This window comes from Spermophilus citellus, assembly GCF_964194105.1.
Source record: "Spermophilus citellus genome assembly, chromosome: X".
Taxonomy (NCBI): Eukaryota; Metazoa; Chordata; class Mammalia; order Rodentia; family Sciuridae; genus Spermophilus; species Spermophilus citellus.
The window spans coordinates 77,777,175-77,849,263 of NC_138190.1; the positions used below are offsets into that span (position 1 = coordinate 77,777,175).

The 72,089-nt window shown below is 35.3% G+C and overlaps 1 protein-coding gene and 2 pseudogenes across 5 annotated transcripts; 1 reads left to right on the forward strand and 2 right to left on the reverse strand.

Annotated features, from left to right (window-relative positions):
- Positions 1 to 12,050: 12,050 nt before the first annotated feature.
- Positions 12,051 to 12,920, reverse strand: LOC308639682 (small ribosomal subunit protein uS5-like; annotated as a pseudogene). Its single transcript has one exon. The product of its transcript is annotated as a small ribosomal subunit protein uS5-like (transcript).
- Positions 12,921 to 20,701: 7,781 nt separating this feature from the next.
- Positions 20,702 to 21,098, forward strand: LOC308639813 (phosphatidylinositol-glycan biosynthesis class F protein-like; annotated as a pseudogene). Its single transcript has one exon. The product of its transcript is annotated as a phosphatidylinositol-glycan biosynthesis class F protein-like (transcript).
- An 8,875-nt stretch (positions 21,099 to 29,973) lies between these two features.
- CYSLTR1 (cysteinyl leukotriene receptor 1) lies at positions 29,974 to 55,304 on the reverse strand. Of its 3 annotated transcripts, none has more exons than XM_081278134.1 (4): positions 55,054 to 55,304; positions 40,890 to 40,959; positions 35,701 to 35,784; positions 29,974 to 31,099 (listed from the first exon to the last, which is right to left on the reverse strand). In XM_081278134.1, the coding sequence occupies exon 4, from the start codon at positions 31,070 to 31,072 to the stop codon at positions 30,020 to 30,022; it is 1,053 nt and encodes a 350-aa protein (XP_081134260.1). In that variant the 5' UTR covers positions 31,073 to 31,099; positions 35,701 to 35,784; positions 40,890 to 40,959; positions 55,054 to 55,304; the 3' UTR covers positions 29,974 to 30,019. The 3 variants fall into 3 exon arrangements, with proteins under 3 accessions (XP_081134260.1, XP_081134261.1, XP_081134259.1); XM_081278135.1 differs by lacking the exon at positions 55,054 to 55,304 and adding an exon at positions 47,779 to 47,815; XM_081278133.1 differs by lacking the exon at positions 40,890 to 40,959.
- Between the last annotated feature and the right edge of the window lie 16,785 nt (positions 55,305 to 72,089).

The following is a 72,089-nucleotide window of genomic DNA, read 5'->3' on the forward strand; positions in this document are numbered from 1 at the left end:
CAAAAAATATTTAATGCCAGGCCCAGTGACCTGTAATCCCAGCTGCTTGGGAGGATCACAAATTCAAAGCCAGCCTCAGAAACTTAGTGAGGCCCTAAGCAAATTATCAAGACCCTGTCTCGAATATAAAAACATAAAAAGTTCTGGGGATGTGTCTCAGTGGTTAAGCTTCCCTGGGTTCAATTCCTGGTTACAAAACAAACAAAACTAAGCTGTTTCTGCTCCCCATCATAACTGCTTATTTTGGGGTTGGGGATATAGCTCATTTGGTAGAGTGCTTGCTTTGCATGCACAAGGCCCTGGGTTCAATCCCTAGCACCAAAACAAACAAACAAAATATATCTGCTTATTTTGATTTGATTTTCTTCCTTGGATTCCCTATTGTTAAAGAGAATGCCTCCGTATTTCTTATTTGTTTTTCTTAGCCCCAACCCCCCTTCCTCCCACTTTGGTACCTCCATCTCCTATATTTGCTTTTGAAGAACTTTAATATAACACTAAGTAGCTCTTGATGAAAATGTGCACAATTCCTGCTTGGCATTCACGACCCTTCCAATGTTTCTTCTTTGTACTTTCCTACCTTAACTTTCATTACTTCTCAAGATTATCACCTTCATATCATTAAGCTTTTGGATGGCAGGTAAACCACTTTGAAGGCAAGGGCATTATTGGAAAGCAGAGTTGTGTGGGTGACAGAGAGACCTGGGTTCAAATTCATTCTCTGCTATTTATTGCCTTTGGCAATATTAATAGTCTCACTTTTGTGTATCTAGAAAATAATGATCATATCACATGTTTTCTATGAAAAATTAATAAAATGGCACACAATAAGAGCTTAACAATAGCTGCTTCTTTTATATCTATAAAATGTTTTATTTACTACCTCTACTTTTAACATACTTTGAGCACTTCTAAACATCTAGGAAGACTAGATATTTCAAATAAGAACTTAAATTTGTCCACTATGTACATAGTAGTGTTGAATAAACCGCACACATGTAACAATGGTTATTTCTGAAAGTGTCTTCTAAGTCAGATCATTCAGGCCTAGAATCCTTCATTTCTTCCAATTCTGTCTCCTATATTACGTATGATGTAGGCACATATGTCACTCAGATGTGATGTTACAATTTCACTTACAAAAGTCCTTTTCAGAAGACTGCCTTTCTGTGAATTTTTACACAAAGTGTACAAAACGTTAGTTTACAAATTCTGCCTTTGTCATACATTGGCAACCTCTTTAATATCTAGAGACTAGATGTTATAAAATTAGGACTACTTTGTCCATTATATACACAATACATACAGTATAGCAAAGTTAAATGAAATGCACGCTACAGGGAAATGGGTAAGCTGAAATTGTCTTGTACACCCTAACAAAACAACTTTTGCATCTTCTTTTCTCCCAACTCCTTCAACCCAATGACCAAGTATGGATGGTATTCTGTTCAGAGGTAGTTTAACAATTCCAAACACAGTATTTCTCATCAGTTTTTAAAAGCTATTTATAAAAAGATTAAAAGTTTTATTCTATTACCTGTACTTTTAAATATATAAAGTACTTCTAAAAATATAGAAGGACTAAATGGATATTCCACATAAGAAACTGTCCACTATGTACACAGCATTGGAAAATAAAATTGCACACATAGCAATGGTTATAATCTGAGGTATCTTCTAATATGACCATTTTGTCCTTGAACATTTTTTTTCTCACTTCCTTCTCTCTACTTTCAGTCCAGAGGACAAGTGTGCATATGTAATGCTTAGAGATGGTTGAACAGATTCATATCCAAAAGTTATTTGCAGAGGACAAGCTTTCCTATGAATTTCAACACAATGTACAAAATGTGCTAATTTTACTAACTACTTGGTCATACAATATCAATCTCTTTAACATCTAGAGACTAGGTGTTAAAAAATTTTGACTCATTTTTCCATTATATACACAGCAAAACAAAATGCACAAAACACAGAAAACTGATGTCTGAAAATGTTCAAGTATGAACACACTAACATATTACCTTTTGCAATTGCTTCCCTCCTACCTCCTCCACATCACTGAATAAGTACAGATGGTCCTATAATACTCACAGAGGTAGTTTAGCAGTTCCATTCCCTGAGGACAATATTTCCTATGAATTTTAGCAAAAAGATATTTACAAATCGACATTTTACTACCTCTACATTTAACATACATCAGGCATTTCTATACATCTAGAAAGATCAGATGTTTCAAGTAAGGGCTCAATTTGTCTACTATGTATATGACAGTCTTCAATGAACTGCACACACATAACAATAGTTATATTTTGAAAATGTCTTCAAAATATGAGCATTCTGGCCCTTCACCAACCTAGTGGGCTATAATGCTCAAATTTTCAGAAGACAATCCCTTCTAGGATTTTTAATACAAAACACACAAAATTTGTTCATTACTTCTACTTTTGTCACACACTGGTAACTTCTTTAACATCTAGAAAGAGTAGATGTAGATTAGAATTCATTTGTCCTTTGTATACACTAAGTGCACAGCAAATTTAAACAAAACCCATAGATGTAAGAAACAATGTTTACTCTTGCCTCATTGTAAGCACACTGGCATGGTGCTCTGGAGAACCAGCATATAATGTGTCCTACTTAACAGGGGGTTTTGTTATTGTACCCTCAGAACATTTCCTAAGATTTTTAACAAAAAGAAATACACAAAAAGTGTTATAGTTTCCCACTTGTACTTTTAACATATATCAGGAACTTTAAAACATCTAGAAAGTCTAGACATTTCCAAAAAAAGTACTTAGCATTGTCAAATATCTATACAGAAATGAGGAATAAAATGCATACACAAAACAATGGTTATTGGGCTGGGGATGTGGCTCAAGCTATAGCGTGCTCGCTGGCATGCATGCGGCCCGGGTTTGATCCTCAGCACCACATACAAAGAAGTTGTGTCCGCCGAAAACTAAAAAATAAATATTAAAATTCTCTCTCTCTCTCTCTCTCTCTCTCTCTCTCTCTCTCTCTCTCTCTCTCTCTTTAAAAAAAAACAATGGTTATAATACAAAAATTGTCTTTTACATATAACCAGTCTGGAACACGACCTCCTTCTTCCTCTTACAGTCAAAGTCTTCTCCATGTCCCACTGAACAAACAAGTGTCGCTCCTAGAGGTGTTCTAACAACTCCATTTCAAAGTCTTTTCCAGAAGAAATTTCTGATTCTTTAAAATAAATGGGCGTTTACATTATTTTCTAATCCTATCATACATCAGCAACCTCTTAACAATTAGAATATCCAGATGTAGCAAATGTTTTAAAAGCTTGTGGGAAAGTTGAGAGCAGCTTTTCATTATTATATATACAGGCATTCTAAATGTACTCAGCATCCTCAGCAGCAGCTTTGGCGGGGACAGACAGGACTGGGCCAGGAGAACTGGCAGACCATGGGGTCCAGTGTCCAACAGGTCACCACTGCCATCAGATCATCCAGGCAGATGGAGAGCCTCACTGGTGCTTCACAGCCTGGGCCAGCCAGCAGTTGGTCACAGCAGGAGCTCAGGGTATCTGCAGGGCAGAAGCAAGGCCTGTCCCTGGGTCCCCCAGTTCACCAACCGATTTGGGGCCAGAGGGTCCCCAGAGGACCTGGAGAGAAAGCTGCAATCTATTTCTCACCTGGCTTTTTGCTGGAACTCCATTAGCTGTTTCTTTTGGAAATTATGGTTAACAATCATTTTGGCAAATTAGCATTTTATTTATGAGGTGCATCACTCAGTGACTGTGTTGACCAGAACAAAAAATTATTTGAATAGCTTTTGAGTTTTGCTGTTATACATCTTATAACTTAGGAATCCAGGATAAAGGTATAATACTATTACAAGGAAACATTCTGAATACTAAAATTATTTTATTTCTTTTCAGACTATCTGCAGTAAGAATCCATTTTGAATTTGATTACTTGAATTATCCATGTAAACAGTATTTTACAACAGCCCTGCAGAATCTGATCTTTATTAACATCAAAGTGGTTTCAATCAATACCTGAATATATAGAGTTTGTCTAGAAAAGAAGGAAGAAGAAAGAAGGAAGAACTGTTCTTACCTCTGTCATGTTTCTGAAAACCACATGCTAGATGTGTATAAGCCCTCCATATAAATGTCCCAGGAAGTTACAATACTCAAGTGGTGAAATGAGATCCATTCACATTATGAAGAGTAATATGTTTTATTTAAAATCTACTGATTTAAATCTTAGTTCTATTTAAAAAGTATTCAGAGCAACATGTAGACTGATGTTTGACCAAATAACTGGGCACTACAGCCAAGTTGACAAATAATTAACTATCACAGTCCTCCCATTGTCAATTTGACATTGATATATGCCTCCTTAAAACATAATCTCCAAATAAAGACATTACAAAAGTCATACTTCCACCTAACCTGATACACCTATCTCACATGCAACTTAAAATAGTGTAATCCTTCTTGGGTGATGCTTACGTTTCTTTTTTTATGTTTATTTATTTTTAGTTGTACATGGACACAATATCTTTTATGTATTTATTTTTATGTGGTGCTGAGGATTGAATCCAGTGCTTCACACTTGGGAGGCAAGTGCTCTACCACTGAGCTATGGTCCCAGCCTTGTTTACTTTTCTTAATATGGTTAAAACTTCAAAAATACAATGGGTAGTTAACAATACTTAAATACTATAATGTAAAGTTAATACATCTTTTGTTAGTTGGTGAGAAATAAGAAAAATAATTAAACAATGATATTTTATATGCATACAGAAACATAGTCATAATAAAATAGGGAAGAAATAATCATAATAATTTCAATCCTCCTTTCTTTTTTTTTTTTTTTTTGTTAATCAGGCTTTAACCTAGATTTTTTTTTTATTGGTTGTTCACACCATTACAAAGCTCTTGACATATCATATTTCATACATTAGAATCAAGTGGGTTATGAACTCCCATTTTTACCCCAAATACAGATTGCAGAATCACATCGGTTACACATCATATTTTTACATACTGCCATATTAGTGACTGTTGTTGGTCACATGATCATAGCTTTCTTCCACTATGCATTCCATATTCCTTTTGCTCTTAGCAAGCACCTCAGCTGGTCATGATAACTAGCCTGGTTTGAAGATCCAAACTTTCATAATTTAAATATCTAGGCTATTAATTTTGTTGTCTGAATTAGATTTTTATAGTTCTCCATTGACTTTAATCACACAGATCATGGTAGCACTGAAGCCCTGAGGGAGCTCCTAGATTCCAGACATACTCTTCCTTACCTCTATTGTGGTGTAGTAGTCCAATATTCCCTCAGTAGTCAGGATTAATCATCCGAGTCTATTGATTCAGAGGCATGAGTATCCCAAAATATCTAGGATGGCAGTCTTAACTTTAACCTCAATGGGATCATTATTGTTTCTCTTGTTGTAGCTTTCTTTCCTTTGGAACTAAGATATCTAAATCAGCAGAGAAGAAGATCAGAGAGTCAAGAAGCAAAATTTTTGCTAGTGGGTCACTAGAGGAATTTGTGTGTGGTACCACTCCCATTTCCATTCCTTGGTTCCTGGACCCATGAATCTCCGGTAGGGGAGAAAAAAACATTATCTACTGATTGCTGGTTTAGAGCATATGCAGCTTCCTGGAGAACCTTCCCTTAGCATTCTAAGGTATTGGTACCTAGCTGATACTGTAACTGAGTTTACAACAGGCAATTCCACTGTTCTATCAAGCCAGCTAATTCAGGATTGTGGGGAACATGTATGAATATTAAACTCCATGAATACAAGCACATTGCTATACTTCATTTATTGTGAAGTGACTTTCTTAATCAAGAGTAATGCTGTGTGAAATACAGTAATGGTGGATATGGCATTCTGTACATACATGGATGGTAGTTTTGACAGAAAAATTGAAAAATTATGTGCATAGAATACAAATACAAATACACACACACACATACATACACACACACAAAAGAAGTGTCTATTCCAGTGGGAACCAAATGCTTCTCCTTTCATTATGGAATTGGCCCAATGTAATTAACCTTGCACTACACTGTTTACTCTTTGTAGTGGAGACATATAGAAACTCAGCACTGGTCTCTAAACCTGGCAAATTGTGCATTTGGCAGTGGCTACAGGGCAGTTGGCTTTGATGAGTAAAAGTCTGTGTTTCTGAGTATATACATAAACTATCCATGACCCCATAGCCTCATTATTTATGAATCTGGTGGTTAATAATGGGGATAGCAAGGGAAGGAGACTGACTGATGTCCATAGAATTGGCCATCCTATTGAGCTGATTATTAAAATCCTCCGATGAGATCACATTTATGTGGGAAGCGAGGTCTTCAAATTTTCACCCAGGGGCCATTCTGAGAGATTTATTGCATACCTCTTCCCCAGACCTCTTTATCATTAATTTTCCAATCATTTTCCTTCCAACTGTGTGATCATTCAAGCAAACCATTGGCTGCAGCCCATATATTGGAATATAATATCATGTTTGGTTATTTCTCCTTCTAAGATAAATTAACAAGTAGGCACTTTATATTTTTTCTTCAGATATGTCCCAGGAATGGGCTATAGTACTGCAGTCTTCCACTATGGATGGCACTTTCATATTATGTAGAACCATTTGAAAAGAGGTAGGCCTGAATTTTCTCTTCTTAAGTCAACTAGTTGTAGGGATATCTCCATAAAGTGATAGGTGTGGGCTGAAGGAGAAAAAGTAATGTAAATGGATTGGGGACCATGGGCATTTGGGTTACTTTCTCATGTAACTTACTTGTACATTTAGGGCTTCGTTGAGCCTGATCCCATGGACACCATTTCCATTTGATGATGTGCAACATTAGGGCTTCTTGGGTCAGATAACATTAAGTTCATGGTGGACAGCTCTAGTCATATGGTAATCTTGTGGCCCATGGTTAAGAATCAGTTCCTACTAAAACCAAGTAGAAAGTCAAAAACTATTTCTCTGAAAAAGCATAGTAATCTGTAGAGGATGACAGGGCAAATTTTGCTTCAAGATTCTAAGTCCTTGAGCTATGATAGCAGAGCAGTTTCCATGGCAGCATGGGCCTGTTGTAGAGTCTTTTCTTGTTCTGGGCTGCGCTCAAAATTAGCAGGTTTTGAGAACACTTGGTTAATAGGCTGGAGTAGCACGCCCAAATGAGGAAATGTTGCCTTCACAATCCAAAGAGGCCCACTAAGCCTCATTATTTTGTCATAGGAAGGTCCAGATGCAAAATTTTATCTCTCACCTTAGAAGGGATAGCTCAATATATCCACATCACTGGATTCCTAGAAAATTTTAGTGAGGTTGAAGGTCTCTGAATTTTAGTTGGATTCATTTTCACCTGTATGACATGAAAATATATTAACAGTAAGTCTGGAGTAGTTGCTACTTCTTGCTTACAGAGTCCAATAAGCATAATGTCATAGTAGTGATCCAGTGTGATATCTTGTGAAAGATAGAAGCAACAAGGGCCCTGCAGACTAAATCATAGCAGTAATGGAGGGTTGATATATCACTGAGTTTGGGAAGTAAAGGTATATTTCTGGACTTGTTAGCTGAAAATAAACTGCTTCCAGATGGTCTTTTTGAAAAGATCCAGAGATAAAAGCATTTGCCATATAAATAGCTACATACTGGATTCCAGGAGATGAGTTAATTTGCTCAAGCAATGAAACTACAGCTGGTACAGCAGCTGCAATTGGAGTCATCACTAAGTTAAGCTTACAATTTTCCACTGTACTTCAGTGTCCATCTGTTTTTTGCACAGGCTGAATAGGTGAAATGAATGGGGTTGTGGTAGAAGCCACCATCCATGCATCCATTTTTGTTATTAATATTTATATTTTAGTTGTAGTTGGACACAATACCTTTATTCATTTATTTATTTTTTATATGGTGCTGAGGATCTAGCCCAGGGCCTTGCACATGCTAGGCAAATGCTCTACCACTGAGCCACAACCCCAGTCCCATGCATCCTTCATATGAAAATTGTACTAATCTCTAAATCTCCAGAAATGTAGTATTGCTTATCATTTACTATTTTAAAAATATTTTATTGTGGTTGGATACAATATCTTTATTATTTTTTTATTTTATGTGGTTCTGAGGATTGAACCCAGAGCCTCGCACATGCTAGGTGAGCACTCTACCGCTGAGTCACAACCCCAGCCCCTACTATTTACTATTTTTCTAGGTAAAAGAAGTTCTAGTGGCTTCCATTTGTGTTTTTTCCATTATAGTTGTCCTCACACTACAGGTCAGAGAACTAATGGGAGCAAATTCTACCATATGTCTATTCCAATTATGCATCCCAGAATGGGAAAAATAGCCACAAGGATGAGTTCTGGGATCCACTGAACCCACTGTATGATGGACTTGAGCTAAAATTCTATTGTACATCTGATGTCAGTAAGCCCCCACTCTGACTGTTGAACCACAGTGAAATTTTGATTCTCCTAGAATTAATCTTAACTCAAAGCCAATGAACCAATCCTCCAAAAGTCTGATTTCCTTTTCCTCAATGCATAGTAACTAGGAAATGGTGTAATCAGGAGAAAGCAGTAGTACAATTCCCAAGTCTCTTCCTTGAACTGGATGGAGCAAAATGGACCCTTTTGCAATGTCCTGAACTGTCTGGGGGAAGATTGAGAGATTGAGGAGGCTGTATCATCTAACTTAGGGATCAGAAGAAGAAAAGTGGAATAGCTCATATATTAAGCCAAAAAAAAAAAAAAGCTGTGAACTTGGGGTAAGGAATTACAGGTTAAGGAGTACAAAAGTATGTCAAAAGTATCAATAAGAACCTGGATTGAGTTATTTTGTGTTATTGTTTAGATGTGGTATCCCTCATAAGCTCACATTTGAGACAATGCAAGAAGGTTTGGAGGAGACATAATGTGATAGAAAAAAACCCTATCAAACCCTTAAAAGGGAGGGAAAGGATGCAAGGTTGGTTCAACATATGGACATCAATAAACATAATTCATCACATCAGTAGTCTTAAAGAAAAGAACCATATGATCATTTCAATAGATGCTAAGAAAGTATTTGACAAAATGCAGCACCCCTTCAGGTTCAAAACACTAGAAAAATTAGGAATAGTAGGAACATACCTCAATATTGTAAAATCTATCTATGCTAAACCCAAGGTCAATGTCATTCTAAATCGAGGGGGGAAAAAAAGCATTCCCTCTAAGAACTGGAACAAGATAAAGGCACCAAAAACATGCAATGGAGAAAAGATAGCCTCTTCAACAAATGGTGCTGGGGAAAACTGGAAATCCTTATGCACCAAAATGAAACTAAACCCCTATCTCTCACTCGGCAAAAAAATCAATTCAAAGTTGATTAAAGACTTAGGCACTAGAACAGAGACCCTATGCCTAATAAAATAAAAAATAGGCCCAAATATCTACCATGTCAGCCTAGGACCTGACTTCTTTAACAAGACTCCTAAAGATCATGAAGGACAATCAAGAATCACAATCAAGAATCAATAAATGGGGCTGGGGCTATAGCTCAGTGGCAGAGCTCTTGCCTAGCATGTGTGAGGCACTGGGCTCGATCCTTGGCACCACATAAAAATAAATAAATAAAATAAAGGCATTAAAAAGAAAAAAAATAAATAAATGTGATGGATTAAAACTAAAAAGCTTCTTTTCAGTAAAAGAAACAAACATGTGAAGAGAGAGCCTACAGAATGAGAGAAAATCTTCACCACAGGCACGTCAGATAGAGCACTAATCTCCAGGATATATAAAGAACTCAAAAAACTTAACACCAAAAACAAAACAAAACAAAACAAAACAAAACAAAAAAAACCAACAAATAACCCAATCAATAAATGGGCTAAGGAATTGAACAAACACTTCCCAGAAGAAATACAATCAATCAACAAATATAAGAAAAAATGTTAAACATCTTTAGCAATTAGAGAAATGCCTATTAAAATTACTGTAAGATTTCATCTTACTCTAGTCAGAATAGCAATCATCAAGAATACAAGCAACAGGGCTGGGGATGTGGCTCAAGCGGTAGCATGCTCGCCTGGCATGCGTGCGGCCCGAGTTCGATCCTCAGCACCACATACAAAGAAAGATGTTGTGTCCACCAATAACTAAAAATTAAATATTAAAATTTTTTCTCTCTCTCTCTTTAAAAAAAAAAAAGAAAAAATACAAGCAACAATAAATGTTGGCAAGGATGTGGCAAATAAGGTACATTCATACATCACTGGTGGGACTGCAAATTGGTACAATCACTCTGGAAAGCAGTATGGAGATTCCTCAGAAAACTTGTAATAGAACCACCATTTGACCCAGCTATCTCATTCCTCAGTTTATACCCAAAGAACTTAAAAGCGGCATATTACAGTAACACAGCTACATCAATATTTATAGCAGCTCAATTTACAGTAGCCAAACTATGGAACCAACCTAGGTGCCCCTTACAGATGAATGAATAAAAAAAATGTGGTATTCATTGTAATATTACTCAGCCATAAAAAAAGAATGAATTTATGGCATTTGCCAGTAAATAGATGGAGCTGGAGAATATCATGCTAAGCTAAATAAGGCAATCCCAAAGAACCTAAGACCAAATGTATTCTCTGATATGCAGATAGTAATTCACAATAAGGGAGTACTAGGGAAGAATAGAGGTACTGTGGACTAGGCAGAGGGGAGTGAAGGAAGGGGAGGGTGTCTGGGGGTAGGAATGATAGTAGAATGAATGGACATTATTGCCTTCTGTGCATATATGACTACATGACTGGTGTGTTTCTACATCATGTACTTCTAGAAGAATGAGAAATTATACTCCATTTATCTATGATGTGTTCTTAGCATCTTTGTCAAAAGTCGGTTGGCTTCAGATATTTGGGTTTACTTCTAGTTTCTCTGTTCTACTTGTCAATATGTCTTTTTATGTCAATACCACACTGTTTTGATTATTACAGCTTTGTAGTATGTTTTGAATTCAAGTACTATAATTCCTCCATTTGATTCTTTTTGTTCAAGGTGGCTTTGGCTATTTTGGGGTTTGTGTGCTTCCACACAAATTTCAGGATGTTTTTCCAGTTTTGTGAAGAATACTATTGTTACTTTGATAGAGATTGCATTGAGTCTGTAGATTACTTTGGGCTGTATAGATATTTTAACAACATTTATTCTTTCAACTTATGAAGATGAGATGTCTTTGTAATTTTTAGTGTCCTCTTCAATGGTTTCATCAATAATTTGTTTAATTGTAGAGATCTTTCACCTCTTTTAAAAAAATTATTCCTCAGTATTTTATTTTTCATAAGTGAGTATAAATGAAATTGCTTTTTTGATTTCTATTTCAGAAAATTTGCTATTTGCATATAGCAATGTTACTAACGTTTCTGGTTTTGATATATTTATTTTGTATTCTGTAACTTTGCTGCATCCATTTATTAGTTCTAAGAGTTGTGGGTGAAGTCTCTGGGGTTTTCTATATGTAACATGATGTCATCTACAAATAGTGACAACTTGACTTCCTCTTTTCCAATTTGTATGCCTAGCCTGGTTGCTCTGGCTAGGCTTTCCTGTACAATATTGAAAAATGGATGGGGCTGGGGATGTGGCTCAAGCGGTAGCGCGCTCGTCTGGCATGCGTGCGGCCCGGGTTCGATCCTCAGCACCACATAACCAACAAAGATGTTGTGTCCGCCGAGAACTAAAAAAAAATAAATATTAAAAATTCTCTCTCTCTCTCCTCTCTCACTCTCTCTTTAAAAAAAAAAAAAAAAAAAAAAAAAAAAAAAGAAAAATGGTAAAAGTGTGTGTCTTTCTTGTCCAGACTTAGAAAGCTTTCAACTTTTCTCCATTCAGCATAACATTAGCTGCTGATTTATTAAATATGGCCTTTGTTATTTTGAGATACTTTCTTTCTTTTTTTCATGATCCAATCTTTGTTTTTAAAATAGGTTTAATGTGCTTTAATATTTTTTTTTTTATAAAAACCTTATGTTTTAGCTACAGCTGGATGGAGCCTGGGTCATCTGTACAGAGACTTTGGTGTGGGTTTTCACAAGATGATCAGTGAATTCCTGATAGGAAGACATGGTGAACAGTTTCTTTCCAGAGATCAGGGGTCAAATAGCTGTATGTGTTGGTGATGGCATCAAAGGTGGCCTTGGCAAAACTGCTCAGGGTGGCAGTGCAGCCATTGGCAGAAGTGAAGCAGTCATCCATACCAGCCAGCAGCAGCAGCAGCTCCTTGGGCACAGGGGCTGAGACAATGTCAGTACCTCTGGGGGCAAGGATGAATGGCACCAGCACAGAACCACAATGTTTTGTTGCCTTGCAAGGGACAGTGTGGGGCTTGCCAATATTGTTCCCCCAGTATATTCCCCACACAGGAACAATGGAGAACTTGAACAGGATGGTGGCCCCTCTGACAACAGTAGCTACCTCCTTGGAACACTTAACCCTCAGGCCAACATGACTATTGTAGTCCTTGATAACCACAAATGCCTTGAATTTGATCTACTGGCCAGCAGAATCTGCTTTTGTACAGGCATGATCTTCAAAAACCTCCTCCTTGAGTGATGCCCCCAGGGAAATAGTCAATGATCTCAGACTCATTGATGGGCAAAGAGAACAGACAGATATCCTCCAGGAGCTTGATTTTCATGTCCTCGACCAGGTGTCCCAGCTTCATGACCAGGATGCACTTCTTGTCTTCGGCTTTGCCTCCAGGAGCCCTGCTGCCATGGCCAGGCTCCAACTCCAACCACTGCCACAACTGCCGCCTCAGCAACCACTGTTGAAGCCTCTGTATAAGTAGCCAAGAGATGGCCCATTCTGGGATCTCCAGGACCTCTGTGACCTCCTGCTGCACCAGCATCGTCTGCCATTTGGTATTTTCCCAGAGAAGCAGCTTATGATTCAATCTTAGTAAAGTGTTTGCATATAGAATTTTTCCATTTCTTCTAGGTTATCAAATGTATTTCCATATTGTTATTCATAATAATCTTTGATGATCCTTTGTATTTCTGTGATGCCAGTTGTAATATCTCAATTTTCATCTTTGATTTTTTTGAGTCATTTTTTCCCCTAAGTTGGTCTAGCTAAGTGTTTCTCAATCAGTCACAGGTGTACTGGCTGGAATAGAGGTCTGATAGACTGGTGCTGTGTATCTTTCCCTTGTATTGGAGCTCTTTCAGAGGTTCCATCAGCTGGCAAGTCTTGGTATGGGGACTATTAGCTTCTACTTAATTAGGATTTGCTAGTCCAGCAGTATGTTCTAGGGCAAAGTCCTCAGCTTACTACCCTGTCCTGTCCCCAACAAATGGAGTCTTGCTTCACACTATACTACCTGAGGTTGGAGTAGTATAGATGAATGGATTTTCTTGGCCACTAAGGCTGAAACTAGCCTGGGTCACACCAGAGTCTCATAGCCACAGGGACCTTGGCAGTCTGAGCACGTGGTGGTTCTCCAGGCCCACTCCATGCCCGACAATGGTGCACACCCAAACTTGACCCTGTTCCATGGTTACACAGTCTTTGATGTCTGGTCAGTCCTATGGACTCAGTGAAAACTCTGGTCTGAGTATAGAGGCCTTATGTTTCTGCCTGGTGCTAATCCTTAGTATAATAAGCCCAGGTAGACCTTTAAGGCAAGTCCTATGGAAACCTCTGTGCCCTGTTCCTCAGTGGGAGAGTCTTGATTCCCCCTTTTGCACCTGAGGTTGGAAAAGTGATGGTGGAGGCAGTTAGCTGCTTGGTTGGTTAATACAATTCCAACAGCTCAGTTCATGGGTGCTTGTCTGGGGGTGGGTAATTGGGGTTTGCCTGGCATTGGATTTCACCTGTGGCAGGCCTGGTCTGGGTCTCAAGTCTAAGGCCTGAATTTAATCCCCTACCCCTTCCCCCATCAGGAGGTCTCTCTCTCTGGGCTGTGCTACTTGGAACTGGGGGAGGGGTGATGCTGGCAACTCTTTTCCTTCTGCCTTCTTCAGTGTATCTGACTTTTTATATTACTAAAAAAGCAGGTACTGTGGTCTCTTACTTGGATTCCTTGGCATTTGTGAAAATAGTTTGCATCCTGAATAACTGTTCAAATTGTTGTCTCTCTAGGGAAAGAATCACCAGAGGATGTTACTCTTCTGACACTTTGCTCTACCTCACAATTGTCTTTATTAATTCTTTTCTTATTGGCTTTAGAATTGTTATTTTTACTATAATTTTAATTAACAAATAAAATTGTATATGCTATATACAATTATATATGTACATGGTATAAAACATGTTTTTAGACACACACACACACACACATACACACACACATTGTGGAATGGTTAAGCCAAACTAACATATGCATCACCTCACATACTTACCACCTTTTTGTGATGGAACCATAAAAAGTTTAAGCTCTATTTTCTTTCTTTCTTTCTTTCTTTCTTTCTTTCTTTCTTTCTTTCTTTCTTTCTTTCTCTCTCTCTTTCTTTCTTTCTTTCTTTCTTCTTTCTTTTTTTCTTTCTTTCTTTCTTTCTTCTTTCATACACGACAACAGTGGAATGCATTACAATCCTTATTACACATATAGAGCACAATTTTTCATATCTCTGTATATAAAGTATGTTCACACCTATTTTTTTTAAAAAAAGGTTAGAAAAAAAAAAGAACTGTGGCTTTTCTTTAGGTGGTTAACAGAACATGACTCTAAAATGTCATGTTCAATGTTTGGTGTGCCTTTCTATGTCGATCTGGTGCAGGCCCAGATGTATGATAGAATCAGCTCTGCTGATTCACAGCCTAACTCTTGCTGTCTCCGAGCCAGCTTCTTGATGTTGGTTTCTGGTGTCTGGTCTACCAGGTCAAGGTCTAATGGCTGTGGAAGACCTCACCTTCCCTAGAGGGCTTGGCAGAGCCAGAATTCATCCAGTGTGGAGAATGTGGTCAAGAAACTATGGACAAACTGCTTAAACTTTCCAGGTCTCAGTTTCCTCATCCATCAAATGGGCACAACAAAGTGTATCTACCAAAGCAGTATCTAACTAGCCTAAGAGGCTAAGATTTGTTCTGGTCTTCCAATATAGTCTGTCACTAAGCTGCTTTTCTGTTAACCTGACATTTGACAATTGGTTTAATGAAAGCTTGTGGGAAAGAAAGGAAAAATTAGGAAATGAATAAATTTTTTAAAACCTAAAAAAATGTTTAAGCCCTATTGATAAACCATAAAACTATTAGCTCTAATTCTATTGCTGTTATTGTTAATTTGATCTACAGAGAGTTAGTCATTTAAGGCATTTTTCCTATGGGAGATCACTGGTAAAATGTACACAATTTTCCTATGTTCATGTATGAATACATGACCAATGAAACTCCACATCATGTACAACCACAAAAATAGAATCCTAATTAGAATAAGTTATACTCCATGTATGTAATAATATGTCAAAATACACTCTACTGTCACATATATCTGAAAAGAACAAAAAAAATCTGTGAACAAAGAAAGAATTGTTCTACCTGCAAGTGCTGGAAGAGAATGGCATGCCCAGGGAATGCATAGAGGCTCTGTGCCCCTTCCCCCATATCTTATCCCATACATATCTTCCATTTGGCTGTTCCTGAATTGTATCTTTTTATAATAAATCAGTAATCATAAATTTAAAAAACTGTTTTTTCTGTACAGTTGCAAAAAAAAGGTACACATGTTTTAATGAGGACAAAATGAGGTGTATATGTGTAAGAAAAAAATGAGGAATGAAATGTAGCCTAACCATACTGGAAGAATTTTCTATTTCTTTCTTCCCTCCATCCCTTCTCTCTCTCTCTCTCTCTCTCTCTCTCTCTCTCTCTCTCTCTCTCTCTCTCTCTGTTTTTCCTTTGTCCATTATTTTCTAGTTGTTGCATTAGAAAACAGTAAACTCAGCCTGAATGGAGTAGAACAAATCTGGTTTGATAAGGGTTTGCAGGAAGGAGCTAGGAAAATCTGGGTTCTAGGGAAAGGCCAACTCAGAGCACTTCTGTTAAATTATCTGAATAAAAACTGCACAATGTGGGTTTTCAGGAGCCTGACATAATTTCTATTGCAAGTATAGTAGAGCTCTACTCATTTCACAACTTTGCTCATGGTAGAAAGGACTGTTTTATTTTATGTTAGTTGATTTATTAATTATTTTAATTAATAAATAAAAATTATACATGCTTATGGTATTTATTTATTAATTTAGGCTGAGAATTGAACCCAGGGATGATTTGCCACTGAGCTACATCCCTAGCCTTTTTAATGTTTTATTTGAGAGAGGGTCTCTATAAGTTGCTGAGGTTAACCTTGAACTTGTGATCCTTCCTCAGCCTCTGGAATTACTGGGGTTACAGATGTGTGCCACTGTGCCTGGCTGCAGTATGATGTTTTGAAGTTACAGCTCACCTCTGTTACCTTCAAATGGCTAGTATTTTTAATTCTGGAAACTGCTCTGAAGTTAGTTATAAATGATTGATGAATAAAAATGAACTTATTAATTTACTTTTTGTACTTCTTACAGTTACGGCTAGTTTACAGTTTTGGTATAATGTGCTATCTCAACTACCATACAAATAGTTTTGTCCCAAAGAGAAAATGTACCATTCCTCATTTTATGCACAAAATAGATTAGAGATTTCTAACCAGTATTCTTCGGGTATGATCCTGAAAACTATCAAACACAAAGTGTTCACTATGCAAAAAGTGTTTGGAATATGGTGGGCATGCAAAAATAATTGTTACTAAAATGAATATTTGTTTATGGGTTTTTGTGTGTGTGTGTGTGGTGCTGGGGATCAAACCTAGGGCTGTGCATGTGAGGCAAGCGCTCTACCAACTGAGCTATATCCCCAGCCCCTGAGTATATGTTTGTAACAAAGGAGAAGAGTGAATAGAAGGGGAAAGGGAATAGTCACATTAGGTGAGCTTTCAAAATGTAGGCAAGGATGGGATCAGGGACAAAGAAAGAGCCAACACAAATTTTTGATCCTATTTTCTTCACTATAACAATTACTTTTCATGTTACAACAGTGCTCCTAATTTATAGTGTTACTGCCCTGCTGCCATGGCCTTTTTTCCTACTCCTAGGGCAAAGAGTAATCTAACATCCTAGTGACTAATAAGTTACCAGTAAAGCTATTTTTAGCCCTAGGAAGCTTGGAAAGAGGTTAGTGAAACTTGGATCTAGCAGAGCTGATATAATAGATGGCAGATACTTAAGTGTGCCTTCCTTAAAGACACAGAAATATAAGTAGCTTAACTAAGGCCTTAGTAACAAATAGGGAAGAAGCAAAGGGAAAGACACACAGAAAACTACTGTTAGAGGGAGAGAATATTACATTATCTGGCAAAATGAGAAAAGTTAAAAAGAACAAAGGAAGCTCAAGTTGGATACTAAAATTGTTCTAGTCATCAAACATATGGATTAAATTACTTTATCAAATAAGGAGGAAGAAATCTTTCTGGTAAAAATATCATTTTGTTTAAAAGTATGCAGTGCTTCAATAGCTAAACTGTGGAGCCAACCTAGATGCCCTTCAAGTGGATGAATGGATAAAAAAAAATGTGGCATATATACACCATGGAATTTTATTCAGCAATAAAAGGGAATAAAATCATGGCATTTGCAGGTAAATGGATGGCGCTGGAGAAGATAATGCTAAGTGAAGTTAGCCAATCCCAAAAAACAAATGCCAAATGTTTTCTCTGATATAAGGAGGCTGAATCATAGTGGGGTAGGGAGGGGGGAGCATGGGAGGAATAGATGAACTCTAGATAGGGCAGAGGGGTGGGAGGGAAAGGGAGGGGGCAGGGGATTAGCAAGGATGGTGGAATGTGATAGACATCATTTTCCAAAGTATGTGTATGAAGACACGAATTGAGTGTCAAAATACTTTATATACAAAGATATGAAAAATTGTGGTATATGTGTGTAATAAAAATTGTAATGCTTTCCGCTGTCATTTATTTTTTTAAACATCAATAAAAAAGAGTATGCAGTGCTTAACATGATTATTTCAAAGATAATAAGTTAAGATAAAGTATAGGAAATCTATTTAAAAGGGATTATTTAAAGTGAGCAAAATATTGTTGCTAGGAAATGCACCAAACACTAACAAAGGTAAACATTTTGACCTGACAATTTCATGTTTAAAATTGTTCTAACGTAATCCTCTGTTTTATGCACAAAGGAATATGTGTAACAGTGCTCATTATACCATTATTTACAATACCAAACGATAGGAAACACTCTAAGTGTCCAATTATAGGGAATCAATTACATAAATTATGGCACATCTATGAGAAGTGATATACAAGTATATTATTGACACAGCATGAGATTCAAATTATTTAGTGTAAAAAAATTAAGTTACAATGTCCCAGTATAACCAGGTACAGTGGTGCATGCCTGCAATCACAGAGATTTTGGGAGACCATGGCAGGAGGATAACAAGTTCAAGGCCAACCTTAGCAACTTAGTGAGACCCTGTCTGAAAAAAAAAAAAAAAAAGTGCTGATGATGTAACTCAGTGGTAGAATGCGCCTGGTTTCAAACCTCATTACCTAAAAAAAGTTCCACATGTATTAGTATGGGCTCATTTTGAAAAGATTATATATTTTATGTAGACATATGAATAGAAAAGCACTTGGAAATAAAGATAATAAAATGTCAATGTTAGTAATGATTATCTCTGGATAACAGGCTTAGGGATAATTTTCATTTAATCTGTCTTTAACTTCTGTGTTTCACAAGAACAAAAATATGTTATATGTATGGCAGTTTAGTTAGAATTTCTTTCCTCTTTTGTAGAAGAAGCCAGTAGAGTTTTTAATGGTTAAATATTGTCAATTAGTGTATAAAAATGCCCATGCATCCACATCACACTGTAGGTAGACAGAATATCTGTTAGATGAAATTTATAGATTAATTCCCTACTCTGTTCTATTGAAATATTTGTCTATTAATTGCCAATATCACAGTATCTTGATTACTGTAGCTTTTAGGTAAGTGTAGAACTTGGATAGTATCACTTATAATACTTTTTTTCCTTCAATATTATGATTGCTTTTCTGAGTCTTTTGCCCTCTCATATATACTTTAGAAACCATTTGTTGCTACCTAAAAAATACCATTTTGGAATAAAAATACCATTTTGGGATTTTGGCTGGAAATACAATGAGAAGAACTTATATCTTGCCTATATTCAGTTTTCTTATGCATGTATATGTAACATATGTCCATTTATTTAGTTCTTGATTTCTTTCATCAGTTTTAGAGTTTCTGCATATAAATTGTGTACATATTTTGTTATATTTATATGTATTTTTTAACTGCTAATATTAATGGTGTTGTGATTTTAATTTTAAATTCCAAATGTTTTTTGCTGAATTATAGAAAAGCAATTGACTTTGTACGTTAACTTTTTTATCTTACAACCTGTCTCTACATACTTGTTAATTCCAGAACTTTTTTTATGTTTTGGAATTAGATAATCCCAGACCTTGGATTAGACAGACAATGATAGACATGATTAGATAGACAATTATGCCATTATAAATTAAGAGAGTTCTTTGATTTGAATACCAACAGCTTTAATCTGTGAACTGCATTCTTAGCTAAAATTGAAACTAGTTTCATCCTTGTTTGTTGTATTATGTCCATCCAGGAAATGTAGTCACAAACAGTACCTCAAAAATTATCGGTTTAAGAGGGTCATGGCAGCCCGTCGCACCTGACAGTGGGAGGCAGTGCCTCCCCTTCCCTTCCATGGGCAGGAGAGTTAGATAGCCACCAAAGAAAACATCATGAAAGATACAGATATCAAGAGACTACTGTATACCCATCTTTTATGCATATTTTCAATTTTACTAAGCATCTTCATTCCATCAGTATTCTTGGAGAACTTTTCAATATTGGAAACACACTTGATGTGGTGGTGCATCTATTCTGTTTTTGTAACTGCTGTCAATGTAGTATTATATTTGGTAGTGAAACCAAATGTATTTCTAAAAGAAATTCATTATCACCTAAGGTAACCAGAATTTTTATTTATTTATTTATTTATTTTTAATTTTAATTTTTAAAATTTTTTTTATTATTGTTCAAAACATTACAAAGCTCTTGACATATCATATTTCATACATTTGATTCAAGTGGGTTATGAACTCCCATTTTTACCACGTATACAGATTGCAGAATCACATCGGTTACACATCCACGTTTATACATACTGCCATACTAGTGTCTGTTGTATTTTGCTGCCTTTCCTATCCCCTACTATCTCCCCCTCCCCTCCCATCTTCTCTCTCTACCCCATATACTGTAATTCATTTCTCTCTTTTTTCCCTTTGCCCTCACTTCCTCTTATATGCAATTTTGTGTAACAATGAGGGTCTCCTTCCATTTCCATGCAATTTCCCTTCTCTCTCCCTTTCCCTCCCACCTCCTCTCATCCCTGTTTAATGTTAATCTTTTTCTCATGCTCTTCCTCCCTGCTCTGTTCTTAGTTGCTCTCCTTATATCAAAGATGGCATTTGTTTTTTAGGGATTGGCTAGCTTCACTTAGCATAATCTGCTCTAGTGCCATCCATTTCCCTGCAAATTCCATGATTTTGTCATTTTTTAGTGCAGAGTAATATTTTGAAATGTTGCATCTACTTTCTTATGTCTTGCTTTTCCTTTCATGTGATTTTTGTTCTATATGGAGCACCGCTAATAGAGTTTGTGTTGGAAACATTTTTATTTGCAGTTCTTTTGTCTACTTTTACTATCATACCTTGTTTATGTTTGTTAGGATCAAACCTCAAAGCATGGCTATGAGTTTTCAGGAGAAATGGAGTTACATCTATTTGGGAGAATAGTCTCCAGATCACTACAATTTCTAGTTTTGTAGGAGCATGGCTTAGAGCATTTCCTATTCCACTGGATTGGGAAAGACCATGGCAGGTATGGCCCATCTCTTGTACGCTTGGAGAGACCTTTGGCTATGTGGCTGGCCTTATTATTTCACCACTCTGGATATGCTGGAATAGAAAGCAACTTACGTACAATAACAATTAATTAGAGCAAAGGAGAAGATATTTCCTTGTGCAGATTCCACAAAGTCTGTGCAGAAATGGGTGAGGTCAAAAGCAGTTTCATTTACAGCCCTATTTTTTAATGTAGTTTCAACATAATGTGATTGTAGCTTTTTAAACTATGAAACCCCTGAGATTGTACCTTCTAGTTAAATAAAGTATTTATAATTAAAAAAACTTATGGGTTCATCTTCCTTTCTAGAATAATTGTATTAACTAGGACTTCCAGTGCAATGTTAAATAAGGGTGTAGTGAGCATATATCTCACCTTCTTCCAAATCTTAGGGTATAGTATGTTGTCAGATTTGTTGTTGTTGTTTTCTAATCAAGATGAGGAAGTCCCCCTCTATTTTTAGTTTGCTGAAAGTTTAATTTTTAAGTCATTAATATGTATTTTATATTAATGTTAGATTTTTCCAGATACTTTCATTAATAATATTATGTGATTCTGATTTTTCTTCTTTAGACTGTTGATGCGATGGATTTCATTAATTGATGTTTTTATGAGATAGGGTCTCACAATGTGTTCCGGGCTGATCTTGAACTCTTGGGTTCAAGTGATCCTCCTGCTTCAGCCTCCAAATAGCTACTATAGGTACATGCCTCTGTGCCTGGTTCCTAATTGATTTTTGTATGTTGAACCAGCCTTGTATACACATAATAAATCTCACTTTGTTCTTGTGCATCATTTTTTAATACACTGTAGGATTGATTGATCAATATTTTATTGAGGAATTGCATCAAACATTCATGAGAGATATTAACCTGTATTTTTCCTTTCTTACAATGCCTTTGGTTTAGGCTTTGTGATCGTAATGGTTTTATGGAGTGAGTCAAGGATATTCTCTCTTCTATTTTCTAAAAGAGACTGTAAAGTATTAATATCATTTTTTTTCCTTCAGTGTTTGATAGAATTCCCTAGTGAACCAGTCTGGGCTAGGTTCTTTCTGTTTGGAAGATTATTATTTATTGATTCAATTTCATTAATAGATGCAGTTATATTTAGGTTATCTATTCTTGAGTTGTAGTAAGATTGTATCTTTCAAGGTCTTGGTCTATTTCATCTAGATTTTTAAGGTTTGAGGCATGAAATGTTTACAATAGTCCATTATTATCCCTTTAATGTCTGTGCGAACCAAATTAGTGGCTCCTCTTTCATTTTTGATGTTAGTAATTTGTGGTTTCTCTCTTTTAATCTGGTTAGAGGATTATCAACTTTATTTCTTTTAAGAACCAGCTTTTGGGGATGTTGTTTTTTCCTATTGATGTCCTGTTTTTCAGATTCAGTTACTTCTGCTCCAATTTTTCTCTCTTTTCTTTGGCTTACTTTGAATTTAAATTGCCCCTCTTTTTTAGCGTCCTAAAGTTGAAGTTTAGATTATTGATTTTAGATTGTTGTTCTTTTCTAATATATACTTTCAATACTGTAAATTTCTCTACAAGCACTGGTCTCATTGAATATTGAAAATTTGGTAATTTGTATTTTCATCTATTTAACAACATTTAAAAGTTTCTGTTGAGATTTCGTCTTTGATCCATGTGTTATTTAGAATTGTGTTGTTTAATTTCCAAGTGTGTAGGAGTTTTCAAAGTAATCTTTCTATTATTGGTTTCTAGTTTAATTTGTTTGTGGTCTGAGAACATACTTTGTATGATTTTTATTTTGAAAATTTGGTTAAGTGTGTTTTGTTGCCTGGAATGTGGTTTTTCTTAGTGAATTTTCATTTAGCTTGAGCAGAATGTGCATTCTGCTATTGTTGAATGAAGTATTCTATAGATGTCAATTAGATCCAGTTGATTGATGGTGCTGTTTGGTTCAAGTATGCCATTGCTGGTTTTGTAATTGCTGGATCTGTCAATTATACAGAGATGTTGGGAGTACTCAACTATAATAGTGGATTCATCTATTTCTCATTGCAGTTCTATTTTTGCCACATGCACTTTGATGCTAAGCTGTGAGGCACATACACACTAAGGATTTTTATGTCTTTGAGAAGAATTGACCCTTTTATTTTTATGTAGTGACCCTCTTTATCACTCAAAATTTCCCTTGCTCTGAAGCCTCCTTTTTAGAAATTCATATATGTATCTAGGTTTATTTTAAGTGTTATCAGAGTATATCTTCCTCCATCCACTTAATTTTAATCTATCTCAGTCTTTACATTTAAAGTGGGTTTCTTGTAGATAACATATAGTTGGTCTTTTTCTTAATCCACTCTCACAGTCTCTGTCTTTTCATTCATATATTTGGACTGTTCACATTTAAGGCAATTATTGATATAATTGGATTAATAGCTAACTATATTTATAATTCTTATCTATTCATTGCACTTGTTCTTTGTTTCTTTTTTGTGGTCTTGTACTCTTTTTTAATTCTTTGTTATTTTAAAAGAGGATTAATAAAACATTCACAGGAAACTCTAGAGGGGACTCAAACAAAGTATGGGAATTTGAGCTATGTGACCCTTTTCAATTTCCAGAATGCAAGATTTTTAATTAGTGAAACATCCACAAGTTATTTGTAGGCATAGTCAAGATAATTATAATAGGTCTCTATATTGAAAGTACCATAACCATATTTGTAATAGCTTGATTAACAAGACCTTGCGATTTTATTTATTCTGTGTTTCAGAGTTGTGGCCTCAAAATTTTAGTCCTAGAAACCTTTTTTTTTTTTCAACTTATTTTGTTCAGGGCTGGATTGGGGCTGAGAGGAGAGGGTATAGAGGGCAGGTCTCAGAAAAACTGACTCATGTTGTCCAAAATCACCAAAGAATTTGTACTAGAAATCCAGTTGAATAATTTATAATAAAAAAAAATGGAACAACCAAGAGGATTACTTCTTTTGGCTGTCAATATTGTTTTGAAAGGAAGCAAACCAAATGGATAACCTAAGGTTGATTGATAAATAAATAATGCTGTTGATCAGGGAAAGAATTCTAAAAATTAACCAGAATTTTTTGTCGTCCATCTGGGCATTCCCATATGTGTCCGTAGATAAAAACTGTCCCAATAACATCTCAAGCTGCTCCTTTAAAACTATCTCAAGGTGCTCCTTGAGTCCTGAGATTTTCTAATGATATGAACACTCATATAAGGATTCCTAATTATTTCAGCCTCGAGAAAGGCTCATTTTTTTCTGTTAATACACTATCTTCTAATTCCCTTGAATCAAGAAGTTTTAAGTTTATTTCAATATTCTGACAATATTGGAGTACAGATTTCACCTTCTAGAACAGGAAAAAGGATTAATTCAAAATACCAGTTATGTTCAGTACCAAATATTGCACAACAGAATCAGAATCAAGCCCCACAAGAATGCAGGATTTGCTTTGGAAAAGTCTTATAATTAGATTTAAATGCATTAAGTTTAGTAGTTAGATTTAAGTGAAAATTTTGAGGTACGTGAAGAATAGTCATGATGCTAATTTAGGAATAAAAATTCCTTCTGTGCATAAAAAAAAGAGCCAGATCTTATGCTGAGCTATTATAACCTTTATCCAATAAAAATGAAAACTACATAGACTACTTAAAGGGGATAAATTTTATTGGCTTTCTTTGTCAGTTGTTTGAAGTTGTTTTTAAAAAGGGAGATCAAAATTAGACATTAATTTGAATTATTATTTGCCAAAGTTGTAGAAAGATGAATTTGGTTTGTTATGGGGTGTAAAACATTATTTTTCAATCTTTAGTTCTCATATCTAGGTATTCAAGAAACAATTAATCTTTCAAGTTAAGAAGGTGAAAGTAAAAACAATAACACCAAACCAAGGTAATTGTGGTTATTCAGGAACAAATATGGTAATTTTTGTTTACCTATAGTGCAACAAAACTGGGCAATAACAAGCCCTTAGTTTACATTTCTCTTTGAATAATCAAGAATACAACATTCTGTGTCCAAAGGACGTTTTTCCATCAGGATAACTTACTTTCTAAGCTAGAATTATTGACATGCAAAACATTTCCTAGTTCAAGTGACTAGCTTTCAAGAGAAAGGTCCTTATGGATACAATATTAAATGTCACTTGAGCAAATGTTCCATGTAAATCTGTTTTATGAATTTCAGGTTACGCTTTTGTAATTTAAAATAGATATATATTATTGTGATTTAATAGGGTTATCATGGAAGGGATTTTATGACGTGATTATATATAGTGCAGAAAAAAGTGAAGTAATGAACAGATGAATGAGGGGTTAGAAAATGTCTTTTGATTCGTCTAGAGTAACAGAGATCTGGAATGGATCAAAGAAAATGTTTTGGATTTGGCCTTTCAGAAACACTTCACTATTTTTGTATCAGGCAAAGCCAGTCTAACCCAGGTTGTACACATAAAGTAGAATAGAATAAGTGAGCTTCTGTTCTTACTTCCAGTGCTATGGTGCCTACTAAAAAGGGCCCACAAATTTACATTGCTCTGAGATCTAATCTCACTTTTCAAGCCTCTGAATTTTTCACCATTGGAGTTAGTTAGGGCTGAGGCTGTGGCTGTGGTAGAGCGCTTGCCTAGCATGTGTGAGACACTGGGTTCGATCTTCAGCACCACATATAAATAAATGAATAAAATAAAGGTCCATACATATAAAAATATTTTTTTTAAAAAAGCACAAATGCAAAATCATGTTACTAGAATGAAAAACTGGGAGATTCTATAAGCCAGAAAACCAAAGTTTGTTATCAGTTAAACACATAAAATCACTTGTGTTTATTCTGGAGACTAAAATATAGAATGTTCTTTAAGATTAGAAATGATTTTTTTAAGATACAGAAGACATAATGGTTGAACAAAGTAAAAATTTAAGTGTATCATGAAAGAGAGTTTAGATAGCTGATGAGGTTTGAAAGGACTGTTGGCAACCAAAGGAATGTGTGTGAAGACTGTGGCATGTTAATGCCACAGGGTATTATATTGCCATTAGGAATTACAAACACGAAGGTCCTTCTAATGTTGATATGCTAAAATACTATATAATATTCTTTAGATGTTCTTCTAACTAAAACCATAGTCTTTAGGCCATAATTCATATGTTCACCTAACTTAAGAATTTAAGTATGCAGTTTAATTAAACCTGGTTTTTAAAATAAACAAATAAATCATTAAAAATAAACCCTTGCTGCTACTTCCCCCCCCCTTCTCTCCATCTCCTCTCCTCTCCTTTCTCTCTCCATATATTTATATGTGTGTTAAGAACACTTAACCCAAGATCTGCTGTCTTAAAACAGTTTTTAAGTGTTTATCAGATCTCTAAAACCTATTCATCCTGTATTTTCAAACTTTTGTTTTTTGGTACTGGGGATTTAACAGCGGTACTTAACCACTGAGTCACATCCTTAGCCCTTTTTATTTTATTTTATTTTATTTTTTTTTAGAGACAGTTTAGTCTCACTAAATTTTATTTACAGACAACTTAGTCTAAGTTGCTTCGGGCCTCACTAAATTACTGGTGCTGGTCTTGAACTTGTGATCCTCCTGCCTCAGCCTCTTGAGTTTTTGGAATTATAGTCATGTGCCACCACACCTGACCTGCATTCTGAAACTTTAAACCTGAAAACAATCCAGCAGAATAGTATAGCAAATTAAGAACATGTATTGTGGCATCAGACTGCCTGGGTTTGAACCTTGGTTCTGATGCTTCCTAACTATCTGATATTGGGCAAGTTACTAAACCTTTCTGTGGTCATGTAGGGAGAGAATGTTACAGGAACCTCAACAGACAACTAATCAGTTTCTAATTCATCAAAATAGGGATAATAATGCAGTTATAAGCATTAAATGAATTGGTACAGGTTAAGCATGTAAAACAGTGTATAACACAAAGTTTGAGCTCATTAAATATTAGATACTGTCATTTAAAGATATAATTTCCAACCTCAAGGAGTTGATGATTCCAGAAGGATCGCTCCAATTTTGGAGAAAATACTGAGATATGAAAAAAATTGGGAAAGTAAGTACTAACCAACAAATGCATGAGAAACAAAAGAAGAACAAATTCATTTTGGGTTTGCAGATGACTGAAGTTTCTTTGTTTTTTCTCTTCTTCTTCTCCTTCTCCTTCTTCTTCCTGGGAATTGAACGGGAGTGGGGGGGAGCTTAACAACTGGGTCACATCTCCAGGCCTTCTTACTTTTATTTTGAGACAAGGTCTCACTATAATGCTTAGGGCCTCACTAAATTGCGGAGGCTGGCTTTGAACTGTGATTCTCCTACCTCACCTCTCGAGCCACTGGGATTTCAGGTTTGTGCCACCATGCCCAGCTGATTGAAGGTTTTATGGTACGTTTCTATATGGGAAGAGTAGAACTGTGAGTGAAAATGAGAACACAGACAAAAGCTTGGAAGTAGGAATAATTAAATTACATGAAATAGAATATAACTGTGGCATATTGGACATCATTATCCTAAGTACATGTATGAAGATACGAATGGTGTGACTCTACTGTGTATACAATCAGAGATGTGAAAAATTATGTCTATGTGTGTAATATGAATTGTAAAGCATTTTGCTGTCATATATAACAAATTAAAATAAAATAAAATAAAGAATTTAACTGTGGCCTTAATTTGTTCTAATTCTTTTAAAATTGAGAATCCATGTAGTAAATAAAAATCAATATATTTAAGTAAGAAAACCATCTCTGGATACTTTAAAATGGCACTTCACTATATATTTTTAAAGTAAAACTTTAATATAACATCTCATTTGAGGTTTACAATTGCCCTATATGGAAAGCCAAACAAATATTTCCCGTTTTACAAATGAGAAAGTTCACGTCATATCCTAAATTTACCCAAGTATCATATAGTAGAAACCAGGTTAGCATCTAGGTTTTCTGGCTTCAAATGTAGTGCTATTCTCACACACTGTGCTGCTTGCCAAATAACAGAAGACTTAGTAAATGAGAAATAAGAACTGAATTTTATGACAATTATGCTTGATCTTTGTTTCAAGTAAGGGAAAAGCAGTATAAAGCAAAAGTGTAAGTACTTCCAAGTCTCACGTATATTAAACAAAAATCCATGGGTACCAATTATTACTATGCCTTAGAGCCCCCTTCTATTTATGTTTTGTGATTTTTTTCAAGGGACTGCCACATTAGAAGATATATATAAATAATGTACATGTGACAGATTTAGATAGAATGTCTCCTTTCATAGTTTCCCTTTTTTTCTTCACTATCATAATTTATTTCTTCTGAGGTAATGTGCCTTTTGAACCCACAAAGTCAAGGAACATACTGCACTTCAGCAAAAGCTTGCCCATGAATATTGTAGCTATAACCAAGTTGTTGTCATGGTTGTAAGAACAAAGCTTCCAGTTTAATATAAAAATCACTGTAAATAAATCTTTGATATTCCTGTCAACATGCCAATAAAAGTAAAAGTATGAAATAATAATAAAGTTTATAATTAACTTTCACCCATAAATACATATCATAGAACAAATTCACCTACATATATTTATATGTTGATACATAATATATGCATGTCTTGAAAGAATTTGTAACGAGGACATTCAAAATTTTCTTCAGAAATTCCTTGTAGTTAATTTTGATCCTAGTAATAATCATGTAGGAAAGTAGATCCCCTTTCTGTTTCTTCAGATAAATTTTTAATTACTTTCTGTTCATATACAGGAGTGCTAGTTGTCTGGCTTTTTTTTTTTTTTTGAGAGAGAGAGAGAGAGAGAATATTTTTTTTTAATTTTTTTTATTGATTATTTATCGCATTACATAGTTCATGATATATCATCTTTCATACATTAGACTCAAATTGTGCTTTGAACTCCCATTTTCACCCCAAATACAGATTGAAGAATCACATCTGTTACATATTCACATTTTTACATAATGCCATATTAGTGACTGTTGTATTCTGCTACCTTTCCTATCCCCTACTATCCCCCCTCCCCTCCCCTCCCCTCCCATCTTCCCTCTCTACCTCCCCTGCTGTTGTTCAATTCTCTCCCTTTTTTTTTCCCTCCCCCTTGCCCCTCATAACCTCTTATAATTTTATGTATCATTGAAGGTCTCCTACCATTTCCATATGCTTTCCCTTCTCTCTCCGTTTGAGAGAGAATATTTTTAATATTTATTTTTTTGTTTTGAGTGGACACAACATCTTTGTTTGTATGTGGTGCTGAGGATGGAACCTGGGCCGCACGCATGCCAGGCGAGTGCGCTACCGCTTGAGCCACATCCCTAGCCCTGTCTGGCTTCTTAAGGAAGGATTATATGTCATGTATGGAGAGACTGTTACAGGAACCTCAACAGGCAACTAAAAGGCCATCATTCTCTTTGTGGACCTGAGGCAGGGGGAGAAGAATATTGGAGACATTCTGATCTTTGATCAGATATATTTTCCTCAGTTTCCAAAATGTACATTGCACAGAGCTTTTCGGGTCATTTGGCTGAACACTAGCACGTTCTAGAACGTGTACATTCTCTTCTGGAAAAAGTGGCTCTACTTTGCTTCTCTACTCAGTACTACAAAGGAGGAGGCTAACAGTACGTTTTGTGCAACTCTTGGGTCATCTCCAGTTCTCATCTGATGGCATGCAAGCAAAGGAATATGTTAGGATGATTGAGAATTATTTGGTGATTTTATATCTTAAAAGTGTAGACCTTATCCTTTGTAAAGCTTTTATTTGTGGAGGAAAACCTGGATCTCAGATCCATGTTTTACACTCCAAAAAGCACAAATATTCTCTGCCTTTTGGTGAATGGTCAAACAACTGTTTATAATTTAGCCTTTAGCTGTGGGTTGAATTCTTAACACTTAAAATATCTGATAATGTGATGCATAAATGAGGTAGATTAGGAGGCACACATAGTTAAATATTTGCAAATTGTTAATGGAAATTTTTATTTTTATTGTAAATGATTTTAGAAAATGTTTGGGAAACTCTTTATTGGTTTACACTGGATATGGGTTTAAATTCTTCTTTACATATTTCTTCTCCTTTTTCTGGAAAGGAGGCCTTCTTCTTGGGTACATAAGTCATGCTGGACAAAGAATGTTTTCTAAATGTAGAGAGCCTTCTCCTAAAGTTCCCCCCTGAAAAGAAATATAGAAGAGGGTCAAAGCAACAATTTGATGCAGCTAGAGACAAGGTTACGACCACTGACTTCTGCATTCGAAGGACAGAATCACAGGGTTTAGTTTCATTGTGTAAAAAATGAAGGTGGATTGTGCGTTGAATATGATATGGCATGAAGCTGATTAAAAAGGCAGCTGTCACAACTATGATCATTCCTATAGCCTTTTTACGACTTGACAAATTTTTCTTCATAGAATTTTTTAGTAAGGTCAAAATGATCATCGTGTAGCAGACAATTATAATAACAAAAGGGATGATGAAGCCAATGAATAATGACACATAATGCAAAATCAAAACATGATTTTTGGCCTGATTGTCCTGAGGAGGCTCAAAACACTTTGTGTTGTTTTTTTCATCTTTGTAAGATTTGGCCATTAAAAATGGAGAACTAGTCAAAATAACAAAAATCCAAATGCCAACACACACAAACCTGGCTTTTTTCTGTGTAACCAAATTAATGTTTTGGACTGGGAAAACAATTGCAACACATCGGAAAAAGCTCATGGCTGTCATAAAGAAGATGCTACAATAGAGGTTAACATATAGGGCATAGGTGCTGAGGCGGCACAAAAAGTCTCCGAAGAGCCAAATGCCTCTGTGAACATAATAGACCACACGGAGAGGCAATGTGCACACACACAGGAGATCTGCTACAGCTAAGTTAATCATATATACTTGAAAGGCTGATTTCTCATGATATGTTTTTATGAGGACGTAGAGCACAAAGCCATTGCCAAAGAAACCCACAACAGAGATCATAGAGTATAAGGTGGAATACACTTGATTGCGGAAGTCATCAATAGTGTCATGGCACGTGTTATTACTGGAAGAAGATACTGTCAGATTTCCAGCTCCATCCATGTTTCTCTAGGAATGTTTGCTTGGTGCCTACAACATATTAAAAAAAAAACTTGTCAATTTTTTTTTTATTTTATTTATTTTTTTTAGTTCTCGGCGGACACAACATCTTTGTTTGTATGTGGTGCTGAGGATCGAACCCGGGCCGCACGCATGCCAGGCGAGCGCGCTACCGCTTGAGCCACATCCCCAGCCCGTCAATTTTTACTAAACATTAAATTATAGGAAGTATTACTGTTTTATTTCATAGTAGCACCATGTATACATTTTGACTGCAATAGGAAGCAAGTGTTATGAGGCAATGGAGAGAAATTTGGCTGTTTTCTGGCCCCAGGAGGAAGGTTTAGGTCTTACAAGCATTTAGAAGAACGTTTTTCTTCTTCTTTTGGTACCAGTGATTGAACCCAGGGGTGCTTAACCACTGAGCCACATCTCCAGCCCCCACCCCCCCGTTTTTTTTTTTTTTTTTTTGTGGGAGGGCCTCACTAAATTGCTTATGGCCTTGCTAAATTGCCAGGCTGGCTTTGAGCTTGCAATCCTCCTGCCTCAGCCTCCTGAGCCACTGCTATTACAGGCATAAACCACCATGCCTGACTGAAGAAACTTTTCCTTAATTTCCTATCCATGTTTGCCTGATTGACTTCCTCTTAACCCTGAGATCTAGGTAAAATATTTCTTCCCTATTTTAAGTCAATCATTCTAGTACTATTCCATAAAGTTTCCTTTCAAGTAATTTATTAAATTTTGTAATTAAAGAAAAAATTGAGATATTAATTTCATATATATGAATATCTATCAATTATCTATTTATTACAAGGACTCTTTGAATTATGTTAAATAATAAAATACCACAATGAATCTCATCATTGTGTACATCCATAAGAAGTTAATTTTAAAAATAACTATGGGTAAATGACAGAAAGATCAGGAGAGGAAAGGGAGCAGGGAGGGGTGGGGAAGGGGAGGTTCTTGGGATTGAATTAAAGCAAATTATATTCCATGCTTTTATAATTATATCAAAATGAATTATATTGTCATGCATAACTTAAAAGAACCAATAAAAAAGAAAAGAATTGCTCAAACAAAAAAGAATAAGCTTGAATGAAAATACTTGATTCCCTCAAGAAGAGAGCTTCCTAGGTAACATCTGGTGAGTGCTGCTAATAACTTGGGAAATAATCTGATTTGTTAGTAGTGAAATTCACTTCTGTGGGAGAGATTCTTAATCTAGGACATGGATGACTTTATTTAGAACCACAAAATACCATGGCTGGAGAAAACATAGATACCAACTAGTTATTTTGATAATGTGAAAAAAGTTCCAGAGAGGTGAAATACATTTATAAAATTTGTACCATAATTTAAGATTCTGAGTAAATATGTGATACAACTAGTGGGAATATATTGTTGGGTGAGGAAGTTGCTGTAGTTCTCCATCCTTTTTTTCTTCCTATACTTAAAGTCTTAATGTTTCACTGTATACAGTCAATTCTCTTACAGCAAGAAATTGTTACTTGGTCTAAGTTCATCAGGATAGTTAACAAGCTCTAACAATCTTGCAAAGATGTAGTAATTTCTTTAGTGTTACTACAAATTCTCTTATTTTTTTATGAAAGTGAAATTGACACATCACTATGTAATATGGCAGATAATATTTTTTTTTAAAGAGAGAGGGAGAGGGAGAGAGAGAGAGAGAGAGAGAGATAATTTTTAATATTTATTTTTTAGTTCTCGGCGGACACAACATCTTTGTTTGTATGTGGTGCTGAGGATCGAACCCGGGCCGCACGCATGCTAGGCGAGCGCGCTACCGCTGAGCCACATCCCCAGCCCGCAGATAATATTTGATCAAGGTCTGATTTATTGACCTTTCACACAGATATTGCTCCCTGGTAAAACAGGGTTTGGTGATTGCAAGGTAGGAGGACTGCTTGAGCACACAAGAGCTGCCAGCGATCAACAGAGCCAATCATTTTTCCACATCAAGGATACAGAAATAGATAGCTATGTAAGTGGTTGCAGGTGGAATAATCTTCCCAGGCTTAATATGGCTAACAACATATTTGCTGTTGAGGATGTGTTACCAATGCATCTAGCCATTCTATCTAGTTGTTCTATTATTATGTGTCACCAAGAACTATTGGTAGAAGATTAACAAATTGAAGAGGATTAGTTCAGATGCATAGAGAAAAATGAGACTACCATTCCCAATATCTGCATTATTTCTCAGTTTAATATCCAGTTACCTACCTCTTCTAACATTGGTTCTCCAAACTCAGGAACAGTTGTGAAAGGAAGGGAAACTGGCCAGAGTTAATCCAGTCTTTGATTAATCCTATTAAATATTTCCTCAAACTGGGCAATATTATGCTATGTGGCACTAGATGGTGCTGTTGAGATTTTTGATATAGCCTTCCCCCTTCGTTTTATTGAGTAAAATTGAGAAATAAGTACTGCATATATTTGATATACAGGTGCAATGTGGTGTACAACATGATGACCTGATATCCTATACATTGTGAAATGATTACCACAAAGTTAATTAACACATCCATCACCTCATATACTTAACGTGTATGTGTGTGTGTGTGTGTGTGTGTGTGTGTGTCTGTGTGTGTGTGTGTGTGTGTGTGTCTGTGTGTGTTGAGAAAATATAAGATCTACTCTCTTTAAAATTTTCTTGTATTTAGGGCTGGGGTTGTGGCTCAGTGGCAGAGTGCTTGCCTTGCTCGTGTGAGGCTCTGGGTTTGATCCTCAGCACCACATAAAAATAAGTAAATAAAATAAAGATATTGTGTCCATCTACAACTAAAAATATTTTTTAAAAATTTCATGTATTTCATACAGTCTTAGTAACCATGCTCAGCATGCTATACATTAGATCTCCAGAACTTGATTCATCTTATAACTGAGAGTTTGTATCCCTTGATCAAGATCTCTGAAGCCCCTAGAAATCAGCCTTCTATCCTCTGCAATAGACTTTGAAAGAGGCACACTTGAAAGACATTAGATAATTGTCAACATCCCTTCCTACCACCATCAATCTTCAAATTGTCTTGCTACAAAATCTTTCCTAAATAATTTTCTACACATTGGAGCTTCCAATTATGCCATTTTCTTCCTTTGAAATCTTTAATGCTAGTTACCTTGATTTAATCAGTATGTTCTGTATATATTTATTGACTTATCATATTGGACCCCATTATTATATGAATCATTACATGTTAATTTTAAAAAGTCAGTGATTCCCAAGTGCCTTTGGAATAAAATCCAGACTTCTTAGCCTGATATTTAAGGCTCCTTATCGCTTGGCTGCAATTCATATTTTTCAGTTTCTCTCCTCTCCAAATTATAACTCTTATACTTCAAATGAATAATTGTTTTACTATATTAGGGGTGTGTGCTACAAGTTTTCCCATTTGGCTGTCTTTTTTCATGGTATTTTTTTCTTTTGGAAATGTCCTTTTCTCCATCTATGCATGCGCAAAATCTATCCATCATTCACTTCAAATTAAACTTTCTTGATTATGCACTCCCTCAGCCTCCATCCATAGAAATTTCTATTCTTGTTGAACTTATAGGGATCTTTAAACATACTTGTATATCAAAGATTTGTGTAGATGTGTTATCTTCCTTCCCAGACTATCTGGCTGATAAGTAGATATCTTATACAGGGCTTAGTGCATATGTATCTTGTCCATAAGTATCATTAAGTGCTGAATGAATATGTCAATGATAGAGCAAGTTTATCATTTTAATGTATTATTTATCATTTGAAGTCTCTTAGAATTATCTTCTCATTCCAATGTAATTAAACACCTTTCCAGACTCAGAGCCTAAAGTTGTGTGTAAGTATAATTGCTTCATAAAGCATTAAAGAAGATAATTAATTATAAGACTAGCTGTGAGGGTTAAAAACACCCATATCCTTGACATTGACTAATTATGTGCTTATTTGTTACATATTACAAACACATTTGAAAATCTCAGACATTTTAATGAAAGATGCCCCCAAATGCTGATAAATAACAATTAAAATACACAATTGGATTATCTCTAGTTACACTAATAAGCTCATCATCCTTTATACACCAAAATAAGCTTTTCTATAAATTTCAGTATTATATTAAATTGTTAATTTATAAACATATCAACTCAATAATTTATATTAAGCCATAAAAAGATGATAAAACTTTCAAACAAGTGGTGAATTCTGTAGGAGTTGACATCATGTAGTCTAAGTCAATCGTTTCACAGATGATAGTTTTGCTTCTCCAAAGTAGCATTTAATCAACTTTTATAAAATTTATATGATATCCCAATTATTTGACCCTACTAGATGGATACAGTGAATTCATTTGGAAATCTAAAATGTGTAAGAATCCATCCTTGCCTTAAAACACTTCATAGTTAGGAAAGGGAGGAGTAATAGCTTAGAAGTGTAGAGAGGTCACCCTATGGTATAATAAGAGTCATCTTAGCACAAAGCAAATAAGTCATTTGTTGATAAATGAAGGCAAGCAAGAGACATAAATGGAATTGATATATTGTATAGATAATGAAGGAAGTTATTTTTATAAGATAATTGAAAGTTTAAAAAGCAAGGTTCGTTTTGAAAATGGAAACCATACCTCTTTCTGGAACTGCAGTACTCTTCACAAATATTCCTTCTTATGATGGTTAGTTCTTCTTTGGAATGTCAAAGTATGCCCAAGCTGAAATAATATGATTGAAAAGAAAGTTAATGACCATAGAAGTAGTCTAGAAGGTCATGGGAACTTAGCAGCGTTAAGTACAGATCCATACTGTGTGGTGGAACATCAAAGCTTTACTGACAGATTTAGGGCTTGTCATTGGATTCCATGACCTTCTTTTCCCTCCATTCATTTTTACAATCCCAGTGGAGGAACTTAGAATACAGTCTGTGGTCACAGATGTTTGCTGCCATGAGCATATGACTTCTCTTCATAAAGTTGAACACAGTATTAGATAATATTCCATTTTTTTTCTATGAAACCATGATGTTTCCCTTATTTTTCTCTTACAGACATTTCATCATAAGGTTCAAATGGGAAATGACTTGCAAATTCTTTTCAAAGGATCTAGTTTTTTAGGCATAGAAATTAGAAAATTGGAAATATCAAGTTTGTCTGTCTGGGACGGCTTAAGTGTAGTTTTCTTTGAAGGAAGGATGGCTTAAAGGTCCTTGGATTCTTCTCCCTATAATATCATGATAGTATTTATTGTTTTATCTATAATTTGGCATATATACATTCAGAGATAAGCTGTTTTGCAACCATATATAGTTAACTTCTTTTTTTTCCCTTTGGAACTTGGAATTTAACTCAGTGCTTTGTACTTGCTAGGAAAGTGATCTACCACTGACTTACACAACAACCTTTTTTGTTTTATTTTGATACAGGATCTCACTAAGTTGCTGAGGCTGCCCTGAAACTTGTGATCCCCCTGAGAATCTGAGATTGTGGTCATGGATCACCACATATGGCATATACACAATTTTTAATGAGTATATATCTGTTCAATTAAATTCTATCTGACAATATAACAAAGTGTAACAGATTTCCAAGTAATGAACAGAGAGTGGTTTTATTGAAAATGAAGCAGCCTGAACGGCTTTCTTTCAAAAATTTTTCTTTTTGTTCTATGAAAACTTTCATTCCTGCCTGTAAGGTCTTTAGAGGCTAGCCATTTTCCCTTTATGTGTGGTCCCAATGCCACCAAAATAAACATCTTCCTCCAGTTTATTCTTAGCAAGTAGAAACAGGTTTGGACTTTCCAAAGGAAGTCAACTGGGGAAAAATGAAAACCAAAAGGAAAATGAAGGAAATTCAAAAAATATAAAACATAGTCTAGTTTTAAAAAATAGAAACCTGGATCCACAGCTACAATACTGCATTTGAATCTACCTTCTACTCAATCATTTTTTCAGAACTTCTCCAATATCTTTTCCCTTTTCAAATTGTTTGCTCTTCAGGTAAGAAGTTCATATAGGCAACCTATGATAGTCTGGGAAAGTGTGGGTTGCAGGTGGAGAATTATTCAGAGTTGGCTTTTATATTTGGTTAATCAGGCAGTGAACTTTATAGTTTATTTAGTTTTTCCAAGTCTCTATATATTAATGAAGATATACTGACCAAATATTGAATATATAAAAATCCTTTCTGATCATAAAATTATATGATTCTACTCATCTAATCAGTGAAGAATATTATCTTCACCTCTGTTGTAGTTTTTTGTTGGTTTATTTATTTAGACAAGCTTGTACTTCTCCTACAAATTTTCCACCAATCCTATTGTCTTTATCCATGCAAGAATAGGAAAGAAAGTTTATGAATTTCTATGGGAACTATACTACCAGCCAAATGCTCTAACTATCCTTTTCCATGGTAATTGTGTAATTATAGTTTAGCCCAATCTCTATATGCACAAATGAATAAATACCACATTTTCTGGGCAACAGTGTAGTGTTTCTTCAAGTTTGGGATTATGAGGGATCTTTTGTGGTTCCTTTAGGAATTCTTAGCTATGTACATAGTAAGTGCCCAATATTTTCATCCCTACCGAGGACTGTTGTTTCTGACAGGAGCTACTGCCACTATTGGATACTATCATTCATATCTGGGTGGTTGGGTGGGTGGAAGTGATGAAGTACGGATATATAGTTTTGATTTCAATGGTTTAATCCAGGAGTTACTAAAATCATTTATTTGACTCATGTTAAGTCCAATTTATTTCAGGTCAATCAATATTTATGGAATCCATATTTTTGTACAAAAGAGGATACTCTCTCTCCCTCAGCCCTTCTAAACCATTGTTTAAATAAGAGAGGCTGGAGATATAAGGATATAAGGTCCAAACTCATCATATCCATCATAACTCTTGCTGCTGCAACAGAATTACATATGAACAAGAATTTGTTACAAATTACTGTGCTAAATGTGGTTCAGAAAGAAGGGGTGATTCACAAGTGTACCCAAGTAGTCCTCAGGTTGATATCTTCTACTAAATGAAATGGTAATAGTGCCTCTTCTTTGTAGTCAAACAAAACGCCATTCTTGATCTTCTCAATCCAATTTTATGTTTCTTTCCTTTGAAGTCTTATAGTATTTTGTTTGTGCCTTTCTTTCTTTCTTTTTTTTTTGAGGGGGGTACCAGGGATTGAACTCAGGGGCACTCAACCACTAATCCACATCCCCAGCCCTATTTTTTTGTATTTTATTTATAGACAGGGTCTCATTGAGTTGCTAAGTGCCTCACTTTTGCTGAGGCTGGCTTTGAACTCATGATCCTCCTGCCTCAGCCTCCAGAGCTGCTGGAATTGTAGGTATGTGCCATTGTGCCTGACTTGTTTGTGTCTTTCTTGATACTTTTCATTTATTTGCTTTGTTGTAGTCATCTCTGTGGTCATTGAGTTGAGGTTATGCATTATTCTCATCCTGGTCTCACTAGAACAAAGGACAATAAACAGTTCTTATCCCTTTTGTGTTTACTGCTGTACATAGTATAGTGCCTTTAAATATTGGGTTGATTCAAATTAATCTACTTTCTGTATCATTTCCTTAATTTCTTATCAAAATTAAAGAGAATTCTTGCATGGATAAAGACAATAGGATTGATGGAAAATTTGTAGGACTGATAGGCAGAAAACATGAATCATGCCTTAGTTTCTGGTGGATGATTAATAAAGTGATCTTGGGCAAATCACTTTCTCTCTGTTATTTCTTCACTTATCTGTAATACAATAGGGTTAGATTATATGATCTGTTGAGTCCATTTTAGTTTACCACTTGCAAATCTATAAAGATTAAGGTATTCATTTTTCTTGAGGGAAGTAGGATAAGTGTTCTATAGCTTCAAAAAGAGGAACACAAGATTGTTTAGGACTGCTCATTGTTCCCTGAGTTTCTCTCAGAAAAACATCTGTGGGAAAGACTCAATTCCTCTTTAACTATATCAACTATATTCAAGATACCATTTTTTAAATCTTCATTTTATTCTTATGTAGTGATGAGGATCAAACCCAGGGCCTCACACGTGCTAGGCAAGCGCTCTACCGCTGAGCTGCAGTCCTAGCCCCTCAAGACACCATTTTGGTCAGGCCCTCTAAAGGCAGGACAATAGTTCTAGATTTGCCATTGGTTTGTAAACTAAGTGCTAGTTTTATGATTTAAAGTTGCTCCACTTGCCAGGGCTCACAAGTCCTTCTCCCTGGCCTTATCCCTTTTGCAAATTATATTTCTGGTTCTGACAGTAGGACCACATACTTCAGGTTTTCTAAAATAGAAAATCCTGAAGCCATCAGTTCATTTTTATCATCTCTTCTATGAGGTGCCCATCCTGTCTGATCATATGGCTTCAGGATTCTAGGATTAATAATCTATTCATTCAGGTTTTAATAAAAATGCCTCAAATCTATTCTTCAGGGTTTCTAACAGGACTTGATTTCTGAGAAAATATATCTTATCCTTAACATGCACAGTTTTTGTTTTTGGACCCTGAATAACCTAGACAAACTAGTCCTTTTTTAACACAAGTAAAAAAGATTTGAAATTTGTTTTACATCTTGAAACTGGTAATATTAAAGTACCCAAATTTAGTTTAAGACAGCTATTCCTCTTGTGTATTTTTGGAAAATTTATCACAGTTTTCTGGGAACCAAACTCCAGAATTAAGATCATTTATTGAGATCATTTTAGAATTCAAATACTTGAAAGGAAACAAACTACAACCCTGTCTCTGCTGATGAGAGTCTTTAGTGATATATCTTCAAGTTAGGTTGTTATGCCTTGTCAGGCATATTTGAATACCTTCCAATATATTACTTAAAACAAAAATGTCTTTTAGATCAGATAAATAACATCAAAATAAATATTTACTTGCTTAAACGTGAATCCTAGAATTTATTTATCTTGCTTAATTGAAACTTTATGACTGTTGATTTATAGCTCTTCTTTCCCACCCTCCCAGCATTTGGCAACTACATTCTACTCTTTTATTTTATGAATTTGACTAGTTTAGGTACTTCATGTAAATGGAATAATGCATTATTTGTCTTTCTGTGACTAGCTTATTTTGCTTAGCATGATGTCCTTAGTACTCATTCACGTTTTTGCACCTTACAGAATTTCCTTTTTTTTCCTCCACATTTTTATAGGTATATTACAGTTTTACATACCAATAGAATTTGCTATTACATATATGTACATGCACATGATTTAACAATATAATTTGGTCAGTATCTGAATTTCCTTCTTTTTAAAGGCTGAATTATATTTCATTTTGTGGACAAACCACCTTTTCTTGATCCATTCATCTGTCAGTGGGCAAATAGATTTTTAGCTTTATTCTATACCATCTCTTATGTATAACAAGTTCCCTGGTTGGTAAACAAAGACTTCTTATTTTAGTTATACAAACTACTTCTCCTTTAAGAAAGGAGAAAAACTCAGTTTAATTTTCTGCTGAGGCAAGGTTAATATGGATATAATGGTAAAAACAAAACAGCTTTTGAGCCAGGATGGGTCTGAGTTTGAGTTATAGTAGAATCTATACTTAGGTGGTTGACCTTAGTCGAGTTACTTAACATGTCTGATACTCAGTTTTCTCATCTATAAGATGAAGTTAATGAAGCAGGCCAAATGACCGAAGAAACTGAGAATGTAGGCAAGTTTTTGCAGTGTTGAAAGAAACTCTTGAAAAATGGTACATGGTGCCATTAAAGAAGGACCCAAGGGGTAAACAGAATATCATCCATTTGCTCCATATTGAGTACCCTTGAATATGAAGGAGAAAACTGTACCTTATTTCCTTTAATACTGTAGAAAACAGTAATGCAGATACATTCCTCTCAGGTATAGGCATCCCGGTATCTGTTCTCAGTGAATAGATTGAATTGGAAGAAGATTTGACTATGTAAAGTAAATGGCACATGAAAAGTTGTGAATTAAATTAAAATGGATTGAATTGAATTATTTTGATTACATGATTAAAGGCTTGTGGTCAAATCATAAACAGAATAAAAGAAAATATCTGTTGGGCCTTATCTAAAATACTCTCAAATAATTAGTTTAATGAATTCAGCTAAACTGAGCCTCTAAATTTAACTTTATGTCTAGAAAAATATTTATAAAAATAGTTGAAAAATCAGTTCATATTAAATATTAAGAAGTACTAAGAAGAAATTAAACTGAATTTCTAAAGAGAAGAGATCATCAGTTTGATTTAAGCCTTTAAATTCTATCCTTTGTAACAAAATAGGAAAATATATTATAACTATACAATTTATTACTGTTTGCCTAGTATTACATGCATTAATTTTAAAAATGTTTCCTAAGTTTCTATTATGTCTATTTATTTATTTGGCTTAGCTCTTCTTAACTGAAGCTATTTAGGACAGAGAGCATGACTCATCCATCTTCATGTTGTCAGCAAGCTTAAGTCAGGGCTTGGGACATGGTAAGCCCTCAATAGGTATTTCTAACTGGCATTGAATTGGTGACAGGACTCATGCTTGAGGATGACACCTGATTCATGTTTGTCTGGCAGTGACATTGTCACAGGGTTGGGCTTGTCCTACCACTGTGTTATTAATATACTTGAGAAAATCCAGAGATAGAAAATTATATGGATGTTACCAACTAATGGGTGGGGGTTAGAATTCTGAATATCTTTTAAGAATTAAATGAAATAGGGAATGTAACTAACGTGAACACCAAGTGTATTTATGTAGTTTGTTAAATACCAGTCAAGAAATGTGATGTTTTGTTGCAAGGTGAGAGAAAGAGACAGACAGAGGAGAGAGGGAGAATGAATATGAATAATGGGTGTAAGTTTGAAAAGCAAGCTTCAACTTATTCATGAGTCAGGAACAGAGAGGTAGTCATGATTAACACCATATAGATCATGCTTTATCCCTTCTCAGAAGCTTCTGGCTCCCTACATAAAAAGGTATAAATCTCATCCCATTAGACTTTTCTGAATTATTTCTCATGGCCCTTCTTGTTGCTTTGAATCTATTAGCATAATATCAAATTTGCTTCCCTAAGGTGTATTCTGGTAGAAAAATTATACCAGTGCTACCTGGACACTCCTATTTAGAACAAGAAATAGCAGGACAAAGAATAAAGTATGAGTGTCTGGTGTTCAGAATTTCATGAGGATTTCAGATCCAGCATGATTACAGAGTGAGTCATATGAAAAGGGATGAAAGCTATGTTCCCACACAACTGTAAGTTCAACCAAATCACTGTGCACAAGTTAATGAAAGGAAGGAGGTGTTAGGATACTGAAAATAATTCTTAAACAGAGTTACTTAGTAAGAAGAATTTACCAGTAATGGCTATAATAATCAGTGTTTGGAATTGGACAACTTAATTTTTTAAACAATATTTGAGCTGGAAGAGTATTTAGAGAACATCTAATCCAACCCTACTCCCTTCATGACCCAGAAGGATAAAATGATTGCTGAAAGTAACACACGAAATTAGTGACAGAGCCTGGATGCCTGACTCAGTCCAGTGCTATTTTCACTACACCACATGGTTGGTTAGGTTTCAGATTCCAAAAAGCCTTTCATGAAACACTGACACATAACACAAATTCATACACTGGTGCAAATTGTGGTGGTTGAGCAGTTGTGCAGAAGACTGCACACCAAGGATTGATCCATTTTTCTTCTCTTTTTTGTTATAATATGGAAATACTGTTTATAGTATATTAGAAATTGCAACTTTCTTTTCAGTTTTTTTTCTGTCCTTATTACTTATACTGAATTATTCTTCTTAAAATGCAATTCAATTCATATCACTTTCCTCTCAAAAGTCTCCAGTGACCAATTGATTAAACTCAAAGAACTACTCAAGACTATACTAATATTCCATTCTAACTATATAGAGTCACTTTCCTGTTGTTTACTATGTGTCCATTACATAAATATGACCTTATGACCAGCTCTGTTTCTCATTTTTTTCCTTTGCTCAGGTCATATTGCCATCTGTGAAATACCTTCTTTCCCCATTACAATCAGATGTAATTCTAATCATCTTTCAGACAATCTCTTACCTCATCTCCTCCATAGAAAGGTTCCTGTTCTTTTAGTTACTGTAATATAATAATTGTATTAAAAGGGTTGTTATTAGCCACTTAATATGTGCCAGTTTTGTGTTAGACATTTGGAAAATAAGTCACAGGCCCTACCCTTAAAGTGTTTACATTATACTAGAGGGAGACACAGTTATGTTAACAAATTAATGCACTGTATCATTATAGCAGCTGCGCTATAAGTACATAAAGACACAGAGAATAGAAATAGTAAATAGTTTATGGATGTTATAAAAAGCTTCATAAAGGATAAGAGAGGGCAGATGGAGAGGAACATTCATTTTTTCTGGAGAATTCTAGTTTCTTTTTAATAACCAAATTTCAATTTTTACAAATGATCTTAGGACAATCCAGGTAACTAAGACAGAGCAGTTCTTGTATATGAAGAACAATTACATGCTCCACTTTTTGTAAATAACTCTATTGGCTATATTAACAAACATTGTTACAAACAGAAGCCATAGATCACGGCATCTTTATTTACAAAAAAGGCATAAACAAACGTACATTTATCCTTTATCAGCACAACTTAAATAGATGTTTGAACATTAAGGCAGTGATTATTCTAAAACAATAAAAATCTAAATTAAGGCTTTATGTTCATTTGGAATATTCTTTTTTCTTTTTGGTACTGAGGATTGAACCCAGGAATGCTAAACCACTGAGCCACAACTCCAGGCTTTTTATTTTTAATTTTGAGACAGGGTCTCCCAAAGTTGCTTAGGGCCTTGCTAAATTGCTGAGGCTGGCTTTGAACTTATGATTCTCCTGCATCTGCCTCCCAAGTCTCTGGGATTACAGGCAAGCATTACTGCACCTGACTGTAGAGGAGCATTCTAGTGGGGCTGGGGGTGGGGGAGAAAATAGAATGCACAAGTTGTGAAGGTGTGAAATAGCCTGGCATATTTAGGGAGCATCTAATAATTTAATATGGGTGAAATGTAAGATGAAGGTTGTATGCATGTGTGTGTGTGTGTGTGTGTGTGTGTGTGTGTATGTGTGTGTGTGTGTGATTGAATTATGAGGTTTAAAGTGACAAATTAGGTTGGGAAGAAATGCAGAAACTAGGCCATTAAAGGTGTTACATGCCATTCTAAAGATTTTGAGTTTATGCTGAACATGTGATGCATACCTATAACCCCAAGTCCTGAGCAGTCTAAGGTAGGAGTATTGCACATTCAAGGCTAGCCTCAGCAACTTGGCAAGGCCTTGACTCACAATAAAGACTAGAAAGAGCTAGTGATGTGGCTCATTGGTAAAGTGCATCTAGGTTCAATCTCTAGTACCACATAAATAAAAAAAAATAAAAAGAATCTGAGCTCATCTGTTAGGGAGTGGGGAATTCCTGGAGGATGCAGAGTGAGAAAAGAATACAGACACAAGGAAAAAAAGAACGGCAGCTCCCAAAATAGAGATTGTCCATTCCTGAGAAACAATTTTCTTGATGAAGTAGGAGACGATGTTGTCTGTTGTGAAAGGAGGACTGAAAGAGTCAAATTCTAAAACATTCAGTAAATTAGGAAAAAAAAGATAACTGGGAGATCAACAGATAATGACATCAGTAAGGATGATTGGAGGGTGACAGATGAATAGCTTTTAGCATTATGGTAGATGAGTCCTGGTTTAGATGTGGCACAAGGGTGTCAGGAGATAGCAAATACACTCTTTTGCTTTCATAGTACATGGAGTGGGGGTAGAAAAATGAGCAACTTATTTTTAATGGCAAGGATCAAGTTTTACTTAAGGCAAGGAGTAGTGGGACAATTCTTTGTGGTGTTTTAGGATTTGGAGAACTTATTTAAAATGGACAAGGAATTCCAGAGGGCATAATGAGGAAAGATTTGGTAGAAAGATCAGATGTGGAAGGAACAGATAGGAAGGAGGAAAAATGGAATTTGGGGGATGTTCAGACCTTCGAGAATGGTTGTCAGAAAGGTTGCATGGTTCAGTCACAGATTTCAGATTTCTGTTTCTACTTACTTTTTTCTCTTTTTTCTTCTTTTTACTTTTTTTCTTTTAGTAATTTGTATATCTGCCTAACCTTTACTACTAAATTATAGATGCAGATCTAACAATATGTATAGTTTCTGCATAACCTAGCAAGGATTATTACATTGGTGCCCAAAAATGTGTTGAATCAGACTAGCTCATTTAAAGTTTGCTTTATTTAGGTACATTAGGTTTAAAATTCATTAGTAATGTTACTTTATTATTTTTCTTTAGTGTAACTCTTGAAAAAGTAACAAGGATTTTTTTAACCAGAACATTCTACCAAAGCAAAAAATTAATAAACACAACTTTGTAGGAGTGCTAAATTTAAGCTGTTTGTTCCTCATCCAACAAAAATTTACATGAGAGCCACAGATGAAATAGAATTTACTGTGGCTCATTTTAAAGTGAGGTCAGTAGGTTCAACTAGATTGCAAGTTCCTTGAAAGCAGGATTATATCTTTACATGTTCTCCTTCAACTATTTTACTTCCCCATTTTCCCTCTAGAGTGGTTAGCAAAGTACTTTGCATGTACAGCAGGAATACAATGTATGGCTGGTGAGATTCTACTTCATTTTTTAAAAAGAAAATTATATTATTGGCTCATGTCAGTAGAATGTATTCTTTGAGATCTTGTTCCAATGAATTTTTACATGTGAAAAAAACTGAAACCTGGGGATGAAAGTAGGGTGGTGATGACTTGTTCAAGAATACATAACTAGAGGAAGTTCTGGGAACTGAGGTGGAGAAAAATCACATTTCATTCATGGATGATTATGTCAAAATGAGCCCCAATGTTATGTATAACTATAATGCACTAGTAGAAACAAAAAGGAGTACATAACTAGTGAGAAAGTATGACGATCAGACTAGTTCTGCTACCTCACTGCTACCCCTATCTTCACTCTTCCTTTTAATCTCCCTTCATCAATGATGTAATTTTAGATAGTCAATTGAGGTCATTAGTACATCACGATCTGTGAAATGCCAATATTTGTCCTCAGTTCTTTGTTTCTGTCTTTCTTGGAATATTTATCAACTTGCATGTGGGTAACTCTATTCTTTTTTTTCTTTTGAGAGAGAGAGAGAATTTTTTAATATTTATTTTTTAGTTTTCAGTGGACACAATATCTTTATTTTATTTTTATGTGGTGCTGAGGATCGAACCCAGCTCCCTGCGCATGCCAGGCGAGCACGCTACCGCTTGAGCCACATCCCCAGCCCTCTATTCTTTATCTTAGCCACAAATATTCACCGGAACTCAAGTCTCTCATTTTTGCCTGCCAATTTGCTCTACTTGAATTGCTTGACTTTTTTCTTAATTTCAACATCCTTCTGTACCAAATTTACTTCTCAAACTGATTTTTCTGTTTTTTTTTTTTTTTGGTGTGTGTGTGTGTAATTAATAGTTTCAAAACACTCAATCATAGGCCTATCTTTGACTCCACCCCACCCTTATCTTATCCTTCATTAAATTCTGTTCATTCTCATTTTGTAATACCTTCTGAACCTCTTCCTTTTACCAACAATGTTCAGGATCCTATCTCATGATGCTACTTGAAGATGCTTGAACTGTGTGTATCCCTTTCACCCTTGCATAGCCAAATAAGTGAACCTGAGAAATTTCAAGATTCAGGCTGAAGTTGTCATTTCCTATGAATGTTAACATGCTAACTTATTACAGTGCTATAATTGCTCTTTTAGGCTTTACATGTCTGTCATTTAGGCAGATAGTGAATCCATTAATGGCAGTGAATGTGCATTATCCTTTTTTGTCCTCTTTTCCTAATTGGGCAACTTCACAAAAGCATCTGTATGGTTTTAAGTGATTTTGTGTAATAGAGTACTTATTTCTCCAGGGTTGATGTCTAGGGTGTAGATGGAGGAACATGCTTTGGTGTACAAACATAAGTGCTATCTCATACAGGAATCTAAATAATTGTGTAAAGTGGAAGTGAAATGTGGACACTTCTAGGAGGGTAGAGTCTATTAAAAAGAAACCTGAAGTTTCAAAAAGAGTGCAGAGGACCAGGACCCATGGATGGACACTTTTCAAATTATAGAAGAAAGGAAAGGTGATAGGACAGACTTAATGCACACATTTAGGCAGGAAGGGAAGGCAAAAAGCTTAAAACAAAGAAGGAATAAGTAATCCAGTGGGACTGGAGGAGAGTTCAAAATTGGCCTAGGTCAGAGACTGATGAGAATCCAGACACAGGATGTGTTTGACCATGGAGCCTAGGTGGGACTAATGATGTGGGGTTTCTTTGAAGTGAACTAACAGAAGAGGTTGAAAGATTAAATCAGTATCTGACTATGATTTTCTGATTCTACTAATTTGAAAAATTCCCCAAGACTTCCTTTACCTTTCTAAAAAAAATACTAGCATGTACTGGATGGTCTATGTATGTTGGAGGACTGCCAACAAGGGTGGGGTGACAAGGGTAGCATTAAAGCAAAAGAGGAAGTGGAAGAGGCTGGGACTCAGGGTTCAGCCCCCTAAGGCAGATACTTCCTCCACTTCTGCTGAGCAGTGGCACGACTTAGGAAACTTAGATTTCATGAGGGTGCAGCTCAGTGGAGCTCCAGTGTTATTTACTCAAGTCTCTGATTCCCTCTTTCTTCTTCTCCATATAGCCGATTACTGTCAAATGAAAAAAAAAAAAAGTTGCATTGTTCATCCTACAAGTCTGAGATCAGGGAAGTTAGGAGTATGTTGTATTAATCTTTTGATACACTAGTTGCTTGCTAATGTTTGTTGGGTGGTTGTATAAAGGAACAGAAGAGTCAACAAATCTGAGTGTTTTGTATACTGTAAAGCTCTATACAAATGTAAACTTTTACTATTTTTTCCAAAATCATACTAAGCTCAGTTCAGATCTTACTACCTGACACCACTTTGTCTATCTCATCCCACATGCCCCTCTCCCTTTGAACTTGTGTTATGTTTATTATCTGTATCAATAATATGATAGTATTCTACTACCTCATATTATTTTTAACATGTAGGGATCTTGTTCCTGTGGGTAGATTGTGAACTCTCCTTGGGCATAAAAAAAATTCAGTCATTTTTTTCTTAAGCATTGTAACCTCAAAGTCTAACCTATCACAGTGTTTTGCACATAGAAAAATACGCAATAAATATTTATTAAGTGATTGGTTACTGGTTAGTGCAAAGCTACCCATCCTCCATGGTGACTTTTTCTATACACAATCAGGCTTGTACTAATCCCAGTGCCTTTTCTCTATGGTAATAAAAGATATTGGGACAGGAGGCAAAAAGATTCTGCTGTTATCATTTGTAGTTCTATCTTTACAACAAATAGCTTTCTTACTTGTTGTTTCCAGAGAAATGCTTAGCAGCATTCTCACTAGTATTAAAAACTACAGGGGTACTGATGCCACATTACTGACAGCTGTCAGATGTTTTTTCTGCAGTGGCTTATTTTCCTTAAGGGGAGAATATCATTCTCATCAAATCAAGCAACTCTGTTGTCAGATGGTTGGGATCTAAACACTCAACACTGTCAAACCCCAAAGGACCCTGGTCGTGGCCTTCAGAGCTAATGGTACAGTGTGTCCTCTCAGTATTGTGTCATAAACAGTAATAAGATTAAATTGATGTATAAGACTGGGACTGAAGGGAAAAGCTTGTCATAAAAAGACAGTAGAGACTTTAATGAGTGTAGGTGCAGGGTAGAAAGATAGGTGAGATAGAAATATGTTTCAGAAAACCTGCATACTTTTGAACATTTTGTAAGGACTAACCAGAGGGTCTGCCTTCTTTCAAGGATACCTGTATACTTAAGTCTCTAATTATCAGAAACTTGGAATCTCTGAAGTTCTAAAGCTATTGTTTACAGCTGAATATGAGGCCTGTGCCTAACTTCTTGGCATTTAGATGCTGGGAATTTGGAAGCAAGATAATTGTTTTCTAGGAAATAGCTTTGTATTGAGGGCCCTTTGTCTTCAATAAGAACTCAAACTCAGATTAAGCATAAAAGTTATCCAATCTGGAATGAAAAGCTTTTAATGTCTGGAGACTTCTTAGGAACTTTAGAATAAATATGTCAGAGATATTTCATGTTGTTATTGTTAGCTCAATTCCTCTTAGCCTGTTGAATTCATGATGACACAAAGACAAACCTATGTAAAAATAAGGTTATTAATCCAGTAGGTGAGAATAATAGTTCTATACTTTAGATATCTCATGTGATTTGAAACTGGATTTTTCTTTCCTTTTTAGGAAAAGGGGATTGAGGAAAAAGAAGAGAAAATCAGAATGCGCCAAGGGACTCTTAAGCACAGATCTCAAATCTTTTTCCTTTTCCATCAGTTACATTTGAGAAGGGGCTCAAATATGTGCGATTTATTAATTTCATAAGCACTAAAATAAAATAAAGTTTCCTTGTTTATTTCCAGGAAAACCAGCTATGTATTTAAATATCCAACGGCTCATGTTTACTCTTCTGTTATGTCCTTTTCCCCTTATTTCTATGAGGACTTTCCTTAACTTCTTTAAAAATCTAGAAAGCAGTATGGAGATTCCTTGGAAAACTTGGAATAGAACCGTCATTTGACCCAGCTATCCCTCTCCTCAGTTTATACCCAAAGGACTTAAAAATAGCATACTACAGGGACACAGCCATATCAATGTTTATAGCAACACAATTCACAATAGCTAGATTATGGAACCAACTTAGATCCCTTCAGTAGATGAATGGATAGGGAAACTTTGGTATATACACAATGGAACATTACTCTGCATTAAAAGATAATAAAATCATGACATTTGCAGGTAAATAGATGAAGTCGAGAATATAATGCTAAGTGAAGTAAGCCAATTGCAAAAACCCAAAGGCTGAATGTTTTCTTTGATATGAGGATGCTGACTCATAATGGCGGGGGGGGGGGGGGCATGGGAGGAATAGAGGAACATTAGATAGGGCAAAGGGGAGGGAGGGGAAAGGAGGGGGCAAGGGGGTAGGAATGATGGTGGAATGAGTTATACATCATTACCCTAAGTACATGTATGTATGACATGAATGGTGTGAAAATACTTTGTGTAAATCAGTGACTTGAAAAATTGTGCTCTATATGTGTAATATGAAATGAATTGCATTCTGCCATCATGTAAAACAAATTACAATAAATAAATAATTTAATTTTAAAAATCTTAATGATCTTAAAGATTTTTCCTTCTCTTTTCTCCCATATATACTTACATCCCTCCCCAATCCAGAAGAAGAACTGGTGGAGCTCAAGGAAGGGAGATATCATGATGGGATGGAGTGAGATGGGATAGAATGAATAAGCAGGATAGAAGAGTTTTGTGGAATTCGATTTACATTTAAACAATGGCCTTTTCTACTAATCTATGAAGAATCTTTAATGAAAGGCTAAAATATTTGTCATTTGAGGGTGTTTTAGCACCAAGATTGTAACATGCATTAATGGACTTAAGATGTCTGTATTTATCTAATTGGACTAAACGACTTCCTTTATTGCTTTTTTTTTTTCCGTAGAAATGAGCATATGCTACTACTTGTTATTAGTCTATCAGATTTCTTGGCAGTTGTATTTCCTCACTGCAAAACAACAAATTGGCATTCTGACTTATGACTCCATTTCTTTTGTGGTGTTGATTAGTACAAATATTTCTCAGGACTTTGCTCATGCCTGAGAAAGCTTTCCTCACTGGCCTTGAAATCATATCACACAGATGTCCATGTTAGACAGAAATGCAAACAATACTGAAGTAAGGTATAAAAGTGGTTTTAAGTCTTTGAATTTTATGGAGAGACACATGCAGTATATACACCTATATATTCTTGGAACATGATTTGTATTACAACTAAATCTCTGGCTGTACTAATAGCTTAAAGACAGAATAGTCAAATATTACATTGCATTCATAACGTGTTGTACAACATTATTTTTATCCTTAGCTTTTAATCTTAAGAATCAATGGGCTTCATGGAAGTAATAGCTAATGAAAAAAAGATAATGTGTTTACAGAAATACTTCTTAAATACTATAATATTTTCTTCACATTGAAATGTGCAGAATTTTTGCAGGGCTAATGGCAACCAGAAGGCTGGATCCTATTAATAGGACCAGGAGTAGGAGGAGACTGCTAAGACAAAGAGTGAATCCCCTGACCAAGAAGTGTCATATAAGGTGTAGAAAGTAACTGGCCCTACTCCGTCGACATGCAACGGAGTGGTTGGTTATGTTGTGTGTTTTTATCGTACTGGAATGGATGGAATTTAAACAAAACCCTTTGAATGGTGTGAATTTTCAGTTGCTTTCATATTTATCACTTTAATAGATTTGGAAAATACCCATTTGATGCATGAGGAAATTAAAAAATAGAGATGTTAACTTGTTAGAAAGCACACAGCTGATTAAATATCAAAGTGAGGATGAAATCCCAGTTCTCCAGGCCCAGAATCCTTCCCACTGAGACCTGTGCAACAAGATAGTTTAGAATAGCCACTGTTAAGCTATGAGATACCTTGAAGCAAAAATTCCCAATATTGCTTATGTTAGAATAACTCAACATTTATTTGGGGACTATGGTATGTATGAGGCACCATGATAGTTATTGTTGGGTGGGGGAAATTAAAAAAAAAAATAAATAACCTGGTACCTTCCCTCAAGACTCTTGGCATTTTGGGAGGAAAATAAGAATTATATTTCTATAGTTCTTATTTCTATAGGTCCACTTTCTCTTTTCTGAAGAGGTAGACACTGTCCATTTATGTCCATGGTCATCTCTTTGATATGCTTTCTCTAAACAAATTTTGATTTATTCTATAGTCTTGGCTACCACATTCTCCAGATTTAACTTTGCCTCCATCTTTTATCCATCTCTCATATTTAGGGCCTTTATTTTTCTCATCACCCATCAGATATTTCTCCTTGAATTCTTTTCATTGCCTCAAACTCAATAGATCAAACCCAGAAGTCATCATGTCCTGCATTCCTGCTTCTATCCCCAAGTTACCTATTTCTGTGAATAGCACTGATACCACTGCCCAGATTCCACAGGCTTAAAACTTTAGACATATCTGAATGCAATATCTGATGTATTCCTCTCCTATGATGATTGCATGTACTCACTCATCAACTTTCATTTATTTTTCCTTTTAAATGCCTCTTGAGTCCCTCTCATTCCATTGCCACTGTCACCAATATAACCTGAGCCTCATTAACTTCTAAGTTTATTTTCTAGTTTTCACCAAATATAGTGAAACTGATGAAATTCTGCTGTATTCATTTACTCACAATATTTTTCTAATAACTCTTTACATATTCAAAGTTTACTGATAATTTCCCATTAGAAAGTGCTGGAGATTCAGTATCTAATAATTCACCCATAAATTTCTATTCAAATTTATTTTCTGTTATTCTCTAACCCAAATCTCTTTACTCAGTCCAGATCAGGTTCTTTGGTCTATGCTCTATCCTGGTCCTGGGTATTCAAATAAAAGTTGCTCCATCACTGAGCTACTTCCCTAGCCCTTATTATATTCTTGTGATCTGTGAGACAGTGTCTTACTAAGTTCTCTGGGCTGGCCTTAAATTTGTGATCCTCCTGTTTCAGCCTTCCATGTTTCTGGGATTACAGGTCCTTCTACCATGTCTTTCTCTGTTAAACTCATCTTGGCACAGTTTATTTCTGACATAATTTCTGTGATCAGCATTGAATTCGAACAACCTATTTTGGCCACATACAATGTACACAGAAGATTTTCACACCATGGTTCCAAATCCTAGATATTCTTTTAGGATTATCTTATTTTTGTTTCCTCTCTGAAGCCTTCTCTATGCAAACTATCGTCTTCTCTGAACTCCTTTGCCATTAAAATGACATTGGTTTACTCTTTTCTATTTTTATCTTTTATAGGTCCTACAAACACTTTAAGTTCCCCAAGGGCAGGAACCATGTCTTATAATTTACTTTATGCCACTAATTGTATATGAGCTTGATCAACACTTGTTTAACTGGACTACATCAAACTTGAGAAAAATGATGTTCAATAAGAACTTGAGAAATATCAAAATGAATCAAAATAGAAGTTCACACAGAGTTATGCTAATTGCTATATTGGATAGTTACTCTTCTTGGTATCAAACCTACAAGGTCGACTATGTACCTTAAGAATCAGTGCTTTCCCTTTAGAATCCCTCATTGGTTAATAACACTGCAACTGCAAATTTACAATTTTCTGAACCATGGAAGAATCTTGCTTTTATCCCAGATAAATAGCTCATAAATGCCTTGAAATTTTGATTAAAGACAAGAGGGAGAAGGTAGTGAAAAGTAAAAATTGATGATTCTGGATTGGGAAGACATTGATATGTGAATTTCAGCCTTGGCTCAATCTGCAAACTTTCCTTAACCTACCATTTTATATGGGCTCACTGGTTCCCAGGCTGACTTACTTTATTTGCAGGAAGTGTTTGGCTGTCCTAGTCTATATTTAGGGAAGCTGAGGAGCACTTTTTTTTTTGTTAAAGAGATGGAATTAAATATTACATTTGTGGTTATTTACTGTATAGACATAGGTAGTTTTTAGTATTAATTGGGTCATTAATAATAAAACAATGACAGAAAAAAATATTTTTGAATGATTAAAACTTGTTGCAATAGGGCTGGGGTTGTGGCTCAGTGGTAGAGTGCTCACTTCACACGTGTGAGACCCTGGGTTTGATCCTCAGCACCATATAAAAATAAATAAACAAAATAAAGATATTGGGTCCATGTATAACTAAAAAATATTTTTAAAAAACTTGTTGCAATAGGTATGGTAAGCTTAAAATTGTCTGGAAACAAATTTAACTAATATGTTTAAAATACAATGCCATTCATTATATTCTATACTACATTCTAAAAGATATAATTATATTGAAAATAATATACAAAGAAATCTATGTTTAGTTACATTTTCCTTTTAAATAATCATTTGCTAAATGTATGTGTGTGGCCTCTCTATAGATTTCAAAACAATTTCAGAAAACTGGATGTCAGAACCCCACTAAATTCAAAGAAGTAGATCCCACAAGTTCATTTATTTGTTCACCCTTGAAAATAACTTCTTTGCTGCTAAGGAAAAAAATGCTCCTTTCCACAAATTTTATAAAATGCATAAATTTTTGGTTCTGTATTAACCTGGTCTATGTCAGATACTTTTAAGTTACAAAATATGTCATATAATTTTCTTATATTTGTTTTCAGTTGAGAGAACTTTCTTTTTGCAATTTCTAGTCAGTCCTTGCCTGTTTCTAGTTGTGTGGTATGTTTCAAGAAAATTTCTTAACCTCCTTCAGTTTCTTTCCTCATTTTTCAAACTGATAGAGCAAGAGCAGCATGAACCCTATTTTAATTATAGGATTTGTTGAGAGGTCCAAGTGAGATAACGAGTATGAAAATACCTTATGAAAATGCCAGGTTACTCTTCACTGTTTGATTTACCTTCAGCAATCACTATGTATTATCTTTCTAAAGTGAAGGAAACTGCCTCAACATTAGAGACACTTCCCTGAGCCCTTTTAAATAGGATTTAAAGATAAGTTTTACATATGTGGCTTGATCACAAAGGTGCTAGAGGCTTGGGGAGTGCCTGCTTCATGTTTTATCACATTAAACCCCTAGCAGAAGCCGTGAGCCATACTCATTGACAGACTAATTACATTATCAAATATCTGACCAAGAAATTAAGTAGAAAGAATTCATATTAGCAGTTTAATTTAAAACAGGCAGGGCAAACTGGTTATCCCAAAACTCTAGGGAATTTGCTAAAATCTGTCATCAGCTGAATTTTACTACATACTCTTTTGGAACTAGTGTTGAAATATCAAATCTTACCTGCTGTCTTCAAGGTTCACAGTTTAGGATCCTTTTGCATTGGCTCTCAGAAACAGGCTCCAGGTCTTCAATAAATGTATCTACGAGTCCCTTGGAGAGCTAACCTTCATTGGTGAGCTGCCGAGCAAATCAGGATACCTTGGAGATTTTTATATGTGCTTGCTCTCTAGGCAAGCTTCTTTGCAAAGATGGATCGCTGCTATTTTCAAGAGGGGAGAGGGCGGGGCAGGGCACATCTGCTAGCCAATATATACAGAGTCTTCTTCCTCTTTCAGATTAGTCCTCAAATTGTTTAAAGTATGCCAGAGTTTGGCTTCTCTGATGCAAATTGGGGGAGGAGAATGCTCAGAGAAGGAGGATAAATAGAAACTGGAGAATTGCTGTTTGTATATATAAATGAGCTTTTATCCCTAGCTCCAGCAATAAAATGCTCAGGAAATCATGCAGCTGCTCTGAGATGGGAAGCTGCAGGGAGAAGTAAGTGTGTTCTGCTTAGTTCAATTCCCTCTCATTTTTATGTCTGGAGGGTGATTAGACTACTTGTAGGCGGGGTAAGATAATCCTATCAGTATATGCTAATATAACTGGCATTACGTGAAACTTGATCTTAAGCAAGATAAATTTTATCTCCTCGGTTGCGTGCACTCTTGCTCTCTCTCCACTCCCTTCTTTATGACACTTGGCACTTGGAGCTCTATCCACATTCAGAAAAACCATTCCCTTTCTGTCTTATGTTTTGGAAAAATTGAGTACCTTAGTTTGAGCTGTTTCCTAAAATCTTCACAATAATAAATTTCCTCCATTGGATTAAAAGTAGTTTCTCCCATCCCACTGAGATGGTTTGGAATTACTGGGCTTGCTGTCAGTGGTTCTGCGTTAGGAATTTAGGGACCAGATAAGTGCTCTTGGTCTTTGGTTGAGCTCTGAGATATTGGAGCTGTGGGATGCTAATTCTGGCTTTTGGAGAGTGGAGATGTATCAACCTAGTATCTTGATTGGAGTTCAGGGTGGAACCTTGATGTTGCAAACTGAATGGGTAAGATTATGATTTAAGTTTGTTACATGAATTATGTTGAGTTACATTAAGAAGGTTCTAAACTTGGAATGGAACCACCATTTAACCCAGCTATCCCACTCCTCAGTTTATACCCAAAGGACTTAACAACAGCATACTACAGGGACACAGCCATATCAATGTTTGTAGCAGCACAATTCCCAGATGCCCTTCGATAGATGAATGGATAGGGAAATTTTGGTATATATGCACAATGGAACACTACTCCGTTTTAAAAGAGAATAAAATCATGACATTTGAGGTAAATGGTTGAAGTCGAAGAATATAATGCTAAGTGAAGCAAGCCAATTGCAAAACCCCAAAGGTTGAATGTTTTCTTTGATATGAGGGTGCTGACTCATAATGGCAATGGGGGGGGGCATGGGAGGAATAGAGGAACATTAGATAGGGCAAAGGGGAGGGAGGGGAAGGGAGGGGGCAAGGGGGTAGGAATGATGGTGGAATGAGTTAGACATCATTACCCTAAGTACATGTATGTAAGACATGAATGGTGTGAAAATACTTTGTGTACAATTGAAAAATTGTGCTCTATATGTGTAATATGAAATGGATTGCATTCTGCCATCATGTATAACAAATTAGAAAAATAAATAATTTTTAAAAAGAGTTTTAAAAAAAGAAATCCAAACTACAGCCATGTATGACCCCCAAAAAATCAAAATATTATCAGATTAAAAAAGAAGAAGGTTCTGTATGGGGGTGAGCTTAAATATGTTCATTTTAGCATTTTAAGATATATTTATTTATTTAGTTAGTTTTAAATCAATTTTAATTTTTAACTACATGGCAGCAGAATACATTACAATTCTTATTACACATATAGAGCACAATTTTTCATATCTCTGTTTGTATATAAAGTATGTTCACACCAATTCATGTCTTCATACATGTACTTTGGATAATGATGTCCATCACATTCCACCATCTTTGCTAACCATCTTCTCCTCCCACCCCTCTGCCCTATCTAGAGTTTGTCTATTCCTCCCATGCTCCTCCTCCCTACCCCACTATGAGTCAGACATATTATATCAGAGAAAACATTCAGCATTTGTTTTTTGGGGATTTTCTGACTTCACTTAGCATTATCTTCTCTAACTCCCATCCATTTACCTGCAAATGCCATGATTTTGTTCTCTTTTATTGCTGAGTAATATTTCATTGTGTATATATGCCACATTTTTTAATCCATTCATTTACTGAAGGGCATCTAGGTTGGTTCCACAGTTTAGCTATTGTGAATTGTGCTGCTATAAACATTGATGTGGCTGTGTCCCTGTAGTATGCTGTTTTTCAGTCCTTTGGGTATAGACTGAGGAGAGGAATAGCTGGGTCACATGGTAGTTCCATTCCCAGTTTTCCAAGGAATCTCCACCAAAGGCACTATACAGACAATGCAATTCTGATCAAAATCCCAATGGCATTCCTCATAGAAATAGAAAAAGCAATCATGAAATTCATCTGGAAAAATAAGAGACCCAGAATAGCTAAACCAATCCTTAGCAGGAAGAGTAAAGCAGGTGGCATCACTATACCAGAACTTAAACTATACTACAGAGCAATAGTAACAAAAACAGCATGGTATTGGCACCAAAACAGATTGGTAGACCAATGGTTCAGAATAGAGGACACCGAGAGTAACCCACAAAACTACAATTATCTTATATTAGGCAAGGTGCCAAAACATGCATTGGACAAAAAGATAGCCTCTTCAACAAATGGTGCTGGGAAAACTGGAAATTCATATGCAACAAAATGAAATTAAACCCCTATCTCTCACCATGCACAAAACTCAACTCAAAGTGAATCAAGGACCTAGGAATTAAACCAGAGACTCTGCATCTATTAGAAGAAAAAGTAGGCCCTAATCTTCATCATGTGGGATTAGGCCCCAAATTCATTAATAAGATTCCTATAGTGCAAGAATTAAAACCAAGAATCAATAAATGGGGATGGACTCAAACTAAAAAGTTTCTTCTCGTTTTAGCATTTTATAAACATGGCTTCATGGACTTGTAAAATATAAGTCCAGCCTTCTGGACTACTACCTGCTTTGGGAAAACATCATTTACTCATGTTTTACCTCTTTAGGTACCAACCTTACTTTATAGCCAGCCTAGAGCCTGGGCTCCAAGGCCCCTGAAATCTATATGTCCTTTCATAGAATCCTTGATTATTGTAGTAGTGATGAAGGTTGGGGAAAAAGACCATCTACCCACATTAAAGGTGGAGATAACATTTGGATTCAAGACTAAACTTTACCTGTCATGGGAGTTTTATTAACCAAACTGGCCTTCTAACTAATATTTCTTCAACTGGGTTTGGATCCCCAGAGATCTATAGGAAAGTTTATAAAAGAGGCAGAGGGTAATTATTACTTCCTCTCCAATTGAAATGTTACAGTTGTTTTGAATTATGGTGGAAGGGCAGTTCATAGTTGATGCACTGAAGGAAAGAGAAAGCAGGTAGATCCTTGAGATTCAAGATGGCACCACTATATATGTGGCAGAGAGGGGGGTGCTCTCTGTCACTTGTATGTGCTCCTCTACTTTTATCCTGCCTTAACTGGTTGGTTCTTTGTCCTTGAATGATTTTAAAGGCTATATTCTACCCATCTTAAAATGAGTCTTTGCCTTGTACAGCTGCATCAATTATACCACATTTGTTATAATAGGTCATAGATTTATTATCTCCCTTTATTTTTATCTCTCCACATTTTCATCATGAACCTATACTCATATTTTCTATCATTTCAGGAAATGGTGAAGTGCACAGACAGATACTTCTCTGCTGCCATCTCATATTGTCTTTTCATTTTCCTAGAATCTTTCAGTTCTTAATTACTTATTGGGGTGGAGAAGACCAAACAGAAAATTTTGAGGAAGAAGGGGGATAATAGGTAGCTGGATGGGGAATCTGCCTTAATAAAGTAGGACTTGGGTAGAAACTTAAGGAATTTTTAGCCATATAGTATTTACATAGTAACTATGAGCCAAAGGATCCATAGTTTACTTTGACTCAAAGCTGAGAGGGGTCTTGAAAGATCTTCTTGTTTAGACTTTATAGTAAATTTAATTCTTGAGGGCATGACATGTCTGATTTCTCATTGTGTCCTCAGCTGTTAACTCATTGCTTTGTTTGGTTTGTTGAATAAATATTTCTAGTCCAACTGTCTCATATTACAGATGAGAAATTAGTCCAGAGAGAAAGAGGTCATTTCAAGATGTATTGATTTTACCACAAAATCAAGAGTCAGCTTTTTTCTCCAGCACTGAAATTGTTCCTCAAGTCAATACTAATTGTACTTTAGGATGATGGATAAAGAGTGTTACTATACTCATAGGGTAGTTATACACATACAAATATACTCACTTACAGAGACTGGGACAGCCATAATTCATCTTTTGGTACCAGCTTATAGAAAACTGAGGACAATAAAATAATTAGTCTGGTTGTAGAAATTTGACCCTCACCAATTTTTTTCTTCCTGTCCCAGGGCCTACCCCATGTGTATAAAGCAATTCCGGATCATCATTTCTAGTTAGGCAGGAACACTCTGAGACTCGGAGTGGGTGAGTTTGATGAATCCTGTAGAACACAATAGCACAGACCAGCTAGAAGAGATGATACAGATCATCTAAGTCAATGTTCCATACATGTTTTGTGCTATACCATATGGTAGTATCACTAGCCATGTGTGGTTATTGAAACTTAAAGGTAAATAATAAAATAAAAATTTCTGCCTTTTATAATAGGTGCTCAGTAGCATAGCCACATGTGGATATGACTATTGCATTGAACATAATAGCTTTAGAATGGATGTTAAAACTAATACCTGGGGCTGGGGTTGTAACTCAGTAGCAAAGCACTTGCCTAGTACACATGAAACACTGAGTTCAATCCTCAGCACCACATAAAAATAAATAAACAAATAAAATAAAGCTATTGTGTCTATCTTCTTCATTAAAAAAGACTAATTTGGGGTAGAGGGTGTCACTAGTATAAGGTCATATAATTAAGTACCAAAGTTTGGAAAATAACTCAGGTTTCTGGACTTCCAATCAAGAGTAAACAGATTTATTTCCACCCCATATGTATTTATTTCTATGTCAGTGTGTATCTGTTAGCATCGTTGAGGCACACTGAGTGTGTGTGACTCTATGTGTGGGCTTTGAAGTGTTTGGGGGTCTGGGGGAGAAGGGCATCTGGTTAGCGTGAATGAGGGACCTCTTTTGAATGGATTTGTATAGCTCTTACCTTTCTTCCCTAACAGGACCAAAAATAAATATACATAAAAGTACATAGAAAAAGTTATAAAAATAACAGAAGGTGCATTGATTATGATAAACTCCAGCCTTACTTCCCCCTATTTAGTGTTTGCCCCTGAGTTCAACTGGAGATGGGTGTGGGTAGGGAAGTGGGCTGGTCATTTTGGCAGCTGAGGTGAGAGGGAGTCTATTGGGTGTGTGTGGTCAGGAAACCTGCTAATAGCATCCAAACGTAGGAATTTGCTCTCATTTCTGCTTTTGTTCCAAAAGAGAATCAGTAATAAAGCACAAACTGTCAGTGAATGTTTTGAGAAATTTTTTGCACAATAAATTTCTAGTGAAGTGTTAGCTTGGAATGCTTTCAAATATAGTTTATGGCCTAAAGACTGACTTCTCATAGGAAAGCTTATCCACTGTAGATGGGGACAATTAAATGTGAAAAGCACACCTTGGATTATACAATAAAGGGTTTGGAGTAATGATGACTTTAACCTCCTGGGCAGATGGGCATGTGAAGGTTACAGAAGGGATGCTGACATTATAAGAGAACTTTACAACTCCCATTCACCAAATAGGTTTAGGAGTCGTAAAGCCTGGATCCAGTTTCAGCTTGCCTTGTGACTCCAGATGAGTTCTAGAGTCATTCAGATTCTACCCCATAGAGTGGAGGGAACCATAGAGAGTGTCCATATGTTCTTATCGTACACATGAGCAAATTTATGATACAAATCAGCTGTAGTGTTAATTTTATTTGCTGCATAAATCAATCTAGTCCAACCCTCTCATATTACACTTGAAGAAACAATCTGGAGAAGATTTTCAAGATGACTTCCTGAAGACTTCTGAGTCTTAGTGTTCTTATTAGAAAAATGATAATATAATATCAGTTCTGCCTTCTGTCTGCCTGATTCACAGAATTTAAAAAATCAAATAAAATAAGAGCCAAGAAAAAGCCTTATAAAGTATATCTTGAACATACAACTATTTCATTGTCTATTTTTTATTCTCCTACCTAGTGCCTTCTTTCACCAAAAATACTATAATAATTCTTTTTTTTTCAATATGATTTTAAAAATACTTTTATTTATTTATATGGTGCTGAGGATGAAACCCAGTGCTTCACAAGTGCTAGGCAAGTGCTCTACCACTGAGCTACAACTCCAGCCCAACATGACTTCTTATAAATAAAATTTATTTTGAGAGAGAAATCTGGATAACTAAGATAATTTGGGATCTTGTAGAGTATTATACTCTTATGGCAGGGGATTATTGCCATTGAGGATCTAGTTGCAAAGATGTACTTTTAAAAAGGCTTTTTATTAGTACAGTATTAGTTATACAAAAAGTGATTTCTTTGCAGCATATTTGTACATGTATGCAACATACTTTGATTATACTTTTCCCATTACCCTCTCTTACCCTTCACTCTCTCCTCTACTTATCCCCTTCTTCTTCTGTTATAATCTCCAACAAAGGCCTACTTTTATATCAGAAAAAGAGTTTGCCACAATGGCAAGAGTGTGTGTGTGTGTGTGTTTTCTGTGTGGGTGTGCCTGTGTGGGAGTGGTTTAAAAATGAGGCTTAGGGACTGTTGAAGCATTACTTGTATAACTACCTTAGTCACTGGAACTCTCTGAGAGTGAAATGAATACATTCATTTTATTTGAAATTGAAGTCCTAAGACCTATCATAGCTCCATCATTTTTGGTATGGCTTGGGACAGAGCACGTCACTTAAATTTTCTGAGCTTCAGGCTTTCCATTTGTAATTAATAAGACTAAGGGAATAATGGTATCCACCCTGTTGCTTCACTGGGAATTAGCATGGAGCTAAAGTGCTGTGGATTGTAAATAGCTGTAAAAACAACCTCATTGTCATTTCCTAGTAGCAGGGGAAGTCCCCCAAACCCCCGGATGTGCTCAGAAATTATCTTTGGCCTACTTCCTTATCTTAGCAGAGACCAGCTAACTCTCTAGTCAAGAAGGGATATTGATTTAAATATTTGATTTTTGTGGCCTAGGCCTTAACCTAGCTTCACCTTTCTTGGTGAAACATTCTAACTTCCAAAAACTACAAACAAAACAATCATTGCACACAAATTTTGAAGCAAATATAACATGTTTTCAAAGACCCCTTTTCTTTACCCTTTTTAGCATCTGCTCCCTTGGAGGGGGTAGCAAGAGAAATTTATTCTGAGATGTTGTATCAACTAATGGATTGTTAACAGCTAAAGATCTGGAGGTAGATTTAGGCTAAATCTTTGTTTCACCATTTACTAGTTGAGATCTTGGACAAGATATTCAGCCTCTTGGCTCCTTAGATTCCTGGTCCTTAAAATGGGGCCAATAACTTCACTGTCTTAGGGGGTCATTATACGCTTTAAATGTAATGATTCCTGATACAAATTATATTCACAATAGATGTAGCTTTCTTTTTAGTCACATTATGGCTCTTAAAGTTACAAGCCTGGAATTAGACACCATTCCAAAGAATGACTTTTGGTTTAGAGCATTAAGAACTTTCCCACATCTTAGCTCTGCTGAATTGGTGATTTATACAAGTGAGCCCTCAGGCAATATTGGGTACAAATTTGAACTCAAAACAGGAATTTGATTTTTTTAGATGATATTTTCATAGCCTTTCCACTCTATACTTTTTGGTGACTTTTCATTTTTTGCTTACAGATGATCAGAAATGCTTTTCTTGGTTGATTATTTCCTAATAAATATGTGCATTCCTGTCCAGAGGCCTCTTACCACTGAGCAGTTGGTAGTACCTGTATTGGCTGATTGAAGCTTTCAACTGGATTAAAACAAAAATAAATGAAGTTTTTTTCCTCTGGATTTTATAGATCACAAAGGATTGTGACTAATGAGTCTAGGTTGGATCCCTGAAAGTAAAATAGATATGGTTATGGAATAAGGGGCTCAGCTTGTTTAGTTTCATCATTTCTTATTTGGGACATACCTCTGTGGATCAATCCTAAATTTATTTCATTAGTTTGCAGATTGATTTTGTTTGGTTCCACAAAGTTGTACCTAACAATTTACAATTTATTTCCCACCCACACAGGAAAAAACATGGGCCAAAGTGTGTGTGTGTGTGTGTGTGTGTGTGTGTGTGTGTGTGTGTGTGTTCAGGGGCAAACAAGTGGTTACTTGTTGGTTGAACGTTTTTCTCATAGAAATAAAAGAACTAGGAAAATGGAAAATAAAGAACATTTAAGAAGACAAGGAGTGAAGGTGTAACCTGGTGTGCGTGTACCTAAACTGATTACTTTTGCTACATCTCTTAACATAAAGCCTGAACTATTATTTTTCTATTTCTCACTGTTAATCAACAAAGATTTGTGAAAGCACTTTGAAAATGGGAATGCATTTTAAAATTCAGAGATTATTATTTGTTGCCAGTTTGGTGTTGGTTAGGGAATGCTCTTAAGTAATGGTGAACTTGCTCTTTTGCACCAAGATCTTATGGGCATCCTCTCTCCTCTCAAGTGGTACTAATGCCCACTTTTATCTCTAAGTGAAACACATTCTTGCATCTGATAACAACTCAATCTCCAGTCCAAAATAATTTAAACAAACTAACCGGTTGCAGTGATGTATAATAGTCAAAATGGTAGCTGTAAAAGTCTGTCCTTTTGTTTCTGATATAAAAAGGCCTTCTCCTTTTACTCATTTTGGGTTCTTAACTGTCTGTCCTTCTCTTCCTTCCTGTTTTAATCAGGAAATGCTGATAACATTCTATGTAAATAATAAATCCACTTTGCATAACTATTGCCTCTTTTAGGACTTTGAAGAGTGCCTTAGTCCTGTTCCATTTAGGTCCTTAGGAGAGACAGTAGGATAGTATTAAATAGAAAAGAAAAGGGGCTAGAAATATCTCTTCCACTCTTAATATGTCTTCCTGGAGTAATGGTTGTCGACCAAATGTATCTAAAGTTGTCAGTCCAACAGGGTTAGCCCTAAGGAAAATTAGGGAATAAATGAAATGAGTCTTTCTTGACTTCTCTTATTTAGAGGGTAATTTTTCCTCTCTTTTATTTCTTCTGCTGTCCAGACATCTAGTGCTTCTATTCTTTTCTTTTTTGTCTCTTTCATCAAGAAATATTTACTAGAACATTGCTTTTAATACTTGCTTTATACACATAGAGGTGAAAAAGATTTCCCCAGTAATTTTAATTGATTAACCACACTGTTCAAGTATAATTTTTACTTTTTATTAGAAAACTTATTTTGGTATACCAATGAATGCAGTCATTAACTTCAATGTATGCAATTTATTTTCCTTAGAAAAATTAATACTGTATTTTATCTCTGTGATATTATTTAAATGTTCATTGCAGTTAATGTTTCTAGAACATATACTGTGCCCACTCCTTTAAAATGTAATCTTATCTTTTATGTTCTTCTATAACTATTGATCGCTTTGTGACTTTAAATTCCTAAAAGCAAATAAAAAAGAATTAAAGGCAATCATGAAGAGTTTTTTTTAATTTATAAGAAAACTTAAGTAATATAAAGCTAAAAGTATAGCTGCCTATTTAGTTATATTAACTGTACATGTAACTGAGAGACTATTTCTGTTTTATAGTAGTTATCTTAGATTTTATTTTCTATACATTAAGTTAGAATGTAAATGTGTCTTACATAAATAAAATATACTTTGAACTATTAATTTTAAATATTGACATTTTAAACATTTCACTATAAGCAATAAAGTGATACTAAAAAAGTCTCATGTTTTCCTCTTTTTTTTTTTTTTTTTGAATTATTGTGCCACTTCTACCTAGAAGATGCTGCTAAAATAGCAGGGAATTATAATTTTTCAAAATCTAGACCACAGTCTTGCTTTATTTTGTTCTGTGCATGATAATAATTACCATGATTCATAATTAACATGTTTAGTATTCAAAAGGTAGGCATTTGTCTCACAACAAACTCAAGTCTTATTGTCATAACTAGTCATTTTATTCTTATGCTAAGATTTCAACTAGTCAAAGTAGATCTGAGAAGCCATTAATGCTTTAGTATAAATAAATTTAAATTGTTCATTTTTCTAACATGACTTCATTTCAGTTATATGAAATTATAAAATACCACTCAGAAAAATAAAATAAAATTAATAAAAGCATCCATGATCCTACAATGCTGAATGAACACACTCTTAACATTTATGTATAGTCTTTTATTTTTTTTTCTTTACATATATTCATGCACATAATGAGCAAAATGGAATTACCTTATACATATTGTTTTCTAATCTGATTTTTTATTTAACAATATATTGTGAATTTCTTCCTTTAATATTAAATATATTCTCTCTGTCTTGAATTCTCTTCATTAAAATTGACGACTTCAAATTGTAGATTCATACATCACTGTAAGGAATAATGCAGAGTGTACAGTTTACAAAATTTCTCCCAATGATAATATTTTACAAAACTATAGCATGATATGACAGTCAAGTTATTGACACTGATACAGTCAGTATGAAAGATTTTATTGCATTTCAGACTTCCTTTTAGGCCCATTGATAATTTATATTGTGTTGTTTAATTTGTAAGTATTAAGAGATTTTCCAGTTGTCTTTCTATTATTGATTTCTCATTTGAAACCATTATGATCCAAGAACAGTATTGTCACAATATCTTAGGTTTGGTAAGGCTTGTTTCATGATTTGAGATGTGGTTTTTCTTGGTGAATATTCCATGTACTGTTGAAAAGCCTATGTTTTCCACTATTGTTAGATGATGTGTTCTTTAATACCAGTTCGATCCTGTTGGTTGATTATATTTTTCAGATCTTGATGTTTTCTAATTTTCTGCCTTGTAGTGCAAATAGTCAGAGGATATGTTAAAGTTAACTATAATAGTAGATTTGCCTATTTTTTGTTCACCTCTATTAACTTTCGCTTTATGTATCCTGTGGTTCTCTGGGATGTGTGTGTGTGTGTGTGTGTGTGTGTGTGTGTGTGTGTTTATGTGTGTATAGGCTCATTATTTTTCCTGGAGGACTTATATTTTTATCACTATGAAGTGTTCTTTGTCTCTAGTAATTTCCTTTGCTCTTCAGTGTATTTTATCTGATATCAATATAGACATTTTTTAATTTTTCGTTTTTTTATTTGTTCTAATTAGTTATGCAAACAGTAGAATGCACTTTGACACATCATACATAAATGGAGAATAATTTCTCATTCTTCTGGTTGTACATGATGTAGAATCATACCAGTCATGTAGTTATATATGTACATAGGGTAATAATGCCAGATTCATTCTACTATCCTTCCTATCCCCACACCCCTCCCCTCTCTTCACTCCCCTCTACTTAATCCAAAGTAACTGTATTCTTCTCCAGCACCACTCCCATTGTGAATTATCATCTGCATATCAGAGAAGACATTCAACATTTAGTTCTTTAGGATTGGCTTATTTCACTTAGCATGATATTCTCCACCTCCATCCATTTACCAGCAAATGCCATAATTTCATTCTTCTTTAAGGCTGATTAACCTTTATTGTGTATAAATACATACCACAGTTTCTTTATCCATTCATCTGTTGAAGGGCACCTAGGTTGGTTCCATAGATTAGCTATTGTGAGTTGAGTTGCTATCAATATTGATGTGGCTGTTTTCCTGTAGTATGCTTTGGGTATGAATTGGGGAGTGGGATAGCTGGGTCAAATGGTGGTTCTATTCCAAGTTTTCTGAGGGATCTCCATACTACTTTCCATAATTGTTGTAACAATTTACAGTCCCACCAGTGATGTATGAGTGTACCTTTTCCCCACATCCTTGCCAACATTTATTATTGCTTGTATTCTTGATAATTATCATTCTGAGAGGAATGAGATGAAATCTTAGAGTAGTTTTGATTTGCATTTCTCTAATTGCTAGATGTTAAACTTTTTTATATATTTGTTGATTGATTGTATTTCCTCTTCTGTGAAGTGTCTGTTCAATTCCCTAACCCATTTATTCTTTTTTTGGTATTATTATTATTATTATTATTATTATTATTATTATTATTATTTTAGTTCTTATAATCTGGATATTAATGCTCTGAGGTGCCTGTGATAAAGATTTTCTCCCGGGCTGGGGATGTGGCTCAAGCTGTAGCGCGCTCACCTGGCATGCGTGCGGCCCGGGTTAGATCCTCAGCACCACATACAAACAAAGATGTTGTGTCTGCCGAAAACTAAAAAATAAATATTAAAAAATTCTCTCTCAGATGGGAGGGGAGGAGAGGGGGGATAGTAGAGGATAGGAAAGGTAGAAAAAAATTCTCTCTCTCTTAAAAAAAAAACATTAAAAAATGAAATAAAAATATTTATTAAAAAAGATTTTCTCCAATTCTGTAGGCTCTCTCTTTACATTATTGTTTCCTTTGCTGAGAAGAAGCTTTATAGTTTGGATCCATCTCATTTATTAATTCATGATTTTATTTCTTGCACTTTAAGAGTCTTGTTAAGGAAGACTGGTCCTAAGCCAACATGGTGAAGATTTGGGGCTACTTTTTGTTCTATTAGGTGTAGGGTCTCTGTTCTAGTGCCTAAGTCTTTGATCCACTTTGAGTTGAGTTTCGTGCATGGTGAGAGATAGAGGTTTAATTTCATTTTGTTACATATTGATTTCCACTGTTTCCAGCACCATTTGTTGAATAGGCTATCTTTTCTCCAGTGGATGTTTTTGGTGCCTTTTTCTAGTATGAGATAACTACATTTATGTAGGTTTGTCTCTCTGTCTTCTATTCTGTACCATTGGTCTACATGTCTGTTTTTGTGCAAATATCATGCCATTTTTGTTACTATGGCTCTGTAGTGTAATTTCAGATCTGATATTGTGATGCTTCCTGCTTTACTCTTGTTGCTAAGGATGGTTTTGGGTATTCTAGGTCTCTTATTTTTCCAAATAAATTTTATAATTGCTTTGTCTACTTCTATGAAGAATGTCATTGGAATTTTAATAGGAATTGCATTAAATCTGTAAAATAGTTTTGGTACTCTGGCCATTTTGACAATGTTAATTCTACCTATCCAAGAAAATGGAAGATCTTTCTATCTTATAAGGTCTTCTTCAATTTCTTTCTTTAGTGTTCTGTAGTTTTCATTTTAGAGGTCTTTCACCTTCTTTGTTAGATTGATTCCCAAGTATTTTATTTTTCTGGGGGGGGGGCTATTGTGAATGGGGTAGTTTTCCTAATTTCTCTTTCAGTAGATTAATCACTGATGTATAGGAATGCATTTGATTTATGGGTGTTGTTTTATATCCTGCTACTTTGCTGAAATCATTATTAGTTTTAGAAGTTTTCTGGTGGAATTTTTGGATCTTCTAAATATAGGATCATGTCATTGATAGTTTGAGTTCTTTTCCTATTGTTATCCTTTTAATTTCTTTCTTCTCTCTAATTACTCTGGCTAGAGTTTCAAGGATGATGTTGAATAGAAGTGGTGAAAGAGGGAAACCTTAATTTGTTCCAGTTTTTAGAGGGAATGCTTTCAATTTTTCTCCATTTAGAATGTTGTTGGCTTTGGGTGTAGCATATATAACTTTTACCATGTTGAGATATGTTCCTACTATCCCTAGTTTCCAAAAAAACATAGTGTCAGCATGACATATTTCTTTTCATCCTTGTATTTTAAACCTCCCTACATATTTTAAATTAACATTTTAATTTGTGAAAGTTATTTTGTGTAAGATGAGAAGTAATGATCAAGTTTTATCGTATTTTTTAAATAGCCATTGTCTCAAAACTATGGATTGGATACTCCATCTCTTTTGAAACATCAATTTTATAATAATCTAAACATTATTTTGTCTCTCTTTTTTGAAATAATTTCTTATGTGGAAATTCATTCAACACAAAATTAACCATTTGAAAGTGAGCAATTATGTAACATTTAGTATATTCACACTGTTGGATAACTACCATCCTTATTTGGTTCTCAAACATTTCCATTCTTCCAAAGTAAAACTTCTTACTCATTATACAGTTTCTCCATCTTCCCTCAACCCTCTGTTTTTTTGCAAAAAACAGTCTTATTTCTGCCTTTATGGATTTATCTATTCTCCATATTTCATATAATTGGAAACATACGGTATGTGACCTTTTCTGTCTAACTTCTTTCACTTAGCATAATGTTTTCAAAGTTCATCCATAACATAACTTTTGTTTGAACTTCCTTCTCTTTTATGGCTAAATTAATTTAAATTGTATGTATATGCCACAGTTGATTAACTGTTCATCTATTTATGGTCCTTTGGGCTGCTGAGTTATAAAGTCAGAGAAGTTAAATAGTTTTTGACTTATAAATCAGAGGTATCCTATTGAATTCTAGAACCTGTTTCTTTGGCATTGGAAAGGAGCAATTGGAGAGAAGGGACTATGAAAAGTGTGTATAAAAAACAGAAATTTTTAGGTCAGAGAGCAGAATCGCAACATGTTGAAATAGGAAGTTAGTGAGTAAACTTTCTATAGGTGAGGCGGCCAAGGCTCTGAAAGAAACCTATTGGTTTTCTAAGTATTAATGAGCTGTTTGATAGGGCATTGGATTTGTTTTTCCTTTCCCTCAGGTTGAGAGGAATTTCATGGTAACATTACTACTCCCCAAAGGGATATTAGATTGTAGAGAAAGAATTATTATCTGCCCCTTTCTCAAGGTTGTTGCTGACAGAGAGTTAAGTATGGGCCCCTCTGGAAAAAGAAAGTTTAAAGTGTTTTTACCTTTTGGTTATTATGACTAGAAGTACTATAAAATGTGCATGCATTATCCGTTTTCATTACCTGTGTAATATTTCTTTTCAATTATTTTGGTTACATATGTAGGGATAGAATTGCTGTGTCATGTGGTAATTCTATGATTTACTGTTTTCCACAGCAGCAGAACTACTTTGCTGCTGAGAGCCACAGCCTAGTCGGTATGGCCCCTGTCATTTTGCCAACAGTATTGGTTGACAGGCGACCCATTACTATCCGCCTCAGCTGCTACTTTTGAGTTCTTGCTACTTTGGAGTTCTCGTGGGGATTCCCCGAGAGTTCCCATTGGTTGGGGAAGTGCAGGAGGAGGGATTTCCGGGGGAGATATTTCCGGTGGCTGGTTCCTAGACGAGCAGCGTGGCGTTGGGGAGCAGTTGCTGGTGGAGTTCAAAAATAAAGTTTGTTCCTGCTTCAGTGGCTCATGATTTGTGCCCAGCCAGACTGTGGCACTTTGCATTCCCAATAACAGCACACAAGGGTTCCAGATTATCTATATCCCCTCAAATATTTGTTATTTTATTTTTTTTAAATATAGCCCTCTCAGTGGGTATAAAGCAGTAACTCATTGTGGTTTTGATTTGCATTTCCCTATTGACTAATGTTGTTGAGCATCTTTTCATGTATTTGTTGGCTATTTTTTATCTTCTTTGAAGAAATGTCTATTCAAGTTCCTTTTTCATTTTAGAAATTGTGCTATTAGTTCTTTTCCTGTTATAAGAGTTCTTTAGAATTTTAGATATTAAACTCTTATCAGATATATGACTTGCAAGTGTTTTCTTCCATTGTATCAGTGGTTGTTTCACTTTCTTGAGAATGTCCTTTGATGTGGTGTCCCAAATTTAAATTTCTGTGGTGTCCCAAAATTATTTTTCTTTTGTTTCTCATGCTTCTGATGTCATATCTAAAAATCCATTCCTGAAGCCAAGTTAATGAAAAATAACCCATATGCTTTCTTCTAAGACCTCTATGATTTTAGCTATTTATGTCTTAAATCTCATCTGAATTAATAATTGTATCTGGTGTGTCACAGGTTCTATCTTTGTTCTTTTGGATATGGATATCCTTTTGTTTCATCAAAATTTGTTAAGGAAACTCCTCTTACATATTGAATGGTCTTGGCATCTTTTTGAAAATCAGTTGGCTGTAGATATTTCTGGGTTCTCAGTTCTATTTCATTGGGCTATATGACAGTACCATACTCTTTTGAATACCATGGTTTTTTAGTAAGTTTTGAAATCTAGAGGTGATAGTCCTCTAACTTTGTTCTTGTTTTTAAAGTTAAAAAACATTCTTTTTTTTTTTAGCTATTTAGGTCTCCTTGCAATTTTATATGAATTTTAGGACTGGCCTTTCCATTTCTCCAAAAAGGGTCATTAGAATTTTGATAGGGATTATATAGTATTTGTATATTTCTTTGGGTAGTGTTCATGAGCAGGGAATATCATCTCATTTATTTAGGTCTTCATTTACATCAAACCAAATCCTTTTTATTGGTGTATTATAATTATAATAGTATTATCCATTGCTATATACTCATATAAGCAAGCAGTAGAACAATATAATTTGGTTAATTTCATTCCCTACTTTTAATTTCTTTCAGCAATGTTTTGCAGTTTTCTGTGTTTAAATCTTTAAGAGTTTAAGTTAAGGTAATCCTTAGTTGAATTCATTTCTAGTTTTTAAAAACATTTATTAGATGTATTATAAATAGAATTGATTTCTTAATTTCTCCTGCAGATCACTCATTGTTGGTGTGAAAAAACACAATGGATTTCTGTGTATTGATCTTGTACACTGCAACTTTGGCAAACTTGCTTATTAACTCATAACTTTTAATTGATTTTTTGGTATCCCTGACTTGTTCCTTATCACAGAGGGGAAACCTTTCAGTCTTTGACCACTGTGTATGATGTTTTCTATGGATTTTAAATAA

Coding starts and splice junctions, on each gene's coding strand:
- CYSLTR1 (XM_081278133.1), bottom strand. CDS start 31,072: ATGGATGGAGCTGGAAATCTGACAGTATCTTCTTCCAGTAATAACACG.